The sequence below is a fragment of the Gallinula chloropus genome (genome assembly GCF_964237585.1).
Source record: "Gallinula chloropus genome assembly, chromosome: 2".
NCBI lineage: Eukaryota > Metazoa > Chordata > Aves > Gruiformes > Rallidae > Gallinula > Gallinula chloropus.
This window is the reverse complement of record NC_140086.1, coordinates 130,173,073-130,245,161: the sequence shown is the minus strand read 5'-3', so window position 1 is coordinate 130,245,161 and position 72,089 is coordinate 130,173,073. Positions and strand designations below refer to the sequence as shown.

Here is a 72,089-nt window from a genome sequence, read left to right as displayed (position 1 = left end):
GAGTCCTGCCATGTACGTCTGCAATAGTGTACTCCTCTTGTGGTTCAGTGGTAGAACTCCTGGGCTCAATTCCCCAGTGGGAAGTCACTACTTTGGTGGCATTGATTTATTGGATATTGTTACAAGGAGACTTTAACTTGTCCATTGACTTTGAATATTGTGATAAGGAACTGAGTAGTGAAAATTTATTTAGATTTGACAAACTGTGTGAGTGAATTGAGTTAACTCTGGTAGCTATTTTTCTAAATGGGTCCATCTTTTTTTTCAGGTTTTGTCTCATTTTCTGAGTAGCAATGATTTCACAGCAACTCCATTTGTCATTCACAGCCTCCAGTCATATAAGAGACAGCTCACCTACCTTGGAATATGCCAAGTATTGGTTCTTCTAGGTATCTCATTTTCTTGGATAAAAAAGAAATACAGGGACAGTCTCCAATATGGGCTGTGGGGGTGAAAATTGGTACATTACTACCCAAATTTCTGCTCACTTCTTCAGTCAGGGGGAGAGGGTGACCATGTTTTCTCTGCTAAATCATCTGACTGTAGTTTGAACTCCCACTTCACACACTCACAGAGCAGATCCACTGCTTTGTTCTCATTTGTTACAGGTTCTTTGTCTAGTTTTCTTTATGCACGGAATAAGGAAAATTCACATCTCATGAAGCATATTTTTGCGGGTAGAGAACCTGCCTACAACAGAGGCAATGTACAACTAATAAGAAATGAGCCATATGCTCCCTTAAATTACTAATCCTGCTTACTAACTAGAAAAGCAAAAATGGTGTTGAAAACTCTTTGCATGAAAGCCTCTTACCTTCTGCTATCTCATTTATTTACGAGTCGGAGCAAGGGTCTTTTCCCGTAATCATGACCCCATCATGAGCATCATTTCTCTGCAGGACCATGGAGAGTGCCTTCAACTGCCCCAGGGGAGGTCCTCTGCTCCCACTGCTTACTGGAATGTTAATTCAAGTCTTTTCAGAGTGGGAGGGTGAAAAAAGACAGGGATATGGGTATGGGTATCCACCCTGTTAAGCTGAAGACAAGATATATGTGCTGGTGTGCTGGTGATTTCTGGGTGAAATTCCCCTCAGGTAATGTTTTCTTTTTCTCAGGTCACACTTCACACTTTGTGCCTGGTGTTCTTTGCCTGCAATAGAGAAATAGTTTGCTTGAGGAGATTTTGAAAGGCTTTTATGGAGTTTTGAAGTCATGTGATGAAGTAGGACTTTAAAATCTTTTTGCAGCAGAGAAAGATCTTTGAGTCTTCCTTTCCTTCCATCAAGGACTGCATAGAGACACTTTACCTGCTATTTACTTTCACTTGTATTTTTTACATCCTTCACTCGTGGTCACACAACTTTCTTGTGGCAACAACAGCAACTGCACACACAGGCAGAACTTTGCAGAAAGGACAGAGGTTTGTTAGCAACCCTTGGTAGATCCCAGTGTGATACTTTTTGTTTTAAATATTAATGAATATAATTATCTCTGAAGTTGGACTCTGCAACCTATTTCATTTTGGGGGTTCTTTCCCCAAACAATTTTCCTGTCAGTGGCTTTCTAAGTACTTGCAAAGATCTCAATACTGGAATAACTCAATAGAGTCCCAAATACAGGACAGTCAGTATGTGTTAACTTACATGTTCCACAATTTACAATCCATTTTAAATTGAGAAGTATGATTCAGATCACTTTGCATCTCACAGCTTCATTGTGATGTTCAGCTGGGAGAGCTGAAGTGTCTCTTGCTTTTCAATGACTTACAAGAATAAACTATGCAGAGTTGAGAATGCACAATGGGATTCCTTTCAGTACTTAATCAGAAAACAAACCCACACTATGCCTTATCAGAGGTGTTATTCTTCACCAACACATAGCACTGGAATTGCTTTAGGCATTCCCATGAAAGCAGCTGTAGTTATAAAGAGAAACACAAGGTAAGGTGGAAATGTTCAAGAACTGATGTTTCCTCTTTAATTGACAGGTTTCATGAATACTTAGTTGGCTTTTTATTTCATACCTGCCAGACAGTTTATATTCCAGCAGATAAGATTCCTGAAGAAAAAAAAACCTCTCTGAGTAGAATATAACTGGTTTACTAATTAGGTGTCAAATGGCTGATTATTTACATATAAGGAAAATAGTAACTCTGAAAAAAATGCTGCTACAAAAAAGTGAGAAAAACGGCAAATCTGAATATAAAACCCCAGCATCTTGTATGTGGGTAACATACAGAAATGCAACGCTCTTGGAAACACACATATTACATATTTCAATCAGCACGTGGATGGAGGATGGACCAGACGATCTCTTTACATCTATTGCAGCATTGCTCTTCTGTGACTCTCTGTGTGAAAGAGCACACACATCCATGCATAAAACATTCTTGTCAACTAAGGCAAGGGCATGACAGGCATTTAGTTACAGGTTATTAGTGATTTTAAAGGGAAGGTACAAAACTGGACTGTGGAAAAGGGGTTTTTTATTTTTGTAGAGAAAAAAAAGAGAACACTTCATAGGACCAGAAAACAGCAGATTTGAAAAAGTTCCAAAAGAATACCTGAAATTCCAGATCCTTTTTTAAGGTGCTGAGCAAAAACCTCTTTGTAGCTGCTGGCATTAAAGAAATGCTATACAGCTTGAACAAATCCAATGCTTCTATTCAAGACTGTCTCAAAGGAATGAAACCAACTAAAAGATTAGATGGAATCTGAGTTTTAGATCAGAAATTCATTTGTAACAGGATTCCCTTTAATAGCAAATGCTATTTAATATTATTGATGTGGGCGTTACGGTACCCAAAAGCATGTCACCTCCTCGAAGAGCTCTATAATTCCTTTAGTAAGACGACTGTAAGGAAGTCCCCTTCCTCTTTGATAACTGACCCAGAGGGCATTTGCTGAGTTCAAAGAGAAGGCACAGATGTATTTTTTTTTCCCTTGTAAAGGCAATCTATGTAGAAGAGAGAGCACAAATAATCTCACTTTATTCCTTCATATAGACACTTGATTTAATATGTATATTCATGAATACTGTTTCCTTTTCTAAGCTGTTGACTCAGCTTTACTTAGGTGCATATTATCATATATAATTCTGAGCAAGTGATGGCATAACCTTGTATGTTATATTGGCTTATCTCAAAACACATTCTTTTTGTGTCCGCTGCCCCAGAAAACAAAGATAATTGTGTATTAAAAGCTGCAGATGTTGGTGCTGACTTGAAGGGGTGAACATAACTGTAGACATCAATATGACAATGCATTAAACTCAGTATAGGTATTCAGCTAACAGAAAAATATAGGACCAAGACCTTCAAAATGAACCCACAAATTTATTTTTTTTTAATTTGAATATCAATTACATCTGGGACATGTTCAGATTACCAGAAAAATACCTGTTCTGGAACAGGTGGAACATGACAGGAAAATATGCACCTCATTTGCTTAGTGGTATGGCAATATATTGTATGCGGTGAACAGGTGTATAATTCTGTTTATCTTTGTAGTTATACTGCTCTTGTGGCGCCTTCACTGCTCCTGGAACCAGTGGCTTCATAATAAGTAAAATATTTAATTTAATTTCTTTTTTTTAAATAAAAATTCTCCTGTTAATTTGTGTTGTTATTTACTCTGAAACATCTACAAAATCTATCTGACTCTTGACATACTAAGATCTATGTTTAGAATATAACCATTTTTCTTAATACCTGTAAGTTTTCTCTCTACGTACTTCTTTGTACTTCCATTTTTTTCTGAACACACAGTATTTACAAGTTGCCTGTGCTGCCTATAGTACCTTCCACTATTTTTATTTTTTTTATATTCTAGTATCAAAATTATATGTCTTAGGAAAACAGCACCTGTTGCCAAGGCACCGTACAGGCCAGGTTTACAGTTTTCAGCATACGCGTGTGTACAGATAAACTTGGGCAGGTACAGTTTATACCTGTAAGCCGCAGGAAGGACTTCCTGTTCTGAGCATCTGGTTATGCACCAATACTGTCTCTCCTGCCTGTGAAATACAGACAGAGCAACAGACTCTGGAGAATCCTCTCAATTGCTTAAAAATGCCACTTTCTCCTGGTATTGTAAGATGTGAAAAGTTTCATAGAAAAAAAAAATCTTTACCGTTGAACAAGGTATGACACAAACATCAAGGATAGTATTTGATAGAAAACTTCTAAAATTGTTTTGCTTGCTTCTGCATTTTACTGTCATTCTTCTCCAGCACTCTCCCTGTAAATATTTCTTTGCTCTGGAATTATGCAGTACAGTAATTTCTTCCTGCATGTTCTCTTACAGCAGGGTGCAATTGCTGTAATCCTCTTGCCACCGATTAAAAGTTCCTCAGTGGGGAACCTTGCTGGGAACTAAACCAGAAGAAGACATTTTGTCAATAGCCCATTAAATTTCCACATAGAGACCAGCTTGTTGACATGGCAACTTGAACTTCATCCTTCTGCTTTATGTACAGTTATTATCTGCCATCTTCTAGGCCAATGCTGGAGTTTCAACCTCTTATGGGAATAAAATACAAACCGCTGCCTCTGGTGGAACTAGTTTTGTTTTACCAAATGTCACACCATTCTCTACTAAGATCTTTATAGGTGACCAAAGACAATTGAAACATCATTTCTCCTTTTTATTCCCTCCATACATACGGAGCCCATTAGTCAGTTGTCTCACACCGTGATTTATGGTTGCCACATGTAGGCACTTTCACCCCAAGTTTTGAGTCCTATTCAAAAGGATTCCTAAGGTAGGTCAGAGAATAAGCACTAACTTTATCGATGTCTAAAGTTCTAAACTTTTGATGAAGTTCTTTCATCCTGAATAGTGTGGAGATTATGTCAGTTTGAAAATGTAGCCTAAAAGAAGGCTGTGTTTGACCCTTTCTTGATTCCTGGTATATGCTAATTCACCATTCTAATGCATTCTCATCCTCCTCACTTCTACTGTTGTGATTCCATGCCCGGACTCCTGTCTCGTGAACCTGTCCCCAAGTGATATTCCCAGACTGACCACAGGCTACCAATGTCCTTGTCCTCCTTTTACCTTCAGATCTACTTGCTCAATTTCCTTCCAGCCTGCATAGTCATTTGCTTCCTAGCTGTCCTTTGAGAAAGTCCTCCTCCCAAAGCAGCAACAAAAAACACCCCAGTGCTTTATAGATAAAATCTTCTCTGGTCAAGTCTCTCTGACCAACCAGTGGCCCAGTTGCATGCAAAAACCCATGACAGTTTGGCTCCTCTGGCATTAAGACAGCTAAGATGATCCTGGAACTCCCTTCTAGCCCTATTTTATTATGTTTCTATATTTAATAATTATCAGATACTGATGAAAAATATTTATTGGGTAACAGTTCTTTGTCATTAACATATGCTAACAGTTTTATGCATTCTTCTCCATTGCGGGACAATAGTTGCCACGAAGAGGCAGATACAGATCAGGAAAGTGAGATTACTGGTACCTCCCTCTAATTAATCAGGCAACTTGTGGTTTTCGTTTGTCAGTTTGCCAACAGCAATCAGAACTGATGCCTCTATTAAACTTTAGAAAACAAAACATCAGAAGACTTTCTCAGTATGGACCTATCTACAGTACAACCCATTTATTGTAAAATGACATTATCTATCTCAGTATCTAACTCAGTACAACCTACCTATTGTAACATAACTTTTTGTCTCAGAAAAGAAAAATGAAGCCAGACAACATGTTTTCAGCCAGCTCGCCCAGTTTCAAATGTAACAGTGTTTAAAACAGCAGATACAAACCAAAGAGAAAAAAAACAGGGTTTATAAAAATGCATCCAGGGGAAATTCAAATTAAGTTGATATGAGATTAAAAGAGATAAAAAGTAATTTATGTCCAATTCTGAGCCAATTTTTTAAGAGAACCATTTATAAAAAGTTTAATTAGGTTTTGGGATTTTGGTGAAGGCTGATTTCGGTTTTGCAAGGTGAATTTCTTTGGTAGTAAGGCCAGTCCAAAGGCTACAGGCTGCATACAGCCCAAATTCATCTTCTCCGTGGGATTTAACTTCATGGATTTGTAAATTAGCAAAGGTGCAGAATCCACTTTTTTCCCATGTCTGGTTTTTTCCTAAAAAATGTTTTCTCGCGCCTCTTGTACCTACCTTGTTCTCATTTCATTCCTTGACCCTTCCAGTTGAGTGAAGATACAAACAACCTTCCAAAGGCAGCCTGAAGTTCATTTAATTCGTCCCAATCAGTATCAATACCTGCCAAGAACTCAAGTTTCAGAGAAATATTGAGAGTCTAAGGGAGCCATTTGAGAAAACCTGAGGACTGTGCTATCTAGGATTATCGCAGTGGTCACTTCCATCAAAAATAATAAGCAAGACAGTAGAAGATGAGTCCTCCTTCACCCTTCCCTCTTTTGAAACAGCACCAAGGTGGAACAAATATATTGAAACCCAGGTGCTTCTAAATAACCATTTATCACAGCAACATTGCAACAAAAGAGAGAAGCATCTCTTTATGCTGTGAAGAAAGGCTGGGTGTGGCAAACTGACATCTTCCCTTGGATGCCAAAATACCATTCTCTAGCACTGCCCCTAGCCTCATATCTACTAATCGGTTGGTTGAGTCTGTTTCTGAAGGTTTGTTTTAGTGGAAAAAAGGAGTATATAGAACAAAAATCACCTGTTCTTTCAGCACTGAAAAAATGCACACAATAACATTTTTAGGTACCAATATAGGCTGTAATGTGGTTCCTAGTCTCTTAGGGGGGTTTAGGTGACAGAAATATGGACAACTGGTGTGAGAGACTTCCCCTTCTTGCTTCACACAAGGGCTTTCGCTAGCCAGTGTTTTCATGGGTCAGAAAAAAGGTAATAAACAATAGGTAAGGATGGAAAGTAATTAGATATGCTTTAAAGTAAAGATTTCATTTTCTGCAAATAGTTTAAAAAAGTCAAAATTTAGAGTGTGGGATTTCTTTTTAAAGGAAAATCCAAACTTGATCCTTCACTTAGAATTCCTCTATAACTAGGGCTTTATAGCAAGACTGACGACATTTGCCAAGATCTGCAGTACCTGTTAATCCATTTATTTTTTCTTAATACAATTCCGCAGAGCATTCATCATTTACGTATGCAGAATCTGAATGAAATTAATTATATTTAAAGATACAATATTTATACCTACAATTCAATAGCGGTACACAATTTCAGGTTATTAATCTTGTATTTCAGGTTCCCGTATTGAAATTTCTATGGGTCTCATTCCAGATTTATGCCAGAGATTAATTGCAAAAAGACTGCATAAGTAATTTTCATTTAGGTATTAATATATCTTGGTTCTTAACCTCATCGTAAATACTATATTCAACATATGTGACTCATGAAAGTACACAGCTAGTAAATTTCCCTGTGGCAAAGTTCATTAAAAATCTTACTGTATGCCTTTCATTTATAGGCATATTAATAAGACTTAGACTGTCAGATAATGCCTCTAGGACTACAGCCACTTTAGGAAGTAAGTCAATATTATTTCAGAAGACTGTATTTGCAGCTTTACTAAGTACTGAAACTTAGATGAACATTATGTTACAGCTCACCTTACATCTACTGAAATGGGGACAATTCTCAACTGAGTTGTCTCAACTGCCATTGGGGTTGTACTGGATTTGACGAGAACCGGTGGTGTTGGGATGATACTGAAGGGAACAAAACACCTCAATTCACTACAAGCTCGGTAACCTGGCTGGGATTTGGATCAGATCCCATGTACTGAAAGGCAGAAAATATGTATTACCTTTAGAAAAGCAGTTTCTAATCAAACAAGCAAGGAAAAATGCCCCGTTTTGTAGTAGCCTAGGTTGCTAAAAGGAGTCTGGTGTCCAGTTCCTGCTCTCTGCTTAAGCACCTCCTGAAATGGATCAGGATGAAACTAGTTCTGCAGCATTTCCTGGGGTACAGTAACCACCCTTTGGAGCTGTCAAATTAGTCCATACAAGTCTATAGCTGCATTTTGCCTAGTGCATGCAGAGATACCAAGTAAGAGTGCTGGAGACCAGACTACTACATGGTTAATGTAACTACGTATCACCTGTCTATCCATAGGTGGAGACATAGATCTTCCAGGGACCTGTATGATTTTCATGCTGCAACTTGGTTTTTGAAAAGCAGAGGTGAACACATGCTTTCAGTAAACCTCATCTTCTCCCCTGCTGCTTTGAATGACAGATCAGGTAAAATAGGCAGCGTGGAGCAACTCCCTGCTTCTTCAGGGAAGTCACCCCACAGGCTGCTAAGGAGAGTGCCAGTACTCAGACCTATCTACCACTGTCCTATCCACCTTGTAAATTTTCTGGCAAAAATGAAGTGAAGGATTTTTATCATATGCACTTATTATTTCCTTCGTTGTCTTTGCAAGGCGGTGTCACTTTTTTATGGCTTTCCCAGCCTTAATTCATTCTCCTACTCCTTTTCTGCTGCCCTGCACAGTCAGGGGTTCACAGGTCACCTTGACATCAGCTGACCATTTTTCAGCAAGACGGTATTTACAATGATACGGGGCAAGTGCTTTAATAGCATTAAATTAGGTGATTATAGTAAAGTTAAAGATGCACACTAAAGACCCAGAATAATTCATATGACTCAACTGAAGCTAATACATAAGGACTGTTAATCAGCAACATGACCTCTAAGACTGTGAGGGACAGTTGTTGGAATGATCTGTCATTATCTTCTCCTAGAACCTAAAGAAAGCCCGTTCCTTTATTTGTCTTCAGAGCTTGATAATGCCTGGTAGGTTGCAGAAAAAGAAAAGTGTTGTGAGATTCAACAAAGAAACCAATGGCTTTTATTTGCTTCCTACAACTACAACCTGGAGAGCAGAATTAAATATCTGTCTACTAACATCCTGGTATTACCAGTCCTTTTGAATGCACAGTTGAGATGCTTCATGATCTCATCATGCTAATTCTGATCCAGAACTTGTTAGTTTGCTTAATGCAGCTTCTGAAAAGGCCAATTACCAAAGTTTGAGAAAATGAATGGTTAAAAAGTATTCACGTCCTCAACATGGATATAGTATTTCAACCATAGAGAACCATAGAGAATATAAATGTGTTTAATGGACAATGGAGGGGCGGGGTTTGCCCAAGATGGGCATGGCCTATCCTTCTTGGTATTTGCACTGGAATGGTGATCTGCTGTGCCTGCCTTCAGTAGGTGGGATAACTGCTGGTAGGTATGTGTTAGAGCAAGTACAGCCTATTTCCAGAGTCAAGGGGAGTCCAGAAGCCCTAAGAGATGGTTATTGCTCATTCTCTTCTACTGAGTCACTGCTGCAGATGTGCTAGAAAATGATTTCTGGAGACTAAAATGTCATCTTTTTGCAGAATTGCCTTCCTTTCTCCCTAAATGTCCCTCTCCAGACTGACTCACTCTCCACAGTTAGTGTCTGTACACTGAAGATATTTTCACCCTTGCTTTAGGCTGGTCTCCATTTTTACAGATTTTTGCCAAGAACTATCTTTGCCAGAAGACACATGTATGTGGGATTCTGCCACAAAACCAACCTATTTAAAACCACTAGTACCAATAATAAACTCTAAAATTAAAACGGGGAGGAGGACTGAATCTAAAAATGTGGTCTATTTTAGGTAAGGGATCAATGTTTCTATTTTGAAGTAAATTATCTTCCAAATGTGATTCTGTTTGTCAGCAAAAGAGCATAATAGCCAATTGAGTAGATTAGTTTTCAGCAAAGAAAAGGATATGCATGACTTTTGGTCACTGCCTGTCCTAAATTTACAGTCACGTGTAGAAATCTTGATCCAGGCTACTAGAGGATTGTAACTCTTTGAAAAGGACATTAGAAATGTATAAAGTATCTCTCAGATTTGGTCTCAAACAACAAATAATGTTTATGCAGCAACTTTAAGACAAAAAAATAATTATTTTTCTTACAGAATTCCTAGAGAAATTAATCCAATTGCTACTAATTTTTTTAAGTATGTTTGAATAGCTTTTGGAAGTTCAGTCAATCAGTCAATCGCAGCTATGCAGCCAACCTCTTTGTGCATCAATCTTTTCACTTGTTAGTATGGATCTTATCCCAAATATCTATCACATAGTAAATACTAGCAGTAAAAGGCCCGAGTATCTAAATCTAATTTGCTTTATACACAATTGTGCTGTGTAAATATAGATATAGATCTGAGACTGATAGAAAACAGCACCTTTATATTTTTATTATCCAAATTTGCTGTCCTTGGATGAAAACATGATGACAACTGTTCTACCCTTCAAAAAGAAAAAAAACAATCTTTTTCTTAGCTGAAAAGAACAGAAAATGTATTTTGCATAGAGGGGTAAAAATAGCAAGAACTGAGATAAAACTTAAAGAAGTTCATGCAGAGGTAGCTGTGGTGTATTGTGCAAACTGAGTTGCTTAAAAAAATTATAATAATTTTAGAACAAAAGTCTTACAATGTTTATGCTGTTAATACACATGATAACTATGACAAAATGGCTTCTGCAGAGGCAACAAATATTTGCAGTAATATTATCCAGCATCTAATTTGGCTGGTCCTCTGTGGAGCCAGGAGTTGGACACTATGATCCTTATGGGTGCCTTCCAACTCAGTCTATTCTATGATTCTACCATCTTTGATACATGCTTCATCTGTTTGTGACATACAGTTTTTCACAGAATCACAAGGTTGGAAAAGACCTTTAAGATCATCAAGCCTGACCATTCCCATCCTATGCTAAACCATATCCCTAAGTACCTCATCAACCCTTTTTTTGAACACATCCAGGGATGGTGACTCAACCACCTCCCTGGGCAGCCTGTTCCAGGCCCTGACAACTCTTTCAGTAAAAAAAAATTTTTCTAATATCTAATCTGAACCTGTCCTGGCACAGCTTCATGCCATTTCCCCTTGTCCTATCTCCTGTTACCTGGCTGAAGAGACCATCAACCACCTCTCTCCAACCTCCCTTCAGGTAGTTGTAGGTGGTCATCACAACACATCCATGATAAAATGAAATATTTATGTGGACCAAATGATTCCTGTTTTACCTTCAGCTTATTAGCTCCTTTTCCAGCTGAGACAATGTTGTTGCAAAATTTGGTTGGAAAGGTATTATTTCCATCTGTGGTCAGATGTTGTCTGTGACCATGGAAATTCCAAAGAATTTCTGATATTTCTATGCTACCACTGCACATACTGAGCTGTGGCTAGGGAAAGGCTGGATAGACCATCTTGCTGAAGGAAAGCTGAAGAGCCCAATGGCAGAATGTGGTTAGAGTCCTCTGGTGAGTTTGCATCAGTGGGAGTTTCCCTGGGCCATGTCATCACAGCCCTTCTGTGCCTTGTTCTCTGCTGATCTCTTCCTCATCCTTCAGCTTCTGTCACCCCCATGTCTCCACTCATTACTCCAAATGACTATGATTTCTGCTGTTGCTTTGCATTTGGCCTGACTGGTACTGGTAGGTTACAAGAGGAAGCCACAAGAAAAGTGTACACTCCTATGGACTCTAAACAGATTTTTACTTATGTGACAAACCAGAGCCCATCACAATTCTGGGCTGTGATCAGAATTTGGGACTAATCTGAGCCTAGTCTAGAGCCTTAGTCTTTTCTTTGGATAGTATGTACTAGTCTGTACTGTACATTCTGGTCTGAGTGAAGCAGAGAAGCACTAACAAAATTACAACAGTAAGAATGACTACAAATTAAGTAAAAACTCTTCATATTTGCATGTAAATAGTGCAATCTGAATGCAGGGCAAGGAATTGGGGTTTGTGTTTTTTTAATGTGGCTAGGTCAATCTGTCTATTAAAAGCTGCTGGTATTACAGCCAACCAAGAAATAACCAGAAGTGTTTATGATATTCACTGGAAGCATCTGCATCACAAAATGAAAATATCCATAAAACATTTGTAAGTTGGCTTTGCTATCCACCGTTAGAAAAATCATCTTTTGTGGTGTTTGCAATCTGATATACTTGCACCTTATCTCTGCTTCATAATAATTGTTGTTCTTTTTTCCAACTCAGTAAGCTAACAAAAGAATCTGGGTTCTGAGCTCATCATTCCCTTTTCATTTGCTCTTCCTATCAACCTGGTACACAGAAAAATAACTCTTGTTAAATGCCAAGGTACTGGATCCTATCTTTTCAGTGCTGAAAAGAAAAGGCATTGGCTTTTTTAATTTAAAAAGTCACGCTTGCTACTCTTCCACTTCAAGCCTAATCACACATATTTAAGGTATCTGACAGCCACGAGTGACATTGCTTACAGTCTCTTGAAACTTGCACTTCTCAACAACTTTAACATCCTTTTAAATAACTGTTACTTGTTACTTTCCTTTTAAAAGCTGCCCATTTTTTTAACATAATTTCATTGGTTTCAATTTTTAAAATTATTTTAATAGTTGTCAATCTATAAACCCAGACCTTTCTTGCACATTTTCTGAAGGTGCAGAAGAGCTACCCAGAAGGGGCCAGCACCTGAGCAGGTCCCTGTTACACAGCCTGTTGTGCAAGATTGTCCCCAGCAGGCCCAACAGGCCTTGGATGATCAGCCACTCTAAACTAGCACTTTATTTATTTTCTATTTCCTTTTTCACTTAAAAAGGACTTAATATCCTCTAGTCCAACTGCCTGACCACTTCAGGGCTGACCAAAAGTTAAAGCAGGTTATTAAAGGCATCGTCCAAACACCTCCTAAAGACCAACAGGCTTGGGGCAACCGCCACTACTCTAGGAAGCGTTTGGCTCTGCTTTAACTTGTTTTCATGCCCACACTACCATATGCATGACCTTTATCACTGCCTGCAGTTACAGAGGCCTTCATCCTGAGCAGCCATGAGCGGCTAGTTTGGGAGAAGATGTAAGAGCTGCAGTTTCTAGCAGTCTTAGTGGAAGGAAAAAGCCACGTCAGTCTATGTAGAATAGAAGCTGGAGAAACTGAAAAATAGCTCTTCTTTGTTTTAATGTTACTTTACCAGCTGTGTAATTAAGTCAGTAATGCCCAGAGAGCAGACACAGCCTGGAAGGTGCTCACTATGCCTTCAATTGTACCCTCAGTAGGTAGTAAGACTGCTGGGAGATGACTTCCTTAGTTCTCAAAACCTTTAGGCTTCTGTGAAGAGCTGATGCTTAAAGATAGGTAGGTAGGTATGTAAGTAGGTAGGTAGGTAGGTAGGCAGGTAGGTAGGTAGGTAGGTAGGTAAATAGAAAGTAAATTTAAGAAAGAACACACTGCTTATTGTAAAAAGACTTCTTCACAGTATCTCCAGCTAAATCATTTCAGGACAAAGCTTACCAAACAACTTCTGTAACTTCTTATTGATTAGTTCTGTACTATATTAAATGTCATATCAACACAATACATACATCATCTAACCATGGTCAACATTACACCGGGAGTTACCCAGAGTACAATCCTACTAGCAGCTCCCCTACCTGTCTGTCTTCACCCTAACTGACAAAGGGCAAAAAGAGACCTTTATTTTTAAACTGAACCTATTCAGAGGGTGAAGTTACATTAACCAGGGTGGGCTGATGAAATCATTCCTTACCAATGATAAGGAAAACTACTCCTTGTCTTTCCCCTCCTCTGTGTTCCCCAGCACCTACCTGCTTCCACCACGCAGGTAGCACCACGGGACCTTTCTGTGGCCTGTTCAGCTCAGTAACCCAGCACACTCAGGAACCTCACAGGGAAAAAAAAAAAGAGGAGAAAAAAAAAGAGAAAAGGCACATCCTGGGGGAATAGTGAGTTCAGCTGGCTCAGGGAGGGGACTGGCAAGTATTAGAGCAAGAAGAGAAGGAGAAAGGACCATGTGGCCAACAGCCGTGCTTATAGAAGGGAGACTTGCAAGGAGGCCCTCTGAGCACAGGAGGAGCAAGACCTCCCCTCCTTGGAGGTCAGTAAGATGTCAGAAAAGCCCAGAGGCTTATGGAAACACATCCTGGAAAAATTCATCCTCTGTTTTTCCCAAATGTGTCAGTGTTTACTTGCACGGGTATTGCCAGGAATAATACTGATGAGAAGGAAGAAAGACAAAATACAGTGAAAACAGATTGTCTCTGTAAAGTCACTGGAATGGTATTAACCTGGACAAGGATAAGAACAGAAAAACCCCACTGCATATGTTCAGCACATGTTTTTCTTTTTTTTTTTTAAATATATTGCTGCTTTCTGACAACTTTCATGTTTTTAATAATTTTTGTTGTTTCAAGGCTACCTCTCTGTCTTAAATTCTGGCATTTAAAGCTAGTTTTCACTTATTAAATCAAATACTCTGAACATCTTGAAATGTGTAATTTAAAAATATGCTGATTTATTGAGCACAACTATCTTCTGTATAGTAAGACTTGTGTATGTTGTCTAGTTTGTACAACTTCAATAACCTTGATCCTTAGACAAAAGTAGTAACAAATAATTACGTTGTTTTGAAGATCCACAGGGCAACCCCCTATGCACCAGTCTGAAAGTGGCTTCCAACAGGACATAACCAGGACATTCTTCATCTCCTTCTACCTTGCTCTGCATGAAGCTGGGTCATGCAAAGCCTGGTGACTTCTGAGGGCCACCAGTGGACAGCACTTCCAAGCATCCCAAGAGAGGACCCTGAGGTCAACCTTAGGACCATTCTCAAGAGGCAATCTGGACGCATCCATGTATGTATCTGCACAGCACGTGAAGGCCTGGGGACAATCATGCACAGCTCCAAAGTCCGTTTTTGTTATCAGTGAAACAAAACTTCCAGAAGAAGGCATGTCAAGAAAAAGGATATTCTATCTACTATGGTTTTTGCATGTCACCTGTTAGAAATTCAAAGTCTTTGTTCCTTTAGGCTGGTCTCCTACAGCCAGCATAGGAAATTAGAAATCCCATCAAGAATTCCTTTTGTGCCAAGGAAAATTCCTTTGGAAAATATTTGTTTCACGCTTTATGCACTTGCATTTTAAATTTGCTTTCTTAGCCATAAAAAATGCATGCAACCCCCCTCTAAATATCATCACTAAATGAATTCAATATAAAATAAAGCTACAAAATTTAGATCCATGATTATACTAACAAATTATGTGAAACACTAAGACATATTTTAACATTAATATAGCAAAGCAAGCCCCTAACAGGAAGATAACCTCCTATCTTTTCACAGAGGTTAGACTTAATTTAAAGCTGACTTTTTTTTTTTTTTCAGGGGGTGGGGAGCTGTTTGTGTGTGTGTTGTTTTTTTCTAAAGCAATCATTCTAAAGCAGTGTTAAATTTATCTATGGAATCTCTCTTTTCTTTTTTTTTTTCTTTTTCAGAGGCATGCCTCCACTTTTCTGACCAAAGTCCCTCAGGGCTTCAGCATAACCCAGAATTCTTCATTTTAAGCCTAATTATGATGTCAAGAATATTATTTAAAAAAAAAAAAAGCAACAAAAAAAACCCAACAAAACAAAAAAAAATCTTCACAGCTTTCATTTTCCTTTGTCATAAAGGGCATCCTATGCACCAGCAGGTATTTTACATCCTTTCTGCCTTCTCATGACCTTTATCTACTATATCTAAAACTGCTTTTTTATGAAAATCTTTCTATATGCTCAATAAAGCACGCCAAACCCAGCTTTGAATTAATTCTTTGTTGCAATCTTAATGAGACAACAAAGTCCAGTAACAAGGTTCTCCTGGATTTAGCAGGTTTAAGTTCAGCACCTGTTTCACAAAGGCTTTTCTTACCACCTTAGGTAAGTGAGATAGTAGGATCCACACACTTAAATATCTCCTGCAGAATGCAAACTTTAACATCTTTGTGGTTGGACATCCCAGCTGTACTGGAGGTAATAAAACTCTCTGATTTTACCAGAGTGCTATGAGCATCAAAATGCCAAAAATTATAGGTGTCACACACATCCTGGAGTAAGCATTTAGGGATACAATCCCTGTTACAAGTCTTGTGGGATTCTGAGAGATTATGATGTGTAGAGTCTGCAGCAGTTGTTCAAAATGTATGTATGTCGGTACATATGTATTTTTACGAACAACATAAAGATCTTGATTAAATTCTGATGAAAAATGGTAATTATGAAAAAATGCTGCTATACAAAAATAAGCTATTGTATTCTTAATTAATAATTACAAGTAATAATTAAATTAAATTAAATATGAAAATTAAAACTACAGTCAGTGCATTTTTTGCTATTAAATTAATTATTAAATCCTAAAATAGCTTAAGATTTCCTCAGTGTTCCAATTAGGTTTTAACTGTGCATTACTCTATTATCAGTGGTGTATCTGCAGTGAATGAAGACATGAATAAATTACCTTCCCTTCTTTTGCCTGCATTAGCACTTGTAGCAAGACTGTTAACCACAGTTTATAGAACCTTAGTGATAGGTGTTTCCACTGCCTTTGCTTGCAAGGCAGACTGTGCAGCTTCAAGGGACGGTTTTTCACAAGTGTCATAAGCCGAATTAACACCCCACCATCCCGATGCACGCACTGCTCCCTGCCCTTCCTCTCTGCACCAGCGTTAACCGCTCACTCCTGCTGTTTATGGCATGGCAGCTCCAGAGCTAATGTGGTACTTCTGGGACCCAGCTTCAGTCACTAAAATAATGGAAATCAAACCTAGAAGTGAGTTTGATCAACTTCCAGCAAAGCCTGTCTACTGTCAGAGCCAGAACAAGGAAGGAAGGGGGATTGAGGGCACAGGAACACATGGTTGAGGAAGAATGGGAGCAAGGGGCTGGGCAGTAAGGCTTTATTGGCCACTTCACTCACTGATGACTCTTGTTTCCGGTTTATTCCTTCACTAGTTGAAAATATAGACTAAAAAGATCAGAAGAGAGGGTAGGTTTGTTCATGTAAAGTGATATTTTCAGTAGCTCTTTTCTCGAGTGTGTTCAGTATCTGGGGATGAGTCACATCCCAGATACACTGGGGTCTTCTGATCCACAAGAGGACCAGACACTTGGCTAACAGCAACCTCCACAGCTTCTCCCAAAACTGCAGGCACAACTAATGGCACAAATATTTTCTCCCCAGAAGCCAAATACCAGGATGTAGCAATGACGGTCCTTAACTTGTGTGTATGGCTGGGAGGTACCAGGCTGATCATAAGAACTGTTTTTTTTCTTGGAAACATGTAATCAAGCATCTGTAGCAATAATAATTTACAAAAGAAAAAAAAAAAAAGCTGTGAGACTTTACAACTATGGCTCTTACACAATATGAGATGTCCAGCTAAGGACCTTCTCCAAGTTACAGAAGATCCTGAGACTTTTAAAATCAGTGGAATATCAGTGCAATGATCACTCCGTTCAGCTTCTGGCATAAAAGAATTGGCTGGGAGCAAGGCCAAAGAGTGTACTGGGCCAGATATTCTCACACGCCATAGCAGCTCTCCAGGGAACATTACTGTGTTATGTTGGTTAAAGCAGCATTATCTTCTCCTTGTAAATCTCTGTATCAGCAGCATCATAGACAGAGGATCAACTTTCAGAATGTTTTGAGAAGTAACGGTAGTTGCTTCATCCCTATTACTTATTTGTTGGTTCATCCACCTAATACGTGAGATGCAAATCATATCCTTTAAAATCTCTATGAGCTCATCACGTGTCTTGCTGCTGCTGGTATACCACACATCATGCAGAGTAGTTGTGAGGCATCCCTCATTCTGGGCTTAATTCTTTATTATGTATAATTTAAGATGACTCTGACCTATGAGGCCTATAAAGGCGAGACTCGTTTCTCCTGTCTGTATTTCCTACATGAGTTTCCCCTCCTAGCACATCAGCCAACTTGTCTTTGTGTACAAGTTGAAGTGAAAAGCAGAGTGGATAAATGCGAACCTTAGTATTCTGCTAACTGCACAGGGAAGGAGGGGTTTCACTTCCCTTGCAGCTGATCTCCGCTGCAGCTGAAAGGTGCAATTCCAGCCTCTGCCTGGCCACATTTTCACACCTTCCTTTTGTGTTGGGGCACTGCTGCATCATCAGCACAGGCAGCTGAAACAGCTTGCTGAGCTAGCTGAAAAAATACCTTTTCTGTGACTTTTTATTTTTCTTCCCCCAGCTGGGTTAAGTGAGCTTCTCTGAGTCACTGCCTGGCCACGCAAGTGCAAGCACTTCCACATGGGAGTCAGTGGTGACACACACTGAGGTGAGCAGCAGAATCACTCTTTTTGGAAGAGCATCTTCTTAAATGGCCTAAAGATGGTTGTGAAACTGCACAGATGAATACCAATCTGGCGCAGGTAAGTGTGTGGATGTGAATCAGCTGATACAGCTAACTGATGAACCTAGATTACTTTAATTAAACTATACTTAATGTAGCGCTATGGTTGGTAATGACTAGTGCTGCAATGCCCAGTGAGATTGGTATAGATAGCCATGATTTGCTTTTCTGACTATGAGAGGAGTAGTGTCAAGAACAAGCAAAGTGACAGAAAGCATAAATCTTCGAATGATTTAGATCATAGAAGTATGAAAGGTTTGGGTTGGAACAGACATCAAAGATCATCTAGTTCCAACCCTCTGCCATGGGCAGGGACACTGTCCACTAGACCAGCCTTCCCAAAGCCCCATTCAACCTGGGGCTTCAACACTTCTAGGGAGGGGAGTGGGGCTTCCACAACCTCTCTGGGAAACCTGTGCCAGGGCCTCACCACCCTTACAGTAAAGAATTTCTTCTTATCTAATCTAAATCTACCCTCTTTGAGTTTAAATCCATTCCCTCTTGCCCTGTCACTCCACTCCCTGATCAACAGCCCCTCTCCAGCTTTCCTGTAGACCACCTTGGGTACAGGAAGGCAGCTATAAGGTGTCCCTCGAGCCTTCTCTTTTCCCGGCTGAACAAACCCCACTCTCTCAGACTGTCTTCACAGGAGAGGTGCTCGAGCCCCCTGATCAACCTCGTGGCCTCCCCTGAACTGTTACATGTTTTGGAAATGTTATATGAATGTTACATATGTGTTTCTGAAGTCTTTCTGTTACTAACTGTGAGATTATAAACTCTGGCTAAACAAGAATAGTTTTTAAATAAGAGTGTAAACTAAGGATTTCCAAATATGTCTTCTGATACAGGATCAAACTGGCATAAGCTCCCCTGTGCTGGTTTTCTGCTTCTAGAGATGCTTCCTGCATAGTGTTTGAGGCCTGCCACCTCAGCTCTACAGAGAGACTCTGCAGCAACTTGGCACAAAGCATGTGCTGCTCACATGACACAGAAGGGGTCAGGTTTGACTTTGGTTATCGCCGTTATTCCCCTTCTCACTCTCTGAAGCAGGAAAAATAGGTAGTTTCAGCGTAGGCACGGGGACCAGGGAATTCTTCCTGTGGTAAAATCTGTTGTCAAACTGAAACAACAGTTTATCCGCTCAGAGCCAGATTTTCCATCTGCACAACAGTGTGAGTAGAGCACAGTTGGTTTCTGCCCTTACCTCTCCCTGGTGCTTAAACAGACACACAGAGGAGGCTTACCGGCACCCAAAGAGCTTGGCTCTCCATGTGTGCTCCTTAGTCACCCCAGCTAGGCACCAGAGTCATGAGCTTCCCTTGTGAAGTTTGGGGGCATGCTTTACTCCAGCGAGAACACCTTCCATTTTTTCATATGTAAAATATACACAGTAAATCAGAGAGCTTATATCTCTTTCTTTTAATGATCTTTTAATTATTATTTTTCAAGTAGGTAGAGAAATTCTTTCCACATTATCTATCCAACCTTGAGGTTGGTCACCTGTCTGGCAAGTTAAATGTTTCATTGCAGAAAAAATATAGCAAAGCATGAAAGATATCTTTCACTATCTAGTAACTGAATTTTGCAGTGCTCATATATTTGTCATTGCAAATATGTATTTCAGCAGGAAACCACATGAGATGAATTGGATTTCCTGTTCAGCTTAGCGAGCAGCAGCAGGCTATTGAAGCATCCAGCTAGTTCAGAGCTGTTATCTACTGTTACAGGAGATAGAACTCTGACATTAAAACTCTCTAGTTCTTCATCTGAGAACTAAGGCGACCAGGCTATGTGATTCTGCCTACTTCTGTGAGCTGCCACTTGCAACTTGCAGCTAGCTACTGAGGCAGCAAAGTACAATAAATCCTCAGCCTGGGAAAGCTGACTTTGAAGTCAGGCAACTGTGCCTGTGCTTTAAAATAAAAATTTAAACATATAGCAATAAATTAAGGTGCTTTTCTAAGTCAGATGGAAAGCTGTTCATGGCCACATTCTTTTGTTGAGAAGAAAAGATTGAAGTCTCCTATTTCTTAGCAACAGCATCTTATAGCATCACAGAATTCTAAGGAGTATCCAAAAGCATTTTCCTTTTTTCTTTTGCATAATAACTAAAACTTGATGAAAATAGAAGACTTTTGTTGTGGTTTAGAATGCTTACGTGCCAACAATAAATGGGTGCTTTCCAGAGAGGTCTAAATTTCACTAACAAAAATCAGCTACATTTGAAAGGCTCCAAGTGGTGGGACTTTAAATTTTTTTTTAGTATCTGGAGTTGCATTTGTGGCAGAAGAGCTATTCTGTGCTTGGCTGTGTGATAAATCTCACTTCTGTGAGATACAACTGACCTGCACACTTATAGTAATGGTGAGAGAGACAGTGGCAAGAAGGGGAACCCAAATAATACCCTTCCAGGCTACCCTCAGGCCCATCATAGGTACCATCAGCCCACTAAAGGCCCACTAGCCCAGAGGAGCCCAGGGACACAGAGTGACAAGCAGGAACCTGAACCAAGGACCACTGAGGCACGAACACCTTTTTCAGCCTCTCCCCAAGGCTGTCCCAGCAAAGCCTCAGCCCCAGCATTGTGGTGAAAAACCCATCACAATGGGGCACTGTGAGTGAGCAGCTCTCTCGATCACCTTGTAGACCAAAGTGGGTTTCCTGCCCAAGGATGCAGGAGAAAAACAGTTATGGATCATACAGGACTTACTGAAGTATGTTTAGGGGAATAACCAAAGGTGGGGAAAGGGAGAGGCTTTGGTAATTTGGAAAGGAACAAGAGTGGGAAAATAAAGGCATAAGGGAATAAAAAGGACAAGACGTGTGTAAAAGGTGTGTATTTCAGTATTTCTGTATCTCACTACTTGTATCCTAACACTTGCCTGTTGACCTGTTGCCAGTCAACTTTCAAGTAAGCAATCTGGTAACCAGCACTTAATGACAACGTAGTTTTGGTAAAGAAAATAAGTACTTAACTGGCTTTTTATAATAACCTTTGGCAATATTTAGAAGTCTGTTAAAGTTAAAAAGAATACTAATAAACTGGTCATACAATTTTTCTTCTGATAAGTTATTCTACTTTATTCTTTTCTGTCCTGTAAATTTTGTCCTTTACAGTGTTTAACTCATTTAAGTCTTTTTACACTAAAAGTCAAATATTCATTTTAAGCACAGAGTAGTCATTTCTATGTTCACTTGTTATCTAAATATTTACCTCAGCATTTTTCTGTGGAGTGGTTCCAGAATTAAAACATTCACAACACCTCATTGCCATCTCTGTCCAAGAAATCAAGGAAGATGGGTGAGTCTGAGTACAGGATAATACAATATTATCTTCACGAAGAAAGGAGGAATCAGCAGTCAACATAATTTCAATATCAAGAAAAATAACAAATAATCAAACAGCCAAATTAAAAGCCTCAGGAGGGTCAGTGAAAAAAAGCAGCCAGTAATGATCTGTTGCAAACTAAATTTCTTAAACTGCTGTATTGTCCCTCTTTAACAGAGTATCTGGTCCACAGTGAAAGAGGCAGTAGAAGTGATGTGTATTGACTTAAGGGAGTCTTTGGGCACCGTCTAACATGACATTCTCACAGACAGTGTACAGAAGTATTTTGTTCTGGGCTAAATTGCTACACAGCAGGTGCACAACTGCTTGCAGAAATACCCCAAGTAGTATCAATATTGTGTTTTCAAAGAAAAAGGATATATAATAGAGAATTCTGCTGGGGACTAGCCAAGATCTGATGCAATGCAGCATTTTCATGCATGACTTGGATGATGGAACAGAGCGCACACTTACAGAATTCGCAGATGATACCAAAGTAGAAGGGTGTTCAAGGAAGCTGAAGGATTACAATCCAAAATGACTTTGATAAATGGGAGAAGTGGCCTGTAATCAATAAGATGAAACTCAATAAACACAAGTACCAAGTACCATATTGAGGCAAGAAAAAACCAGATGCATAAATGCAAAATGGACAATAGTAACAGCGCTGTACAGAGAGACCTGGGTGTTGCAGTAAACCACATATTGAATATGAGTCAACAATGTGACAGGGATACAAAAATAGAAAAATTCATCCTGGGACACCTTAATAGATGTGTCATATGCAAGACAGGGTTAGAAACAGTTTTTCTTAACACACCTCTCAGAAGTCTTAGTTTGGGTAGTTTAATAGGATTGTACAAAAAGATGTTAAAAAGAAGGAGATTTAAAAGATGGAAAATAATTGACAAAGGGAAAGGATATATTTAGTCTAAAAAGTAAGGTTGATGGCAAGTGTGGGGGATGATGTGATAACAGCCTTCCAATATGCTGAAGCAGGGATCCCATTGATCTTCATGACACCAAGGACAGAATAAAACCTAAGTGGTTTTAATTGCAGCAGGAAAGGTTTAGGCTAAGATAGGAAAAACTTCTAACTCTAAGGATAGTTATGGACAGAAATAGGTCACCTAAAGATGTGGTATAATCTCCACCATTCAGGTTTCTAAGAGCAGGTTAGGAAAATACTCATCTGAGATCCTCTGTCCCTTGGAGCAAGCAGCAAACAGTATGAGCTCCTGCAGGTTTTGTTGGGTTGTTTTGGTGGCTGGTTTGTTTGGGTTTTTTTGATTCTAGCTACTGTTGCTATAGTATCAAAGAAACAGAAGTTTTTAACTTAAATTAGCTTTTTGTTTGTTTGTTTTAATACTGAATATTTTTATTCCAGGTTCTGACAGTGAACTGCCTTTCTCATCTCCAAAATGAAATTCATGGCCTGGTGGCCTGCTCCCTGTAAGTAGTAACATCTGCGGAGGGGTTAGACCTGCTGCTTTGATCCATTCTCTCAAGACAGCCTAATGTGCCTCTTGGTGCCTGTGGGTCTTTGATTCCAAATATTTATCTTCTTTCAGATTTATTTCTGGCCACTTGAATTTTATGTTTCTGCACAGGGCCCCTCTGATATACACATCGAATTCAGCTGCCCATGTTCATGATGCTTCCCCCGGCATCACTGGGACTGCTAATTCTTGGAAAACATATTTATTGCCAGAATAAATTATCTGATGCAACACATTTGTTCTTTTTACCATTGTACTGTGGTGTATTTAAATAGCTGCCAAGTTAATTTTAAGGATTTTATTTTCTTAAAAACTTTGCCTTTGATTTCATTGTTTTATGCCTTCAGACACTCTTTCTGCCATTAAGATCACTATACTAATCTTCACTATCTTGCAGCTACTGTGACTGAGGGAGTCATCTGTAATTACTTCTTAAATCAGATCTTGTTTGTAACTTACTACTAAATCTCTTGTGCACCAGCAAAGCTACCTACTTCTTAAAGCAGTCATTTGTGGTAACAAGAATTTGCTACCCTTAGCTATATCCTTCAGTGGCATTTGTGCCACTAATCCCAGGGGCTCAAAATGATCTATTACTACTACTTTACATCCATTTGTAGCCTTCTTCGTGCAATTCTTTTACATGGGTCATTTTACCATAAAATGCACCAGGCCTTGGATATAGATAAAAATAGAGTCTACGGCTCATGTTCTCAGTTCGCTCACCTCAGAAACTTCATTAAGTTAAAACTGTACCGTATTGAAGAGTCAAGATTAGAAAATACATTTGAGACTTTGGAGTGTCCTTGTTTCACCAGGGTTTTTTTCTGTTAGAGTTCAGAGGTAAAAATTCTACCTCACATTCTCCCATACACCTGCTGTACTTGTAGACTTGAATTTCCAGGTTTATTAATTGATCTTCTCAAACATGAACGACCTGGACACAGGACTAGAGGGTGTCTTTAGTAAATTTGTAAATGATATCAAATTGGGAGGAGCTGTTGACTCCATTGAGGGTGGAGAGGCCTTACAAAGAGACTTGGACAGATTGGAGAGCTGGGCAGTCACCAACAGCATGAAGTTTAACAAGGGCAAGTGCCAGATTATGCACCTGGTAAACGGTAACACTGGCTGCACATACAGACTGGGGGATCAGACTCTGGAGGCCAGCCATGTTGAGAGGGATTTGGGGGTCTTGGTCAAGAGCAAGTTAAACATGAGCCAGCAGTGTGCCCAGGCAGCCAGGAGGGCCAACTATGTGCTGGGGTGTATCAAGCATTGCCAGCCAGTCCAGGGACGGGACTGTCCCTCCCTACACTGCAGTAAGTGCAGCCTCACCTCAAGTACTGTGTGCAGTTTTGGGCACCACAGTACAAGAGGGACATGAAAATGTTGGAGAGTGACCAGAGAAGGGCAATGAGGACGGTGAAGAGCCTGGAGGGGAATTCTTACAAGGAGAGGCTGAATTCCCTTGGTTTATTCAGCCTGGAGAAAAGGAGACCTCATCGTGGTCTACGGCTTCCTGACGAGGAAGAGGCAGGCACAGACCTCCTCTCTTTGGCGACTAGTGATAGAACCCAAGTGAATGGTATAGAGCTGCAACAGGGGAGGTTTAGGTTGGATATTAGGAAAAGGTTCTTTACTGAGAGGGTGGTCGGGCACTGGAACAGGCTCCCCAGGGAAGGGGTCACATCACCAAGCTTGACTGAATTCAAGAAGTGTCTGGGCAATGCACTCAGTCCCATGCTCTGACTTGGCTGGCCCTGTGTGGAGCCAGGAATTGGACTTAATGATCCTCACGGGTCCTTCCAACTCAGGAGATTCTATGATTATATGATTGCTACTGACAGGTCTCTCATGCAGCTTTTATTGTTTTTACATTTATTGATACCAGATTTGTGCAGAACTGTGTCACTGGAAGCATCTACAATTCTGGATCATGAGTTCATGCTTATGTCTATTATAGGCATGCTAACTAGTATCCTTGACTGTACTGCATCTTACTTTCCCATCCTCTTGTAAATTGTAAGCTGCCAGCCCTGTTTCACTGCAGGGAATAGGGGAGAAGGAAGTATGCAATGACTTACAAAACCCCACCTCATATAAAATACCCTGGACCTGTCACCACACCCACCATCACAGCCTCTCATTTCTGCAAGACGAACTGAGCAAGCAGCACGTATCTGGGCACAGCAGCAGAGCTTTCAGTGGCAGCACAGATGCTTGCAGACTTCCTGAGCCAGAAGCGTCGTTTCCTGCACATAATGGGCCACATAAAACGAGACTGCAAAGTTGGAGTTACATCAGGCATGACTTTCTGTGGAGTCAGATACTGTCACTGATGACAGAGACACAATCCCTTTGAGCTCTGTGAGCAGAGTTCTGCAAACGCAGGCGGGGTGGCTCAGCAGTGAAATGAGATTTCTAGAACGAGGAGTACAATATTAACAGTAGATTTGTGATAAGTTCAGCCCTTATTTGGTGAGGTAATGACTAGTGTAAGCGTGTTGTTGAGCAAGCAGAGGAGGGTAAGTAGTCATGCAGAGACTCAAAGCATACTTCCACTCTATCAGTGCTCTGGCAGCATGTTAGGACTGGTAAATCAAGAGCAAACAAGGTTATTTAAGAAATTAAAGCAACCATTTTGGTAAGAAGTGGTAGCAAACTTTTCTTGGGTATTTTCTCTGCTACATCAGGGCCACTCAAGAGGAAAAAGTACTCTCCACATATTCAGGTCTCCATGCTCTAGATCAAAAGGAAGGAGTAATTGAAGGAGTAAGGTAACCATGGAAGACAAAGCCACTGTTGGGCAATTTAGCAAAGTGCATGATGTCTGTGTGTCCCATGGCTCTCTCATAGCTTTGCAGGCAGGAACAGGCTATGATTCCCCAAGTTCTCAGCACAGTGAGATCAACAGACTGACCCATCAAGACCTAGTAGTAACTGTGCCTGCATGACATACAAGCTCATTAGCTCACCCATCAGCAATCTCTGCTGAGACCTTTTAAATTACTGCTTAAGTTGCTGTCAAATGGTATCTGGATGTGTAGTGGTCCACATCAAAATAAAAATAATGATCTTCTGTTAGACTTGATTCTAACCACTGCCTTCCCACATTTTTTTATTATTATTTTTACATTTAATTATATCTAGCTCCTAATTGTGACAACATGCATCCTAAGGTTTTTCCTTCCCTACTTAATTTAGCACTGATGATGGTAGGTTATGTTACATACTTGGCAATGGAGGCTCTGGCTTGGGAGAAAGGAAAAGGCAAGATGTCTGCAGAGACTTAGATCTGTTAGAAGTCAGAGACAAGAGAAGAGAAGCCAAAGACAATAATGACAAGTAGAGTCAAGTAGATCCTTGAGTTCAAATAGACTTTGGGCAAGACTTTTAGTTTTCAAACTCGCAATAGGTCAGGCATAGAAAAGTGTACAGAAGACAATGATCACTCCCCTAAGATATGCACATCATTTTCATGCTGGATGATATGATTTTGGGTGATGAAAACAGACATCTTTGACTAAGCTGGGGAAGCCCATCAATAAATGTCCTGAAACTGATGTGCCTACTGTGTCTTTGGACATGCTGAAGTCCTGGATCAGAGCTGTGACAAGAAGACTTTGATGTCTTGACTAATGTCAGGTGGATTCCGCTAGGCTGAAAACTCACGTTTTCAATGTCTGATGCAATGTCATGAGTGGTTAGGGTTGGTACAGTAAAGGGGACCATGTCTCAACTCACCTTACTGCATAAATTCTGTTTGAAATAAACAAATGCTTGATTCAGTGTCTGAGACATACCTGTTTTCTCATAATTAACATCACATAGTTATGACGTGAGAAAATCCTAGGAGAACACCAGGTGAGTGAGAGGCAGGTGCAATGGGCATAGATGCAGTAGAAGGGAGACGGGGCTTTGTGTTTCAGGCCTGGACAAGTTAGGATCATGGCAGGCAGAACCAGAAGGTCACTTTACCATTGGGTCTTCCTGGAGGCAGAATTCCTAACCCATTCCTGTGCTGTTTGAGGCCTCTCAGGCTAATGTATTTGCGAAGAAATGACATTACAGAACTCATTCCTTAAGTTCCCATGGCGTTTTTGATAGATGTTTTCCATAGAATCCAAGCAGGTCAAATACCTCTGACTTGGTCCACTGTCCACGTGGGATCATGTGGAACAATGCCTAGGGAGCATGCTTGCCAAGCACACGATTTCCACTGTGGCTCTGGTCCAGGTGCTGTCTGATCAGTAACGCTCTGTCGTCACCAAATTCTTCGAAGCTGCTGTTGTTGGAGCCAAGACAGTTTACAACAAAACACGAGATTCCAGCAAGGACCCAAATAAAAGGAAGTAAAATACACACACAAATCTCCACATACACAAGGAAAGTGATTCCTTGGAAACATTTGGGTACCATGGCAAAGCAACACCAAGAGCAGAAGGGGAGTATGAAAGAGTGCCTTTGGGCTGGCAAAGAAGGTCCGTTCAGAAATCCGGGTATCTGATACCTGACCTTGCACAATCCTGCTGGACAAAACTTTCTTCCTTCACTTAATGATTTATGTATATATTCCCATTCCCATCCCCACCTCCAGTCAAACAGTGGTCTCATACTAGTTCAGCCCCTTGTTTCTAAGGGCTGCAGCATTTCTAACCTAACGCCAGCCACCCTACAACTGGATTTAACAGTTTTGTGACTTCACTGTCTCATTACTGTCTCTGCTGTTTACAGCTGCTGGCCTCTCCCTGTCCAAACGCAACCCGGGTAAGTGCTGGCAGATAGTAGAGAGGGTAACCAATGAAACTGGAGCACGCAGCCAGCTGTCTCTCCCTCCCCCTTCACGCCCCCCCTTTTTTTTTCTTTTTTTCTTTGTAAAGATATTTAGGTGTTGCTGTGTTCAGCGTTACGAGCCTCACTGTGCTCTGTAGAGCAATGCCTAAGTACGTTCCAAAATCTCAGTCAGTGCGTTAGGTTTGAAATCAGTGAACACTAAGGATAGCTTAGAGAGCAACCCAGAAGTGACATAACAGAAGATACAATTTGGGAGTTTAAAAAAAAAGCAAAACACAGGTGGGGAATTTGGGTGAAAAAGTAATTTTGAGGTGTAAAAAAGGATGGGTATTAGAACCAGGATAAAAAGTAGCCAAAAATAACAGGAAAAGCCAGATCAACGGAAGTAATTTCACAGGGGAAAAAGTTGGCACTAAGGAATATAACCAAAAGATTAGAAAGCTAGAAACAAAATTTAGAAGACTGAAAAACAAGAGACGTAAAACTGCACATATGGATACAGAGAAAGGATAAACAAAATACTAAAAGCAAGGAGCTAAACTATTAATAAACAAAATATATATATATGCTATGAGAGATGTGAAGCAGTGGAGTCTCAGCACTGAGCAGATTTTCTTAGTTTGGGCTGTTGTGCAAACCAGCCACCCTCATGTGATACTATGCCTGAGCTGCATCTTGCCAGGAACCTTGCATTTCAGTGGGCCCCCGCTCACCCACATGCTCCCATGCTGTGTTCTCTTTCTGGGTGTCACTTTTGAAGTTCTGAGCCTGAAAGAAAGTGATGATGAAAACTTCTTCCATGATTTTTCCCTATTTTTGACATTTTTCTTTCATCCATTCCAATAGCAGCTGGGAATCTTGTGACAACACATACACATCCTCAGACTTAATCCTACTTCTGTGCAACTCAACAGGTGACCATAGAACCATAAATCACAACATACTTTGTGTTACAAGGGACCTCAAAGATTATCTAGTTCCAAACCCCTGCCATAGGCAGGGACACCCTCCACTAGATCAGGTTGCCCAAAGCCTTATCCAACCTGGCTGCTTCTGCTTACCTCTGTGAGAGCAACCAGTCACAGGATGCAGAGGGTAGGTACTTCTCCATGTGGGAACAATGCTGAAAGAGGCAGGCTCAAAAAGCTGGCAGAAAGAATTTGAACAAGAATGACATTTGGAATTTGGGAAAGAGTAGGTGGTATAGGAGTAACTGTGGATGGTAAAAATACATAAAAATCATGATGCCCCTACTGAAACCACCTACATCACCACCATCTTTTATCTGTCACTTTAATCACTCCCTGGGTTGAGACAGAGCTTTTACTCTTTGCACCTTAGAGATAAATTTTCAAAAGCACTATACCTACAGATGCAGATGGGAATCCAGGGGAAGCTTAAAAGCTTCCATGGGACTTAAAACACCAATAGTCACACAACCTCTCACTCAAGTGTTTTGTGCCCTGAGCGCACAGGCCCCCACCAGCTGCCACAGGGCTGCAGCTCCATATGGACCATCAGCAGGTCCCATTCCCACCCCAACCCTGCTGGGATGTGGGGGATTTGTCCCTGCCCATGAAGGCACTGCCATGTTGGGCTGGGGTCTCCTCAGCCACTCGCTTCCCCCTGGGCAGCCCTACCCTTCCCACTGTCCAGCACTGCCTAGAAGAAAGTACTGAGATTGGGCTAAGCTGGTAACAGTGATCTTTCAGCAGTTGCTTATCCAATTGCAATTTATTCAGCATTTGTAAGGTCATTTTCTGACACATCTACTTGTGTCCTGTGCGTTCTGTGTACAGTGCCTGCACCATGTTTATATCTGATTATTGCTTACGATAGACAACCCTAGTATTTCTACATTTCATTGATTCCAGAGGGTGTGCTGGAAGCCCAGAATGGAGGTTGAGGATCATCATCCCTTTGAAGGATGACTCACAGATTTACAGAATTGTAGGGGTTGGAAGGGACCTCCAGAGACCATCATGTCCAATCCTCCCCTGCCAAAGCAGGTTCTCTAGGACTTATCACACAGGCAGACATCCAGACAGGTCTTGAATGGAGACTCCACAAACCCACTGGGCAGCCTGTTCCAGTCCTCTGTCAGTCCCACTGTGAAGAAGTTCTTCTGTATATCGGTGTGGAACCTCCTACGCTCAGACCACTGAACAATGAAACAACTGAACAGCAGGTATAGAAATTCTTTGGCACTTCTGTCAGCGATATGCAGTTAGCAGATGCTCCGTGTGACTTTGCAAAGAATCTGGGCTCGTAGTATGTAAAATTTGACCTGACAGATTAGCGCACGTGTGCCACTACCATCAAATTAATCCCGAATTCAAACAGGAGTAGCAGGCTTTGCCCTGCTGCCAGTTTTTGCACATCCACCATTTCTCGCAGCAGAGTCACTGCACACCAACCAGGGAGAGCTGTCAGCACCACCTTCCCCGCTCACACACACACACACACAGCGGGGCCTGCTCCCACGGGGACTGGAACCGGAGCAAATCAACAGCACAACCATAATGGATCTGTTTTTAATGCAACGATCGCCAGCCTGGCCCACCACTGGCTGCTGGGGGCTCTGGGAACCTCTATCCAGGCTACGTGCTGAGCTGAGCTGAGCTGACCCGACCCGACCCGGCTCCCCGCCCTCTGCCTCTGCCCCCCCCCGCCCCCGCCCCCGCCCCCGCCCCCGCCCCCGCCCCGGCCTGCACAGCCGCAACACCCCGCACCCGCAGCTGACGGCGCCAAGCGGCACCTGCCCGGGGAAAAAAAGCCCCCTCCCCCCCCCCCGCCCCCATCAACGCCCAGCAGCCTCTCTGCGCATGCACCACCCCAAGCCCGCGCAGCTGCTCCCGCCCGGAACTACATATCCCGACGTGCCGCACGCGCTTGCCGCTGCGGCGGAGCCAATGGGGAAGGCGGAGGTCAGTTCCGGCCCCCTCGACTCCGGCTGCGAGAAATGTCCCCAGCAGGTGTGGAAGGAGACGCTGCGCCGCCCTTCCCCCGCATCCCTCTGAGCCGGCCGCGCGGGCGGAGCGCCGGCGAGGAAGGCGGTTACAAAGGAGTAACGGAGGGAGGCGGGAGGGAACAGGCCCCGGCTTCAATATGGAAACCACGGGGGGGGGGGGTCTCTCCTCTTCCTCCTTCCCTACCCGAGCGGGCCGGGGAAGAAGCGGGAGAGGCGGGGGACCGCCAGCTGGGTACGGCGCGGAGGGAGGAGGCCGCGCCTCAGGGGAAGCCGCGGCTCAGCTTCCCGCGCGCTGTCAGTTACGAGCGCACAAGGCGGGCAAGTGCCACCGGGTTGGCCAGCGCCTCGCGCGGCCCCGCCCTCCCCTCGCTGGATTCGCTGGCGGCCGGCGCGCGCGCGCTGTCAATCAGCGCCCGGGCCGCGGCGGGCGGCCCGAGGGCCACGGCTGGATCGGGCCCCGCCCCCGGGCCCCGCCTTTCGGCTGTCAAGAGCGGCACGAGCGCGGGAGCCGGAGCCGTCCGCCCGCGCCGAGGGCGGCCGCCGCCTCCGCCCCGAAGCGCGCGCGCCCCGGCAGCCACGCCCCCTCTCGCCCGGCGCGCGCGGCCAGAAGACGAGGAGGAGGAGGAGGAGGAAGACGAAGGCCCTTCGCTTGCCCCGCTGCCTGCCGGGGCCGGGCTCACGGGGCGCCGCGTCCCGCCCCCGACCCGCCTCCGGCGTGGGGAGCTGAACTGGGGCGGAGAGGGGCGGCCGAGAGGCTGGCGGCTGGGCTCGGTTTCCTGCTCAGTGGGCGTCAGTTGGGCCCCGGCGGGCCCCGCCCCCGCTCGCCCGCCCTCTTTCTCGCCGCCCGGCCGGCCCGCAGCTGTCACTCAAGGCGGAGGGCTGAGGCTGGCGGCGGCGGCGGGCGGAGAGAGAGGCAGCTACGCCACAGCCCAGCGGCGGCCATTCGTGGAAAAATAGGCCGTCCCGCTCCTCCCAGCTCCGGCTCCGACCGGCCTTCTCCCCGCTACCCCCACCCCACCCTCCGCCTCCTCCTCCTCCTTCTCCTCCCCCCTAGAGCGGCGCCTCAGCGGGGCATTAATGCGGGATGAGCGGTATGTAACCCCCTCCCTCTCTCCCTCCTGTGCACACCCCTCCCTCCCTCCGCTCCTCCCTCCACCCTTCATCCCCCCTCTATCCCGCCCTCCCGGGTTCCCCCTTTTCTTTCCCTGCTGCTCCCCCTTCTTACCCCGCTCTTCTCTTGCTGCCCATCCACCCATCCGTGCTGCTTCCTCTTATGCCCCCTTTCTTTTCTTCCTCCCCTGCCTGCCCCTCCGACTTGCCTCCTCCGTACCTCCCTCCTCCATTCCCCCTTTCTTCGCTAACCCTCCCTCCTGTGCACATCCCTCCCTCCTTCATTCCTCTTTTCCTCCCTCTTTCCCTCCCATGCACAACCCTCCTCCTGCCCCCTAAAGCATCGACGGCCACTCAGTGGCCGTCGATGCTTTAGGGGGCAGGAGGAGGAGGAGGGCTGTGGGTGGTTTTTTTCCTGCTGTCTCTGGGAGAGGAAACCAAACCTCCCCTTTCTGGGTGTTAACTCTCCAGCCCCCATGGGTTGGGTTTCAAACCACGTTTCTTAGGACTCGTTCTTTTGTAATAATGATTTGCACTGTTGTTTTTATGAAGAGGTAAAGGCGACAAGCTGGGAACCAAAAAGGATATGCGTGTAGGTTTTGTTATTGTATAAATGAAGGTGAATAATTAACCTGTTACACTTGATATTTTTTGCAGATCAAAAGAAGGAAGAAACTATGCCCACAGAGGGAGAGAAATCTCCCGAGGCAGAGAATAACAACAATAATAATAAAAAAGGGAAAACTGGAGGCGCACAGGTAAAGAACACACAGATGAATAGGGAAGTGCCCGAACTATTAGCATTTAAAATGAAATGTTAGGTTAACAGCATATCCTGCTCAGGGCATCTTTCTTTGGATTGGGTGAAATGTAGTTGGTTGGGTGCAGTATTTTACTGCCTGGACATGTTTTTGGTTTGTTTGGGTTTTTTTTTTTTCATTGCATTTTGCAGTGATCGGTGGCTTTCTGTGTAGCAGTAGTAGTACTCTAAATTTTTCTTTAGTTTGGGGGGGGGGAAGATTAAGGATGCAATTGAGGTCCTGTCTCACGTACTTATTGATAATTTGGGATTTTATGTTTAAATACGATTTACAGAAATACGTACTTCCTTATTCAGAGCTGTATCACTGGTCTCTATGCAGAAGCACTCTAATTTTTTTCTGCTTCCTGTGTAAACCTTAATGCTTACTTCTGATGGTTCATACTTGTGCTCTTCTGAATCTGTTCTCTTTTCTCTCTTTATGGATAGGATTCTCAGCCTTCACCTCTCGCTTTGCTAGCAGCCACTTGCAGCAAAATAGGAACTCCTGGTGAGAATCAAGGAACTGGACAGCAGCAGATTATTATAGATCCCAATCAAGGTTTGGTACAGCTTCAGAATCAGCCACAGCAGTTGGAATTGGTAACAACTCAGCTTGCTGGAAATGCTTGGCAGCTTGTTGCTGCTGCTCCTTCTGCTTCAAAGGAAAACAATGTTGCTCAACAAGGATCTTCTGTTGCCTCGAGTGCAGCAAGTCCCTCCAGCAGTAACAATGGAAGCACATCTCCTTCAAAAACCAAATCTGGCAATTCTTCAGCAACAACCCCTGGACAATTCCAAGTCATTCAAGTACAGAATCCAAGTGGTAGTGTCCAATACCAAGTGATTCCACAGGTTCAGACAACAGAAGGTCAACAACTTCAAATCAATCCATCTAATACTACTGGTCTACAAGACATACAGGGTCAAATTCAGCTTATTCCTGCAGGGAATAATCAAGCTATCCTCACAACTGCAAACAGGACAGCTTCGGGGAATGTTATTGCTCAAAACCTAGCAAATCAGACAGTTCCGGTCCAAATTAGGCCTGGCGTTTCCATACCACTGCAGCTGCAAACTATTCCTGGTACTCAGGCGCAAGTTGTAACAACATTACCTATAAACATCGGTGGGGTAACCCTAGCATTACCTGTGATAAACAACGTGGCAGCTGGAGGAGGCTCTGGCCAAGTTGGCCAGTCTACTGAGAGTGGAGTTTCCAACGGAAATCAGCTAGCATCTACACCTGTCACTTCTGCCTCTGGTAGTACAATGCCAGAGTCTCCTTCTTCATCTTCCACCTCCACAACCACTGCCTCAACATCTCTAACTAGCACTGAGACGCTAGTAAGCTCTGCAGAAACAGGCCAGTATGCAAGCACAGCAGCCAGCGGTTCAGAGCAGGCGACTGAAGAACCTCAAACGACTGCTACAGACTCTGAAGCCCAGAGCTCCAGTCAGCTGCAGTCCAATGGACTACAGAACGTCCAGGATCAGTCAGGTTCCCTTCAGCAGGTCCAAATCGTAGGTCAGCCTATTTTGCAGCAGATACAGATCCAGCAGCCTCAGCAGCAAATTATTCAGGCCATTCCTCCTCAGTCCTTTCAGCTCCAGTCAGGGCAGACTATACAGACCATCCAGCAGCAGCCTTTGCAGAATGTCCAGCTGCAAGCAGTGAGTCCAACTCAGGTGCTCATCAGGGCTCCAACTTTAACACCATCAGGGCAGATCAGCTGGCAAACTGTACAGGTCCAGAATCTGCAAAGCCTTTCAAACCTTCAAGTTCAAAATGCTGGGTTACCCCAACAACTAACCATTACCCCTGTGTCTTCAAGCGGTGGCACAACCATTGCCCAGATTGCACCAGTGGCTGTTGCTGGTACCCCCATCACTCTGAATGCTGCCCAGCTTGCTTCAGTACCTAATCTTCAGACAGTAAGTGTTGCCAACCTGGGTGCTGCAGGTGTTCAAGTTCAAGGAGTTCCTGTTACCATTACCAGTGTTGCGGGTGAGTAGTCTGACAAAGTTTCCAGTCTTTTGGTGGGGTTTGGGGGATTTTTGATGTTTTTCTTTTCTCTCACTATTACCAGACAGTTTAAAATTAATACTTTTTTATTTTTTCAGGATTTTCTGTAATAAATGTTAAAGCCTTAGCTGTGAGGGGATACCTTATACTTACTAATAAAATTCAGATTTTGAAGTGGTTGACTCCTCACTTAAACACTGAGCTAATACTATCAGTTTCATCAATTGAAACAGAACTGTTTGTATATGATCTTGTTCTCCATCATATTAAAGACCTGTAGGTTTCAGGAGGAACATGACACTTGATTATTGTTGGGGCTTTGATATATTTTAAAAAAAACCCCAAAACCCATCAACTACAAAAAGCTTTTTCCAGACCAGGCAGCATTCCTACTCTTTGCATGGGGAATGTACTGTGAGAAAAGTGATGGTATGTGAACTGGAGTATCTTGTGTCATGGCATGCATTTGTATAAAACTCTTTGTTGTAGCCTAGACTACTAGCTCCTGAAGTTGTTCCCTTAAAACTTTGAGTTCTGCAAAGAGTTGGAGTGGAACAAAGTATGCTTGCACACAGGATAGCTCTTGTTACTTGTCTTTTTGAAAGAATAAAAACAACTGGTAACTGTACCTCAGTACTTGCTGATGAACTTTTGATATGTTTTATGAAATGCCTGTTTGGTTATGCTAGTCTCATAGTTGGGAAAGGAACTATTAAAAGGCTTTAGGCTGGATAGTAGAGCTTAGTTCTACAGTAAATTACGTGCAAGGTGTCTGTGGTGTCCCACAAGGGCAACTCTACATGTAAAACTTGTAATCTTTTGTCAAGTTGCCAATAAAACTTCATCTATGGGTTCTCTCTGCCAGTTTGATAACTGCTTACATGAACTTGGTTTTATTTCACACAATAGAAAACTTTTATTTGTAGTAGTTAAAATAAACTATTTTCTTAACAGCGACCTTTTGAATTTATTTTCTTTATCTTCTTAACAGTGACTTTAATGAAACTGTAAGAAAAAACCCCAACCTTTTAGTATGTCCAGTCTTCCTAAACAAATGTTGGTGTCATACTGATTCTTGATTGGGTTGACTTTTTTTAAAATTTCTTTTAATAATCATATGGCAACATGAGAAATGTTTAACTGAACAAAGGATTGTTTTTTTAATTGAGACATTTCTGACAAAGACTGAACATAGATTGATAGTAAGAATTTTGCCACTGGGAGAATTTCATCTGCTATGGTACCATTTGGCACAGGATGGCCTGTTGAAATACTGTGAGCAGGCTGGATGCACTGAACATGCCTTACTGAAGGAGTGTTACAGAAATGTTAAACTGGGTAATAAGAATTAAAACCTGGACCTTGTGTCTAGCTGTAGTGGTTCAAAAAGAACTTTCATTGAGCTGGAGCTGACCAGCTGCTACAGTATGTTGCAGTATGGTTTGCCTTGGAAAAATTTTCCCTTGATGGGAAGGTGCTGCTTGACTACTGTTGTGAGACAGAAGCTCCTACTTTGGTAGGGGACACTTTATATGAAGCTTGCTTTGGGAACAACCTAGATTTGAGGGCATAAGAATGAACCTTTCTGCATGCATTTTTTTCTTGCTTACTGGTGGTGTACAACTGTATAGCACACACTAATAAGTATTAGAACAAGAGATCCCAAATGAATGTCATCTTGCTCAGTTACCTTGACATGCACCTCTGCTGGCATGTGATGCCTTTTAGAAAATAAAGGGATTGAGATTTGGAACTGAGGGTGGAAGAGGGGGGATGAGTCACAAATATGGACCTGGAGAAGTCAAGCCTTAGTCATACAGGACTTGTATATTAACTAAATATAAGTTTGGTGACCATTGAATTCCCCTTCACTGTATTGTCTACTGTTCTATGGTTTTGTGGGTTTTTTTTTTCCAAAGTAGGCCTTATGGCTGCTTCTGTAGCACTTGTAATTTTATGCCAGCATCTATGAGTCCTCTGACCTTCTCTCCGTTCCTTTGTATATAAGGTACTAGTTCTTTTTCCCAAGGCTTGAGGTTATGGAGAAAGAATAAAATTTGAGAATGCGAGAGATTACTTATCATTTCTTCCTCTTATGTATTTCTGCTTCTCTCCTGTGAAACCTGATTTTGCAGTCTGGGAATGGGAGATGTGGAAGCATGGGAAGGGAAGTGAAAAGTGTTATGTGCAGTCCTTAATGCTATATTAAATATTAAAGGAAAGAATGGATATGAAATATGAAATTACAAATATGCTAAAATCTAAACTTTGTTTACCTCTTACAAGAAATAAGTAATCTTGATCAGGGCTATCAACTTCCTCAGATTTGCTGGGGTTTTTTAAATGTTTTTTGCTATTGTTGTTACAGGAAACCTTTAAAAAAATAAACAAAGGGCTCAGTTACCTCAACATTTGCAGACTGGTATTTCCATTCTTTTTCTGCAGTACCTGAGCTTGTTGGCATGAATTCCTCTGTACAGTAATTGAACTCTTCAGAAGAGGATCATTTGCTACAAGCGAGTACTAGAAGTAAATGTTAGAAATGAGCTGTATGGAGGATGTCCATAATGTGCCAGGGAAAAGACTGACTGAAGGGATTCATCCTATGCATTGTTTCCTGTGCTCTTACTTTAAGAAAAGTTATTCTGTACTTCAGGCAAACCCAACTGATTAAGCCAGCTAAGATTCTGAGGGGGGGGGGGTGTGTGGAAATCACAATGAGAATTTTTGTGACATAACTGCTCTTTGTTTGTGTTGTTTCATGAATATTGTTTTTTCTAGTTATTTCTACAGTAGGGTAATTTAGGTACCTTTTTCTTTGTGGGTTTTTTTTAGTAGTAAATAGAATAATGAAGCAATAGAACTCTAAATGCAAGCATGAAAAATTTAAAGCTTCAAATTATTATGGGAATATTAAGCTATAGGGTTTTGGTTTTGTTTTGGTGTCTTTTGTCAAATGGTTTCTATGCTGTAGAAGAGACAGATTTTACCTTGGGAAGAAAAATGTTAAACTTTCCAATTAAATATTTTCTTTTGGTCTGCTTTTTATAATCTTTGTTATTTAAAGTCTCTGGTCTCAAGGTTGTACAGGCTCTACTGTAAACCAGGCAAGATAAATAAGTGTTTGGGGTTTTTTCAGCTAAAAATTCCAGCATTGCTTTTGGTAAGAATCCCACTTTGTATGTTATGTGTGGTCAAAAAACAGGGCAAAGGAGAAAAGTTCTTGCATCTCTTTATTCTCTGACCTTAGATAAAAATCATTCAGATATCAATGATATAGAGGAAAACTACTTTCTTTTCTGTGGGAATGACGAAGCATTGACACAGGCTGTCCAGGGAGGTTATGGTCTCTCCATCTTTGGACACAGTAAAAAGCCATCTGGATGTGGTTCTGCTGTAGGCGGCCCTGGTTGAACAGAGGTTTGGACCAGATGACCTTAAGAGGTACCCTCCAGTCTACACCACTCTGTGATTGTGTAAAAATGTTACTGAGATAATGTACAAAGTGTCAGTCAAAGGAGTAATTAAATGTACAGTAGAAAGCAGGATGAGAAGATAGGAACCAAGCATCTGAGCCTTAAAAACAGATTTTAGACAAATATTTAAGAGCTAATCAAACAGACTACATAAAAGCAACCACGTTTACTTGAACATGCAGGGATCTACAAATACCTGCCTTGCTGTAAGTTCACTACCTTTCATGGGTTTTAGGCAAGCCAGTTCTGCATAAAGTAAACTGCCTTTCCTCCTTGCTGCGTGAGCTGTTGTATGCACGACTCCCTGTGGAACGGGGTAGTCGTTAATGTTAATAGGCGGTGACTTCCTGAATTTAGCCCCTGTGAGCTTGAGGACCAGCAGGTACTGCATAGTTCCCTTGCCTTTTTCTAAGGCTTCTGCTGCGATAGCTGTAGAGTTCAGAGAATTTCTCTCCCCCTTCTTAAAATAAGGTATCCTTTACCTTTTAAAAAGCTTATTTTCAGGCCTTATTTCTTTGGATGTGTCAATCGACAGCATAAGTGACTGTGGAAGGAATTTGTTTTAGTGCTAGATGGCTCTAAGAAAAACATGTAGCTCATAAAACCATTTCCTTTTGATGGGCTGTTTCTTTGTCCCTCAACACATTGGGCTTGGAGGCGTATTTTTTAATATGTTTTAATGTTTTAGGGAAAACATTAAATGTGAGCATTTCTGGATGCTAAAAAATACAGGGTGAGATAGAACAGACCAGTTGAACTGTAATGAAATGCTGAGTATTAATGGCTTTGCTGTCAAAGTTTTGTGTTCTGCCTGTAAGATTTCTTTCACTGGACCCTTCAAAAGAGGTCACTAGCTTTTCCTGAGCTTGTTCATTGTTTTTGCTGACAGCAGGGAACCTAGTAGTGATAGTGGAGATGATGTCTTTTCAGAATAATTCCCTGGGTTTTATGCAACAAAACACCACCAAAACCACAAACAACAAACCAAAACAAAAACCCAAAAGCAATAGATCAGATCTGTATCTAACTTAATTTTGGGTCCTGGAATCATTTTGTTACATGAAGATGGTGTTTGTCCCATACGAAAGTGTAGAAAACACTTTGGTTTTAAAATTGGGAAAAATACTCCTTACTTTTTATGTATACTCAGTCTAAGCTTTGTTAGTTACTTTAGGTAAAAATCACCATATTCCATCACCTTGCAACTAAAGTTCAAGCTGTTTTGTGCAAGATAAGTGGTGACATGGCCTGAATTATGGGGAATTTGGAGTTCATCCACCAAAATAACCTGGAGGGTTGACTTCTGTTCAGTGGAGCAGTCTGTTGCCTGGCAATACTAGAAATGGAGAACTCTGTTTTGCAGGGCTGTGCCGTGATCTTTTGACACTTGGTATTGGATTCAATTCTCATTAATAACTGTATTTTTATTTGGCCACTTGAAAAACTTTCCCTTCTGTTTCATACTCAGTCGTAATGTGAGTTACTAGGGCACGTTTGTCTCTGACCAGCTACTTCCATTGCACTACTATTCATAACAGTGTGGTTTGTCAGTACCTCTAGGTTTGCTCCTGCTTACTTGTGTCTTTTCTCATTTGTCTTCATCCATCTTCAGTCTGTCTTCAAGGTTTTCACAGAATCGTAGAATATATCTCTTTATTAACTCTTCTTGTGTGACAGTTACACAAGATGTACTGTTTTAAGACTGAAGACATCGCTTGGATAGTGTTATCGCAGTTGCTTAAACTTTGGAAGGGGAGTTTGAAACATTCTACTAAATGCTTAAACAGGAATAAAATGATACGTAAGATTAAATGCATGCAATTTAGGAGCAGTGACTGGAAAAAGGGAAACATTGCACCCAAAGGGTAAAAATGAGGCCCCTGGGAAGTATCAACCAGTCAGCCTCATCTTTGCCTAGTAAGATCATTGAACAGGTCTTCCTGGGGAGCTATGTCAAGGCATATGGGTGACAGAGACATAGTTAGATACAGCTAATGTTGCTTCACAAAGCGCAAACTGTGCCTGACTAGTCTGGTGGCCCTCTGCCATCGTGTGACTGGTGTAGGTAAGGGAAGAGCAGCTGACACCATCTACCATGATTTATGTGAGGACTTTGACACGGTCCCATGCAGTAGCCTTGGAAAGAGACAGGGTTTATGGTTATTTGATGGATAAGGAGTTGACTGGATGGCCACATTCAAAGATTTGCTGTCAATGGCTCAATCTCCAAGTGGACAGTGGAGATTGAGACCTCTCAGGGGTCTGGGTTGGAACCAGTACTGGTCACCATTTTTATTAATGACGTGGTGGATTGAGCTCACCTTCAGCACGTTTACAGATGGCACCAGTCTGAGTGGTGCAGCTGGTAGGCTTAAAGGAAGGGATGCCATCCAATGGACCTTGACAAGCTTGGGAGTTGGGCCAGTGTGAACCTCATGAAGTTCTACAAGGCCAAATGCAAGGTCCTGCACCTGTGTCAGGACAATTCCTGGTGGCAACACAGACTGGGTGATGCTTAAATTGAGAGCAGCCCTCAGTAGAAAGACTTGGTGATATTGGTAGATGGAAAATTGGATGTGAGCTGACAGTGTGTGCTTGCAGCCCAGAAAGCCAATTGTATCCTAGGCTACATAAAAAGAAGCAAGACCAACAGATTGAGGGATGTGATTTTGCTTCACTGCTCTTGAGACCCCCATCTGTAGTAGTACTGTGTTCAGTTCTGGGGTAGAAGACTGGCATGGACCTGTAGGTGTTCAAAAAGAAACATGTAGGTGTGGCAATCCAGGACATGGTTTAGTTGATGTGGTGGTATTGGACAGATGGTTGGGCTTGATGATCTTAGTGATCTTTTCCAACCTCAAAAAAGTCTATGATTCTGTGACCTGTTAGAGTGGGTCCAGAGCAAGGCCATGAAAATCATCAGAGGGATGAACTTGTGCCTTGTGAAGAAAGGCTGAGAGAGTTGGGCTTCTTTGGACTGGTGAAGAGAAGTCTCTGAGGAGACCTTGTTGCAACCTTTCAATACACAAAAGGAGCTTACATGAAATGCAGAGGCTTTTTACCAAGGTGTGCCTGTAGTTACAGCACAAGGGGCAGTGGTTTTTAATCTAAACCTACAGCTTTTCAGTTTAACACAAGGAAGGAATTCTTTACTGGGGGGGTGGTGAGATGCTAGAACAGGTTGCCCAGAGAAGCTGTGGCTGCCCCCTCACTGTTAGTGTTCAGGGCCAGGTTGAATGGGGCTTTGGGTAACCTGGGCTGCTGGAGGGTGTCCCTGCCCATGGGTTTGGGACAGGTCCCTTCTGACCCAACCATTCTATGAACACAAGGGTGTTTCTGATCTTACCTGCTGACTTGCAGGTGGTGCAGACAGGAATAATCTGCTTAGATACTCTTCCCACCATTTAGTGATCTGTAGCTCAGGTCTTCTCAAGTCAGAAGTGGGATGATTATTACTTTTATTTAATACTCCTTGATGGATTTATTTTCTTCTGTGAATTTGTCTTTATTGAGTCTGTATAGTTATTGCAGGATTATATCAAACATACAAAGGCTTTTCTTAATTGTTGTGTAAGGCTTTTTTTATAATACAGGACTTTTGAGAACATTCAATAAAAACTGAATGATCTGGTTCACCTTTATAGCACTTAGGGTCTTCTGTTAACTTTATCACATAGGCTAGTTACTGAGGGATGGGAAGATGCATAGCTGCAAGTTCTAGATCACACTGACGTTGAATGACAGAAAATGCATTTTCATGACAGGTAACCTGTGGGTCTGCTTGTTTGTGTTAATTTAATAGTGAGTTTGTGTAGAAGCAGAGGTTGGTGAATTGTGTAGCTAAAGCAAGGAGGGATGTCTGTAGGTGGTAGAAAGGTGAAAAGGGTTTTAAAAGGCCACGATATAAACAAGCAAACCAGTAAATAGAAATACTGAGGGTGGAAGTTAAAGGAGCTGAAGGATGGTGGATACATGTTTATTTTTTTTTCCTGATAACATCCTGGGAAACACTGGATGTTCATTGGCAAGCGAGCTGCAGCAAACACCTTGAAAGAAACAAGCTGCAAGCTACGGAATCTACTGTAAAAAGGTAACTACAAATAACTGAGCTATTTTCCATAAAACCAGAAAAAAATGCAGGAGTTTTACTTTTTTATTATTTATTTATTTCATAGTCTGTTACTTGGCATTCTGAGGGTGTAGTTGGAAGGAGTATAGGAATTTTTCCAGGGTCATGGAAGGTCACTTAGGATTGTTCTCAGGTTGCCTTGAACTGAGAATTGTTGCAGAACCACAGTGTTTTAAATATTGTGGCACTGGCATTCTTTTTAAATGCTTCAGAGTAATGATAGGAGAATCATTATGTCTTCTAATGACAATATCAGTTTGGTTGTGGGTTTCTCCTAAACTGAAATTCAAAATAGTGGCAGAAGCCGTTTAACAACAAACAGTGCTGGTGGGGGAAAAAAAAATGTTTGTCTTGGTGGTAGTAGCTTAAAAATAAAATACACTGTTCCTTAACATAATGCATGACCTACCTGTTCAGCTAAAATGCCTGTGGAGAACAACCTGGTAGAAAAATGTCCTGGTAAAACAAGCCTTTTCTCCCTGACCTATGAGTAACAAGCCATGACTTCATCACTTCTGGATGAAGTGGGAAAGGGAAGCATTTTGAGTATTGGCTTTGCTTATAATTGAGGTGAAACAGGTTTCTGATGAACTGTTTCTATGTTACTAACTTCAATAATTAAATGTAAGTTTTTAAATCTTCAAAGAAGAACGTTAGCAAAGCTGTATTTCTGTTAGAAATGTGGTCTTACGAAATGGTTTCAATACAGGTGTAGTCTCTGACAGTATCCAGCTTTGCCATCCCCTCTCTCATTCATGGCTGTCAGAAATAAGAGCACATAAAGCAGGAAATTAAATGTCAAGCAAACTGAGTGATACGGTACATCTTCATCAGACTGTTCATGTTTATTTATTTAAGGATGTTTTGATCCACAGTAAGCCACCTTGTTCTTTTATTGCCACCTGGGGCTGGGAGGAGCAGAAAGAGGCATATTCAAAACCTGATTTCAGTAGCTTCTTTAGTGTGACTTTTAAACTATGGCATACTTAGCTTTGTGGGATTTTGACACTGGCAGATAAGATGAATCAATTATTGCTGGTTTAATGTATTAAAATGTTTAATGGTAACTAAACAGCTGTAGTATCCTGAAAAATATGTAGTGTTTTAGCACGTGCTGAGGTAAGTTTGGGGTATAAATACACAGTTATATGGATTTCTGTATGTATCCATTCGGGAGAATGAAGTTTCCAGTGATGTTTAAAAGGACTGATAGTGAATAGCAGTCATACACCTTGATCAGGTGGTCACTGGTAAGCTGTGTTATACTGACATGCATACTTAATAAATGGGCAGACTTAGTACAATTTGTCTTGTAAAGAGAAAATGATCAGTTACTGACCTCCTACCAAAGAACACATGGGATACATGTTAGATACAAGTCTGACTTTCCTTAATTACAGTGGTTACAAGTGATGATGTGACCGGTTTTCCCTTGCACAAAATACTGATGTTTAAGAAATACAGGATTTGATTGTCTTGTTGTCAGTTACTTCCTGATGACCAAAGAAACATCAAGCTCTTAAATTTGTTCTGAACCGAAAAGGAAGTTTAAGCTTATGGTTTTATAGGGATAACAATGTTACAGAAGATGGCAGAATTTCTAAGGGTTTGGATCTTAGAGATTCACATTGGCCTTCTTTTGTGGTTCTGTAATACAATATGTAGCTTTGTTGGTCCTTGCCTGGTGAAGGATGTAACAAAGCTACATTTTTAATAAATAAATTCTCCTCTGTATTGGTTAGTTTATCTACACATAGGCTGTTATAAAACTAAGGCTTGTGTCTCATGTTTAGCCTTACTGTAAAGGGTCTTTTAAAATGTTTTATGAATATTACATTTCCTGATAACTTGTAATCACCTTGCCAGTGTTTGTGAGTAAATTATAACTGCTATACAATTAACCTAGTTTTAAAGTCAGCTATCTTCCTTTCTGTTGAAAGGATTTTCTATATATGTACCTGCTAACTAATCCCTTCTGTGCATAGAGGTATATTTATTTTTAGCTTGATCAATATGAAGATAACACTTCATATGGCCAAAATGTTTATTTCAAGGGCACTTGTGAACCTTCTAGTCAAGGGTGAAATATGTAAGCTAGCTAAACTGTAGTCAAAATCCCCACAAAATCCAACCAAAAAACCCCTACCCCTAAAAAACCCAAAGAAAGTACTGGAAACTTAGCTTGCTGCTTTTCTTGTCAGACTCCTCCTGTCCTTTCGAGATTAGGCTATTACTCTTTGCATGGTAATATACAGAAATTAAACAGAGATGGTAAAAAACCACACTTCCTGATAACAGTATTTTAGTTTCCACAGGGCAGATGTAAGAGAGGCTTTTTCATGTGTGTTAGTTTGTCAGGTATTGACCTCCTGCAGTCAGACTGTAGAGATCAACAGTCAACAAGCTTCTTTATAGTCCTATCCTTATTTCAGAGTTAAGGGTAAGAGGTGGGAAAAACAATGCCAAAGCAGGGCCGTGTTCTGTTGTGGCTATAAGCTGTAGAATAACCTGAGAGTTGGGCCAGAGTTGTGGGATGGAGGGAGATGTTCCATAAAAGTAAACTTAAAAACCTTAGATCTTCTGCTAATTTCCATGCAGGGCACCTGACATTGTGGAACTTGGGTTTTCAGTTATGTGGTGAGGGTTTTGGGTTTGTTTTTTTAAGGGTGTCTTAACTTGCTATACTACTGCTAAGCCATTTCTCTGATTTCAAATCCTTCTTTAAAATACCTTATAAATTGACAGTATCTTTTTGCATTTGAAGCCACAGCATCCACAAAAATCAGAAGCGTTGCCTTGCTTTGATTGAAACCTCTGCTTGGTTGCCCAGGACTAGATCTTGTGAAACTGTAGCTCTGTAGTTGATTTTTATGTTGTTTCTATAGAGGTCTTTCTGTGTTGTGTTTGTGGTAGCTCTTTCCTGTTCTTAATAAAGTAATGAAAACTGGCTTTCAGTTTAATGAAAGATGCTACTATCTGGGAAAACAACTTTTCTGTCTCAAAGTATTGACATGACTTAAGGTTGTCCTAAAGCACTTAGGTAAAACCTTATGATTTTGAACTCTTTAAAGTATCTTCATGAAACTTATTGTGTATTTGTCCTTATGTTGCCAATAAGATTCTTGCATAAAAGGCAAAATACTTCAGATTTTTTTAAGGTGTTTATAACCTTCAAACTTACTTTTTACTGACTTAAATCTCATGCTTTTAAGTGTTACTTTTCACAAAAGTTAAGCTTAATTATGTTGCTGTTCACTAATTTTTGAAAACACCGAGTCATTTGGTAAGATTTGTAAGGACTTTCTATCCTCTCCTTCAAAAACTTACTCTCTCAGTCAGCAACAGGGAAAAGATGGAAAGGTAGACATTTGCTGCAATGCCTGCCCTGTTGTACCCGTTTCCACCCCCCTCCCCCAACCCAAGGAAAGGAGAGGTATCTGGTTGATGCTGCAGTTTGCACTGGAAACCTCCTGCTTGTAGTAGCATCTGGACACAGTGCTGTGATAACCCAAATTTCTTGTAGTTGGATGGATCCAGTTCCTGTGTGTTGTCGTAGAAAAAGAATGTTAAGATATGTCTGCAGGCTGACTGTACTTGGTGTATGCAGGGAAAGGGGAGATGAGAAACCTCTTTTCCCCAGTTGCTTTGCATCAGTAACTTGTTGAATGGGTGAGCTGCTGCATCAGCTCTGATATCTGTTGAGCTTTGGAACTCTGCAGGCTCTTGTTAACTTTACTTGGCTGTCCTGCAGTTATGTACATTGAATTATGAAAGTCAATTGCAATTCTCTTTCATTTTTAGAACGTGCATTCAAACAATTGTTTAATTTTTTTTTTCAACATTAGCCTCTCTGGCTCTAGGTACATTTTGCAAAACATTGTTCAGATTTTGCAGTAAGGTGGGTGCTACGGGGGTAACTCTCACTAATGGTGTCATCTTTTTGACTGCTGAATGCTGATTGCGCAAGTGCAACAGGAAATCTATACAAATTGCTCTGGGGAACTAAGTACTAGAAACTAGAAGTGTCCTTTTCTTAATCTAAATTCCTTTTCCTTCCAAGATCCGTTTTTGTGAAGTTTGACTCCTGTGGTTTCTGTGGACCATTAGTTAAGTCGTTCCCTTTCTGCTCTTGTCTGTCCTGGTTTTTGACTAGGATAGAGTTAATTTTCACAAGAAGTTGGGAGAGGACACAGCCAGGGCATCTGACTGAATTAGCCAAAGAGATATCCCATACTGCATGTTACCATGCTCAGTATAGAAGGCTGGCTGGCCAGAGAGGAGGAGTGCTGGGCATCAGGTCAGCAGTGAGTAAATTGCATTGTGATTCACCCACTTTGTATATTCTTTGCTTAGCATTATTGTTGTTGTTTTCATCTGCCTTTGCTGTCCCAGTAAATTGTCCTTATCCTAACCCATGAGTTTCATCTTTTTCTTCTGATTCTCCTCCCCATCCCACTGCAGGGGAGAAGGGGGAGTGAGCAGTCACGTGGTGCTGAGCTGCCACCTGGGGCTAAACCACAACAGTCTTTTTTTGGTGCCCAGTGTGGGACCCAAAGGATCGAGGTAATGACAGATCGAACCAGAGCATGCTAAAACGGATTTGTGGGATGCATGTATTATATGAAACAGTCACTGATCACAATTATGTTCTGTTTGTTCACATGGCTGTGTGTATTCCCTGTGGCACTGTTTATCACCTCTGGGAGAGGGGTCTGGATTCTCATTGCTGTACTCTGTAATATCAACTTATGATAACATCAATGATCATGAGGTTAAGCTGGTATTTGTATGTGGCCTTGCGTGTACCTTGGATGATATCTCTTGAAATTGATTAATAATGGTACCCAGTCTATGGGGAAGACAGGGGCTATTTCCTCACTCTTTTCACCTCCCATTTTTCCTCAAAAGCTGTTGTTAGTAGCCTAAAGAATTTTGAATACTCTTGGGATGTTCAAAGCATCATGTACTCATTGCTGTGTCTCCTGAATGTGTTTCAGGTCTCAGGGTTAGAAAAAAATTGTTTTAAGAGTAGCACCCAGAGTTCTGTCTTGAGGCTGGCTAGTCATAGATGGCACAGCATGTGGGAGAACATGGACAGGTATTTAGAGAACTTCTCACCTCCAGTAGTCTGGAACTTTACCCCTGAACAATTACAGGATGTTGATAGAGTGGTGGAATATTTGAAAGGAATATACTGTGGCTATTCCAAAGCCAGTATCCCCCAAACACTGCTTGATAATATGCAGCATCCTCAGGTGAAAGAGTCGGGGGAAAAAGCCAGCAGGCCCTGTGGCTGCTCAAGCCCTGGCACAGGCGCTATGGCTGCTCCAACGCTGGTGACAGGCATTGTGCCTATTGAAACCCTGGTGACAGACAGTGCTGCTGAACCAAAAAAACCAAGATGATGGTATCAGTCACTCATATACAGAAGAAATACACAGAACAATCAGTTTGCTTTGTAATGGATGATGGTAAACCAGGACTGGAACAGAAGGAAGAGGCGGAACCAGAGGTAATCCTGAAGCCCTGTCCCTGAGTGAGTTCTGAGATATGCTAAAGGATTTCATCTGCCACCCAGCCTCTAGAGGTGACCTCTGTCAGGTGTGAGGGAAGGGTATCCTTTTAGTGAAGAGGTGGTATGTCATCAAGACAGGTGGATCACCATGGAGAGAATATGTCCTATTCCCCACATGTATGGAGCAGTATCTCAGTAAGCATTTTTCTGCTCAAGAAAGAGGATATAGAGGGTAGACACCATGAGGCACACTATGGTTTTACCTGTCATCACAGAGAGGACATGAGGAGGTGGGACAGAAGACCTGCCTCAACCCTAGAGGCATGAGTGCTTTCTTAAGCATTGTGGCTTTTTTGGAGAATGCATGTTCCAAATTACAGGAAAGCCCTCTCTATCTGGTGACCTGGAAGAAGAACAATTTCAAATGGGGCCCTGAGCAGAAACAAGCTTTTGAACAAATTGAACAGGAAATAGCTCATGCAGAAGCCCTTGGGACAGTCTGGGCAGGGCCAGATATAAAAATGTTCTCTGCACGACAGCTGGGGAGAATGGTTCTACCCAGAGTCTCTTGCAGAAAGTGCCAGGGGAGACCCTAAGTGGACCCCTAGGGTTTTGGATCTAAGGCCTGCTGTACTCCAATGAAAAAAGAGATATTGGCAGCATATGAAGGGGCTCTAGTTGCTTTGGAGGTGTTTGATGCTGAAAGCACAGCTCCTCTTGGCACCCTGAGTGCTGGTGCTGGGCTGGATGCTCAACCGGAGGGTCCCATCTACACATCATGTACCTGATGCTACAAGGAGTAAATGAGTCACAGGGATCACACAGGTGGCTTGAATAGGAAACCCCAGTCACACAGGAATTCTGGAAGTGACCATGGCCTGACCAGAAGGCAAAGACTTTGGAATATCACTGAGGAGGAGGTGACGTGCAGAAGAGGCCCCACCATATAATGAACTGCAAGAAAAAGAGAAACAATATGTCCTGTTCACTGATTGGCTCTGTCACATTAGGGGAAAGTATCAGAGATGAAAGACTGCTGTATGGAGTCCTATATGAGTTGCAGGAGATGCTGAAGATGAGTTGAGCGTTTGCCAAGCTGAAAGCCATCCAGCTGGCTTTAGACATTTCTGAAAGAGAAACATGGCCAGCTCTCTGCCTCTACACTGACTCATGGATGGTGGCAAATGCCCTGTGGGGGTGCTTACAGCAGTGGAAGCAGCACAGAGGGTTATGCCACTGGGGCAAGATACTGCTAACCAGCTAGTGAAGCTGGTTGTAAAAGAGTATCATGTAGATGCCCATGTATCCAAGAGTCAGGCCACTGAGGAACATCAAAATAAACAGTGGTTGGATCAAGCTGCTGAGACTGAAGTGGCTTAGGTGGATCTTGACTGGCAACATAAAGGTAAAGTATTTATAGCTCAGTGGGCCCTTGACACCTGAGACCATCAAGGAAGAGGTGCAACTGTCTATGGCTTGTGATTGTGGGGTGGACTTAACCATGGATGCTATCTCACATGTCATCTGTGAATGTGAAACGTTGCAATCAAGCAAGCCAAGTAGTTAAAACCTCTTTAGTATTGAGGACGATGGCTGAAATACAGAAATGGGGAGGCCTGGCAGATTGATTACATCACACTCCCACAAACCTGCCAAGGCAAGCACGAGTCCTTACAGTGGTGGAAGCAACCACTGGATGGCTGGAAACATATCCTGTGTTCCATGCTACTGCCCAGAATGTGATCCTGGGCCTTGAAAAGCAAGTCCTATGGCAATGTGACACCCCAGAAAAAACTGAGTCAGAAAGTGGGACTCGCTTCCAGAACACTTTCATAAACACAGGGGCCAAAGAGCATGACATTGAGCAGGTGTATCACATCCCCTGTCATGCACCAGCCTTGGGGAAAATAGTCCTCAGCAGCCTACTGTAACATTCCATGTTGAGAGCAATGGGTGATAGGACCCTCAAGCATTAGCAAAGGCCATGTGATTAGTCAACACTAGGGCCCCTGCCAATCAAGCTGGCCCTGCCCAGTCAAACCTTCCACATGCTGTAGAAAGGGATAAAGTCACTGGAGTGCACATGAAGAATATGCTAGAGATGACAGTCTCAGTTACTCCTGCTTCACGCAGAGGCAAACCCATCCATTGGATTGCTTTTGCTCAGGAACCATGGGGCGCTCAGTGGATGATGCAGAAGGATGGGGAAGTCCAATGTTCACCTCAGGGTAGTTATAGTTTGGTTGTGAATAGCCAATAAATTTAATTGTAAAGGACTGTCTTGGTTTATCCCCATCTGGCAGCTGTGCACCACATGGCCACTTGCTCCCTCTCCCCCACATGTAATGGAATTGGGGCCAAAAAGTGGGTTGAGATGACAGTTTACTAGGAGCATAAAGGAAAATAACAACATTAACAAAAGGATATACAAAGTGGGTGATACACAGTGCAGTTTGTTTACTGGCAATCTGATGCCCAGCCCATTCACAAGCAGCAGCCCTTCTATACTGGCTGTGATGTCATATGGTATGGAATACCCCTTTGGCTAGTTTGGGTCCGGTATCCTATCTGTGTCCCCTCAAAGCTTCTTACAAAAATTAACTCAATCCTAGACAAAAACAAGGACGTTGCCTCAAAGAGTAGTTTTTCATGCTTGCTACTTAAGGTGAACAAGAATGACGACGCAAGTACAAGATGTAGTAAAAGGAAACTTGTTTTGACCTAATGATGGATGCCCAAGCCTAATCATGGTCTTCAGTGGTCAATCACTGCATTAGCTCTCTTTAACGATCCAGGTGGTGTTATGGAAGTTGCTATTTTGCAAATTAACTTTGAAGCTTGAAATTGATTGATATATATATGTGTGTATATATATTATTTGGCTTCATAGTAATTACTTAATACTGTTGAGTTTTCTTACATGAATGTGTTAGACTCATGTATGGGAAAGGATATGTGAGTTTTAAGTGGTAAGATGCAGTTTTACAGCAAAATTGGAAAGCTATGTGATGCTGAAGGACAAAGGATGTGCAATCCTGTATTTTGATAATCCCGTATCCCGTGGCAATAAGTAATGCATTTAATTAACCCCTTAAATGGGAATGGTTAGTGACTAAGTTCATACAGGTTTTTCTATTTGAGAAGCATAAAAAAATCTGTAATATTCTTAATTACATTTAGTCATAACTATGTGTGCACTGCAGTGAGTGAGAGTCTCGTTGCACTTGATTTGCAAAATAAATATTGTATCAGGTTGCCCTGTTGTTTGTGTATTGTCCTCTGGTCAGTTAACTGGCTATTATCAAAAAAAAAAGCAGTGGACTTAGACCTGAGAGATAATTAAATGCAATGAAGTAGTTGGTAACAGTGTTATTTTGTGCACTAGCACTTTATTGTAACTTAGCATTGTAACCTGACAGTGTATACAATAAAGTTCAGTCACAGGATTAGTGATGATTTTGTTAATCTTGAATATTTCCCAATTTCAGGAAATCACTGTTAAAGAAATCATGGGGACCTGAGAAAAACTTTTAATCTTCTAGAAGTAGGTATAAACGTGCAGTGACTGCTTTGACAACTCACACGAAGTGACAGATGAAGTGTGACTTTGTTCTCACATGTAATGATTTGGTTAAACCTCTTTCTGAAATCTGTGTTGAAACATGAGAGCCCTTGTTACTGAAAGGTTTGATTATGAATGGTGAAGTATAGTAATATCAGATTTTGTGGTTTGGAGTACATCAGGAAGAAGTAATATCAGGTGATCTCATGGTTGTAGCAGAATTTTTGGAAGGCTTTGAATGATATTTTAATGCTCCAAGGAAAAAGTCATACAGCTTATTTTTAATAGGTCTTTTTTCTCAATCTAGAGCGTGTCAGGAGATCATTCTGTTCCTATATGGAAAAAATTCTCAGCCACCTGCTTTTAGAGTAAAATAATGGGAATTCCTTTATCTTCCCTTAATAAGTATAAATGTTACAGCCTTTAGTGATCCATAGCAGATTCGAGTATATAGTTTTAAAAAATCAAAATCCCATACAATTCAAGACTGTAGCCGGCTCACTTGAGTTTAGACCAATTTTTTTTTCAGTTGTTTTGTGAAAATCATCTGATTTATCTTAAAGAGAAAAGATTTTTCAACTGGTCTAAAATATATTTATTTTACTCTCAAAGGATAAGAATAAAAAAATTATATTTAACAACTTTAAAATGAGAACAGATGCATTGCCTTCTATTCTGTGTGCTGGTAGTGTGCTAGCTTGTTGGGATGCTCTTTCAGAAATTTAAAACAAAAATTAAGTCTAGTCACTATGTTATTAACTTCCCAGTGTTTTCTGATAACTTTGTAAATCTCTGGCAAAGAACATTTACCAGATACCTGTGCTTTCTTCAGTTACTTTTTGCCTTAAAGAGGAGAGGTTTTCTTATTGAATGTAGTGGCCTGATAAGGCTATTTCTATGATATGTTGAAGGTTTCAAAACCTTTTGTTCTGAATTTAGTAAGTGGAATCAAAGGGAAGGGAGTTTAAAATAAATGAGAAATTAATTTAAAAAAGAAAATCAGTATTCACATTAGAAAACATAGTAACTTTGTTAATGGCATCTAAAGAGCAGTCATTTAATTACTGTTTAACTGAAACCATATGGATAATGTGATTGTCTGCCTGAGTAACCTTCCTTTTGGCCTTTTCACTTTTGTACTTTTGCCACCTTTACTGTTCTTGTGAAAAATTTATATTTAGATGTATCATCATATTATGTTTCATAAATACATTAAGGTTGTAGCTCTGTAGTACTGAAGTATGTGTGGTCCTTCTATGGAGGAGGGAAAGTTTGAAGCAGATAAAGTATGGGTCTGCAATGGTACTTGCTATTCTGAAGAAGTATCAGAAGACTCTTGTGTAGTTGATTGTCTTATGACTTAGAGACTGAAAGTTGGTTTGTATAGAATCAGCACAATAATTAGATTTTTGGAAGTGCTGGACAGTCTTCTCCATAAATGTGGATTGGTCAGATCCAGCAAGAGTTATGTGGTGGACGTAATCACTGTAGTCATGGTGTAAAAAAGGAGTCATCCTTATCAGGATTCTTATCAATTCACATCTTACTTGGAAAGCCTTAGTCTGGCAGCCTAGGGGGAGGTTGGATCAAAGCTTTTAATATCAGTTCAGGAAAGTAAGAGAAAGGGAAAATTAAGCTAAAATTATGCTCTTCGGCTGTGTTCTGACCATGGACTGGTTAGGTCCCAGGACCTTTTGTTCAAGTAGGACTTTGGGACATGGATGTAGTCATCCCTCTGGCAGACTGTAATGACAAAAGATAATTGTTGCCAGTGTTCTTGAAAATATGACTAATAGTGAAAAAGGCATAAAAAGCTACACTAGGTGTGGCTGTAATGTGTTACAACTTTAACTTTTGCAGTGACTGTTTGTAGACTCATCATTTGTAGTGCTGCTTTATAAATTAAAGGAGTTTGCATCTTGGATATGCTTAACAGAGTGGTTTGTGCTCTGCAAAAGACTACAAGCTGAGCGAGTTCTTCCTGCTAATTTATTTACCTTTGGCTACCCAAAAGCTGCAGCTGGTTTTCAACGCAAGCAATCACGTGATCATGTTAAAATGAGCATTAGATACAAGGAAAACGATCAGCCTTCTTTTTTTTACTCTGTTTTTTCATAGCACTCAGTCAGCACTTCAGCAGCTTTACAGCCTGATGAGGAATTGCCACTGGACCAGCACTTTCTTTGGAAGCTCTCGTGTCCTTTTCTGCCACTGTTATGCTCTAGTACTAGATATTACTAGTCACATTTATACCACAATGTTCTCTTTACCTTATCATATTCTTCCTCAAGGATTCTCATTAGTGCTTTTCTTTCCCATTAGAATATGTGAAGTAGATTTACTTCTAGTATGTTGCTATTCTGAAGAGACAGCCTTTGTTCTGTCTTAGACATATGGAGACTTAGCATTCAAGATGAAGCCTGTAATTATTTTTCTGTGGCTCATACCTGCTGCAAAGACCAGACTTTGTTGAGGGGTTGTTTGGTTTTACTATCTATCTGTCCATCATCAAGCGGGATTCAAATATTATCTCTTCTGGGCTTGTCCTTGTTCTTCTCAGAGAACCAAAAGTACTCAGCATCTGTCAATATTTGTGGCCTGCTTAAGAAAACAAGGAATTCACGTTTATTCATATCTAGGCAGATCAGGTACAAGTTTCAGACAGAAACCAAGAGAAAGAACTTGGGGAAAATTTGGTTAGTGCCTTTGGTGGAAATAACTTGGTACAGATCTAGGCACAAGACATTTATTCTATTTCCTTTAGCCAACAGTGGTATGTTAGAGGACAGTCAAGTCACTTTGGGAAGTTCGCTGTATATCATATTCTTTAGTCCTAACCTATCTGCTTGTATGTGGTGGAGTTAGATGGTGTGGATAGGTTTCATCTGTGGCTGTTATGATGATATACAAGATAGCCTGTCCAAGCATGTGTTGCTCCTCAGCAGTCATGTGAATGAAGTAGTCGTTATCCTGTGCTACACTGTATATGAACTCATTCAGTAGATGGGTTGTTTAGACTTCAGAGAGAGTGGTGGTTTCAGTCTTATCTCCATTGTTGGTGTTTACTGTGGATGCTTGAGAAGTTAAGTTGGGGTACTCATTTGAATATCTCATGTTACCTCTAAGGGATTTGTAAGTTTTGTCAATTAATGCTTCAACACTGAGGACTTTCAAGTCTTTAAATGTTATAGTCTATACTAAGGAATTTTGGTTGGTCATTACACTTTCTTAATAAGTAGGTAGTATTTCCTTTTATTTCTCATTTGTACAAAGGCACTGGGGTTTTTTTTGTTTTTTTAAGTGGCAGCATCCGATGATATTTTGTCCCATTCCTGTTGCTGTCAGGCCTGGCATTCGGTGTTGTCAGATTGTGACTGGAAGTCATATCCCTGTGTCAGATTTAGTTAGTCACATTACTTTCTTAGACCGTATAGTACTTTTTTTTCTTTTTTTTTTTTTAAACAAGGATAATACTACCCTCCTGCTCAAGAAACTCTGCTTCTTACCTGTATTAGAATAGGCTTTATTTTGCTTTAATAAAAAGACAGTAATCCTGATTTACTTTAATCAGGAAAGCTTATGAGATCAATAAGTTTTTTAAGATTAATTTTTAATTCAAGTCAATCTTAGAATTCTGTTTGATTTAGTCAAGCTGCTTTTCCAGTTGTCTTGAAAACATACTGAAATAAAAAATAAATAAATAAATCACAGTATCTCTTGAGTTGGAAAGGACCCATAGAGATCACGGAGTCCAACTCAGGACTACCTAAAACTGAACTGTATGACTGAGTGTTGTCCAGACACTCCTTGAACTCTGACAGGCTTCGTGCTGTGAGCACTCCTCTGGGAGGCCTGTTCCAGTGACCAACTGCCTGCTCAGTGACAAACTTTCTCCTAATGTCCACCTTGAACTTCCCTTGACTGAACTTCATGCTGTTTCCTTGTGTCCTGTCACTGGTCACCAGAAAGAGATCAGCACTTCCCTCTCTGCTGCCCCCCTTGACAAAGTTGTAGACTGTCATGAGATCACCCCTCAGCCTGCTCTTCTCCAAGCTGAACAAACCAAGTGACCTCAGTTGCTTACCACATCTCTGGCCCTCAAGGCCCTTCACCATCTTGATCATTCTCCTCTAGACACACTCTAACAGTTTGATGTCCCTCTTACAGTGAGGCACCCGACACTGCCCATAGTACGGGAGGTGGGGCTGCAGCAGTTCAGTGCAGGGTGGGACAATCAACTCCCTCAGCCAGCTACACTGTGCTGGATGCACTCCAGGGCATGATCAGCCCTTTTGGTGCCGGGTCACTCTGCTGACTCATATTCAACTTTCCATCAACCCAAACCCACAGATCTCTTTCTTCAGCACTAGTCCCCAGCCTCTTGGCCCCTAGTTTGTATGTATATGCAGGAGTACCCCATCCCAGGTGGAGAATCCTGGAAAAAAAGAAAGTCCCAACCAAACAAAGCTATGGTATGCTGGCTTGTTCAAGTCTAGTTCTACAACATTTCTGTTTCTTTGTGAAAGTTCTTTTGTTGGCTCCATATTCATTCAGAACAGCTTGTGGGAGAGGTGACAACTGGTATGTGCCATAAAGCAATTTTTAATATTAGTTAATTCTAGTTTTCTGTCTGTACATATATTTTTCGAAGGTTGTGAGACATTAATTGGCAATAGATGTAACTATTTCTGTGTGAGATTGTTTAATGTTTTCTTGTCAAAACTTTTGAGAAAAAGAAAACAGTTGTTAAACCTAGTTCACCTTTCTTAGTATCAGTCAGTAATTTGCAGTCTTGTACTTTTCTAGTAACAAATTACATTACACAGGACTATCTGAGCTCACAGGTAAGTACTTTAGTAGTGATGTCAGGTGCCCACCAAAGCCACTATCACTCCTCAGCTAGACAAGGGAGAAAAAAAACAACAAACATCTCATGGGTCAGGGAGAGATCATTCACCAATTACTGTCACAGGCAAAACAGGTGATTTTGGGAAAATTAATTTATTACCAATCAAATCAGAGTAGGATCATGAGAAATAAAACCAAACCTTAAAATTACTTCCCCCCCCCCCCATCCCTCCCTTCTTCTCAGGCTTAACTTCACTTCTGACTCTTGCCTTCTTCCCCTGAGTGGTGCAGGAGGATAGGGAACCGAGGATGTAATCTGTTGGTAACATTTTGTTTCAGCTGCCTCTTCTTCCTCACATGCTTTCCCTGCTTTAGCATGGGGTCCCTCCCTTCAGAGGCAGTTGTCTTCAAAAACTGTTCCAGTGTGGGTCCCTCATGGGGTCACAAGTCTTGCCAGCAAATCTGTTCCGGTGTGGGCTCCTCTCTCCATGGGGCCACAGGTCCTGCCAGGAGCTTGCTCCAGTGTGGGCTTCCCATGGGGTCACAGCTTCCTTCCAGTGCCTCCATCTGCTCCAGCATGGGGCCTTCCACAGGCTGCAGGTGAATATCCGCTCCACCATAATCCTTCATGGATTGGAGGGGCACAGCCTGCCTTACCATGGTCTTTACCATGGGCTGCAGGGCAATCTCTGCTCCAGCGCTACCACCATCGTCTATGGATTTGGCCTTGGCCACCAGCAATGGGTCTGTCTTGGAACACTCTGGCATTGGCTCTGTCAGACACGGAAGAAACTTGTAGCAGCTTCTCACAGAAGCTATCCCTGTAGCACACCCACTGCCAAAACCTTGCCATGCAGACACAATGCATAGTGCTTCAGGAAAACGACTGGTTTGAATACTTGCTTTGTGGGTTCCCTTAAACTTAGTTGGATTTTTTTTTTCCATAGAATGTATAAAGTTTGTTCACTCATTGAAATGACTGAGAAAAGGTACAAACATTTTCTTATTTTTCAGGTCAACAGCAAGGACAGGATGGAGTTAAAGTACAGCAAGCCACAATAGCTCCTGTTACTGTAGCAGTAGGTGGCATTGCTAATGCAGCAATTGGTGCTGTTAGTCCCGATCAGATAACACAAGTGCAGCTTCAACAAGCTCAACAAGCTTCTGACCAGGAGGTGCAACCTGGCAAGAGATTGAGAAGAGTTGCCTGTTCGTGTCCTAATTGCAGAGAGGGAGAAGGAAGGTAAATGTCATTTTTGTCGTTACTTAGGCATCTTATCACAGCTTGCCTCATTTGGGCATGAGATTTTCTTATATAAATTGCCTACATTTTTAATGTTTTGTATTAGAAGGTGTGTGTAGTTATTTTTAGACCGGGGATTATAATTGTCTCTAACATGAAATATTTTTCCTAATAGCTAATAATATTTTAGAATATAATTACTTAGCTGTTTAAATTTTATCTGTTTAGAGGCAGCAATGAGCCAGGAAAAAAGAAACAACATATCTGCCATATTGAGGGATGTGGAAAAGTTTATGGCAAGACATCTCATCTCCGAGCACATCTGCGCTGGCATACCGGTGAAAGACCATTTATATGCAACTGGATTTTTTGTGGCAAGCGATTTACAAGGAGTGATGAGTTACAAAGACATAGAAGAACCCACACAGGTTGGTCAGCACTCTCTGGATGTGTAGTATGGCAGGTATAAATCATCGTGGCCATGGCTAAGCAGTGGTATCAAAGTTCTCGCTTGTTAGGGGGTCTGAAAACTACATTGAAATGTAAACAAAGTAACTTTAAAATTTAAAGAGGAAGTGATAGACTTCAGTTTTCATCAATTCAAGCTAACAACGAAATCAAGTAAGATGAGAAATCTGTTCAAACTGTTCTTCTCTACCTATGCTAGAGAAAGGTGACCGTACATAGCTGATGGACATTAGGATTGTCTGTGTACCAGGGTCATCGTTTCCTCACTTGGACTAGTTTAATCCTTAAGAAATTTATTAACCTAGTCCTTACATCAGATTTGGTCATCTTGGGAAGTGTCTTGAAGTTTCAGGTGAGAACTGATGAAACAAGTTAATGATTCAGACTGGAAAGGTGGACCTTTTAGAAACTGAAAATGTTACCCAGCCATCACATTTCTAGTCTCAAGAAGGTGTGTTCCCCCATCCTCACCCACTTGCCCCCCTCTCCCACCCAATGGCATCAGAAGACAGCACTTGAAGTCTAAGTGCTAGTTACATTTGAACTGTGAAAGGACTTTTTAGTATGTTGAATTTATCTCTTTTGATGTAGGTTTCATACATACCCATGGAGCTCTGGGATTCCTATTTCCACTTTCCCTTCTCATCACTGTAATGCAAATAACAAAAGTATTCTTTAAAAAATGCTATTAAGCCGTTCTTTCCGGGCTTTTACCTCTCCTACTTTGTCTGCTTTATGGAAGTTTACGGAAACTCTGGTGACCTGAAATCCAAACTTCTCACCAGATAATCACAGCATAGCAAACATTCCTTGAGAAAAGTTTAGTAGTGAAGAGTAGTAGATTCCCAGCAGCTGAACAGAACACACCTGGAAATCAGACAAGGAGAAGAAAACATTGTATCCTTTTAAAGACACTGCCAATGTTGAATAGAAAAGGGTTGGATTCAAATGATCAAGCAGTGTTCAATGCTCCCTTTCAGTAACATTTTGGTTTTGTTTCTCTTTTTAAAAGGTGAAAAGAGATTTGAGTGCCCAGAGTGCTCTAAAAGGTTTATGCGAAGTGACCATCTCTCCAAACATGTCAAAACTCATCAGAACAAGAAAGGTGGTGGAACAGCCCTTGCTATCGTTACCTCAGGAGAACTGGACTCTTCAGTTACTGAGGTTCTTGGTTCTCCAAGAATTGTCACTGTTGCTGCCATTTCTCAAGATTCAAACCCAGCAACCCCTAACGTTTCAACAAACATGGAAGAATTCTGAAAGGATCATTTACATGGACGCCTAGTGCTGCACCTGTCCTTTCAGGATGTGGAAGTGGGCTGGTAAAGTGGATTACAGAGCAGGAAATCATGTTTTCAGTCATGGCTTGTATAAGTGTTCCAGGTTGGAGGGTCAGTATGGGAAGTGTACACCAGTGCAACAAGACAAAGATTTCAAAAATACAAACAGCGCAAATTGATGTACTGGAGAAACAGATGGGGGAATATTATTTCCATACTGTACTTTTTTAGTTATATGTCTGTATATCATGTAATGATTTTAAATGAACTCCCCCTCCCCTCCATTTTAGCATTGTATATTAATGTGTTTATAAAAATCAGATAATACCAATGTAAAACAGGGTGGACCGTGACTAGGATTAATATAATTTGATGAAGGTACTTTTGTTTTTAAAATAAATTTGTAATATTTTCATGAGAACATCCTTTTCCCATAAGACACAGCAAAACCGAAACCAGATTGAATGATCCTGGAAATATTTTAGGTTTTTGCTCAGTCCATAGAACATGTCAGTTGATTTTGGCCGTCTTTTCTCAAGTTTTGGAATTGTTCTAGTAGCAGCTGGATGAGCATGCTGCAAAAGTGGTTCTGAGGAGGACCTCAGATTAATTTTCACCACTACATTGTAGTAGTGTGTATAAATGACAATCAGTGAGCTCTAATTCCTCTCTTTGTTTGGAGAGCTAAGGTTATGTAGAATTAGTGTATACGGTAGGAAAGATAAAACTATAGAAAGATATTAATGTAAGATTTTACAAAAGTAATGGTATCATTATGTAGGATGAAACATGAATATGGCAACTTTTGTGTCAATTTTTGGTATTTCGTTTCATTATATTTTAGAACATCTATGGTCCACTTCTAACTTGTAGGTAACATGAATCACCAAATCTCAATCTTAAGTATATACATGTTTTAATTTTGTTAGAATTCATGGAAATTAATCAAGCAGTTGAGTGTTGTAGCTCATTTTCCGGTATCTTCTCTCTGTAAATACTAGTTATATTGTGGTTAATGTGCTGAGTTCTTTATGCTTTGACTTAATAGCCAAAGAAAAGAATTAATTATCACATTTTAACCAAAAAAAAAAAAAGTATTGAAAGTAAACATTTTCTCTCTTTTCCCCTAAATATTACTGTCTTTATTTTTCTCTTCAAGGATAATCTGTGGGCTGGTAATAAATACCTGTTACCTATCAAGTCTTACATTGAGCCTCCAACAAGAAAATAAACTGGGGCATAGAAGAATATAGTTATCTTTTTACTATATGACTTCTGATTTCAAAGGTTTAGTTACATTTTCACATATGCCAGTTTAATAGGAATATAGAGGAAAGGGAAAACAGCAGCAACGGCAAAAACAAACTGCATCTTGTGTGTGAAAACTCCAGTGTGTACAAGGAGGAAAGATGGCCAAATATTTCATACTCAGGATTTTTAATTACTTCCCATAGGCATAACTGTAACCTTTTACACATACAGTCATTTGGTAATAACTGTCATGACCAGTTTTTAAAAAAATTTATACACCAAAATATTTTTGATGTAACTAGAGGAGGTGCAGTGCATGAAGGATAAGTTGGGAGGTTTTGGGGATTTTTTTTCCCTGTAAATTACAAAAGGAAGACCATGTTAAATAACTCTTGGTTTGAGAGGCATGATAGATATCTTGTGCATTCCCTCACAAAACATATACTTCTCATCTGAATACTTTATCAATCTTGTGGTGTTTTCTGTATTTTTGAAGCAAGAGAAACACCAATCATTGTTTACACTGTGTACACTTTAGGCCAGCCCTTTGTAGCAAAATACTAAGCTGAAAGTAATTTATACTTTCAGTTTACATAAAAAGCTTTGAGATTAAGGAAAAACAATTTTACACTGTGGTTATAAATTTCAAGTTTCTTAAAGCTTTTGTAGACTTGTAAGAGAGTCTTTAAATTTTAGTTGGGTTTTGTACATTATTTTGTATATTTTATTTAAAGTACTCTGATGTATCTGGATTTAAAACATCAGAATCAATTAGATGCGACATTTAATACAGATGAACATTAGGTAGTATTAACTGTTAATTTTATTATATAGGAAATGAAATGTCAAATATATATTTTATCATTAAGCTTCACAATCAGTGCTATAAATTTCTTTATGCAAAGATGAACTTTCCTAACGTTAATACCATGTTTCCTAGAAGTTAACAATTTTTGTAAACTGAAGTTATGAGCATTCTGCACAACCATTTCATATATAATTTTTTCATGCATACTTATGTATGCAGATAGGAAAGCGAAGTAATTTTTAATCTGCAATGAATCCCTATTATAGATGTATCAAAATCTAAATCTGGTTGGCTTCATAGCATCTCAAGTACATTAAACTTGTGTTAGCAGGTGCGCATTTTACCACTGGAATTAGAAACATTTTGACAGTCTGTTCTGCATACCATTCTGAATCCACTTTTCTGTCTTAAAAGGATCGTAAATTTCAATGTCCTTTATTTGACTCAGTGGGATATAGCTGTTGTAAGTAATAGGGCACAGATGTGCAGTAGTATCTTGTTTAATGGCATTTCACTGTTCATTCCCTTTGCCACCGTTAAAAATTTTGCTTTATTGTAATTATCAGTGCAAAGTGTATTTACCATGGTAGAACTCCAGTGTTAGAATAGTTTTTTTCTTACAATATACTTTCTTTGGTTAGGTTCGTGTATGTGTTGCCGATTACATTAGAGATTGGTGTAAAGTCATTATTTATCACATTCTTTCACGAGAGCAGTAATAAAAGTGTGTAATCTAGGAGAAAAAGTTAATTTGTCAAAGTTAGGTAAGCATGATGTTTAGGTCCTATTTTTCAATTTTATAACTGTTTTATTGCAACAATATTTGTATTTAAGTCTTCATTTTAATGCCTTGTGGTGTTTTTTTATGCATGTCACTGAATTGTCATCCCGCAAGAATTGATGTGCAGCATAGGGTATTAAATCTACATAATGATTTTGAAACAGAAAAATAGTTGATGGTAAAAATGTAAATGTTTTGCAAAAAATTCCTTATAAAAAAAAGTTTTGTAGTAATATTTCACTTGTAAATTTTTCTAAAAAAAAAATGGAAAAGGAAAAAAATGAGAGAGTAACATTTCCCCACATCTAGAATTTAGAAATTAATTCTGCCAGCAACGCCTGTTAGGCATTAATTTGACACTTTTACAATGCTGATTTGTATAATTTTTTCGTGGGTTTGGAACTAAAATCATGTACAAGTTGTTGCCTGCAATAACATTTTGCAAGTAACCTATTAAAATTCCCTTGAGTTTAAAAGGTTTCTTCATTTAATTACTTACAATATAAAGCAGCAATAAATTATGTTGGAGCGATAATCTGTTCATCAAGAAGAACACTAGAAAGCAAATGCTTCTCAATGGGGAAAGGTTGGCAGCAGTTTCTGGATTTGTGTAATTAAGACCTGTACTTGCTGGTCAGCGTTTCCCAACTGGCAGACTCCCAGCAGGGAATTAAACCAGCAGATTCTAGCTCAGCGTGAATTCCATGGGGTTTGTGCAGCTATTGGGAGTGGAAGTTAACGGTTATTCCTGAACATACCAAAGGAAAAGAAAAATAAAGGAAAAAAACCTTTTCTAAGGTAAGGAGAATGAACACATACACCCCCACAAAAATTATTTAAAAAAAAAATCCATTGGAAAGATAAAAAATAATAGAAGTGTCATGATTGTACTGCAGACAGGGAATAAATAGAACAAATAAATGGAAACCCAAAAGCACCGACTTCAACTCATAGAAAATATACTGAGTTTTTCTGAGTGAAAAGTGAATGGACTCCTGCATTGTGTTATTGTAAAATAACTTTGTGAGTATACTAATTATAATGGTATACTAGTGTTTTGTAATACTAAAAGAATTTATTTGGTAAGCCTTGCAGTACTTTTGCAGTGAACAAGTGGTAGTATATCACAAAGAAAGAAATAAATGTCAAGACCACTTGCTTCTTCCATCTTCCAAAAGAATGAAAAAAAAAAGTGGCTAAAAATCTGACCTAATACCTATTACCTTTATTTTATGTTTCATGAAATACCTATTTAAGTCTCATTAACCTCTACTGGAGTGCAATGATTTCTAATTTCAGGCAAACTTATTAACTAAAGTCAAACTAAGTCATAATTTTGAGTAACTGATCAATTAACATGTCTTTATTGCTTAACTCCAGTATTGTGGCACTGGCATTTCTGTTGTGAGTGGCCACTAGATTTTCCACTTAGCTAACGCTGTGGTACTGTATCAGAAAACAGAATTTAACATAAAGACATGAAGGATGAATACACATGTTCCATTTTATCTTTTTGGTCCTTGAAACGGGCTCATGTTACTGTGCAAGACAGTTTAATGCAATATTGTGTCATTTCTTCTACAACTTTAGATTCAGTACCATTGCTATTTAATTACCTTCTATATTTATTCTGTTAGCTTGATGTCATGCCCAGCTAGGTAGCAAATACTAGGGTGGTGTCTTCTGTATATAAAAATTCATATTTAAGTCCTATCAGCCTTTCTGTTGTCAGCTCCACTTCTTTATGCTTTCCATATCCCTTCTCCCTAAAGCTACTTGCATCGTTTCCTGATACCCTGAGACTTGGAAATACTGCAGGGACCAATACCACTATCCTTTCGTAGGGAGAGGACAGCAAGAGACCTTTCCTAGCAGAACCACTTCACTCCAAAAATGTCTAGCAGCGACTGCCAGCAGGTTGATGTGTGATGTGAATGTGGCTAAAAGTGCTTTTTTCTCCTCAGCTAGATGTTAAACCACCCTGAGTGTGGGACTTGGCTCAGTGTGCCCGTTCTTTTAACACAAGTGATGCAGCGTTTGCAGAAACACTGAAAGTTCCCTCAGTTTGCCATGGAATCACTTGGGATAAAAGATTTACAGCTTGCAAAGGATGTGGGAATTGTTGTCTTCAAATTATTCCTCTAGCATCACTGAGGTATTTGTCTGGTTTTATTTTAATTTTTTTGTTGGTTTGGGGTTTTTTTAGCAAGGATCAAAAATTTCCTACCTTCTAAATTGACAGATCAAGGAACATTGGCATTTCTGTGGCTTACATGAGGAGCAGCGCCCAATGTACAATTCAGAATATGTAGATTCCAAGCTTTGCCTATCATTTATACTTTTATGTACAGAAAATGCCTAGCCTTGGACCATCTAATAATTTCTCATAATGATGTTTTTTTAAAAACGGCTTTAAAAGAACAAACCCAGAAAAATTATGTCAACCTTTAGAGTTTCCCCTAGGAAGAAACGCTTTCTGTTACAGAATGAAGTGTGTTGGAAACCACAAATACTCAGAGGTTTCTTTATCAGCAATACTTTTTACAGAATTTCTAGAATTTTTCCCTTTCTCTCTTGGGTCTGTCCCCTACATTGTATCCCAGCCTAGGTTTCTATTAAGGCCACTCTTACTACATGCTCAGATGCTGTAGCTTTTTATTTTAATAATCTCTTGCTTCTTGCTAAAACTACTACAGAAACACATAGACTGGACAAAAGAGGTACTCTGTCTCAAATATTTGTATTAGAAAACCCTTTTGAAAAGTACTGGAGTTGAATGAGGTCTCTGTTCCATCCCCACATATTATGGAAGCATAGTCCAGAGTAGAGTTTAAATTGGAGTATAAATTTGCAGGGCAAGGGTCTGGTTTTTTATTTTTTAATAAAAATTTTTTATGCTGCAAGTCTGAAATTCTGTTCAGTGTTAATTTTTAATCTGTTTTAAGTTTAATGCATAGCTTTGTGTCACTTGTATACATTTTAAAGGGAAGTCTTGGGACAAATTCCAGGCAGAACCCAATCTCAACCTTGGCTGTCCTTTTAGTGTCGACACATTTATCAAAGATTTTTCTAACAACTGAAAACAAGCATTAAAAAAGCATCCTCTCTGTAGACCTACGTATGTTTAGACTTTTAAAAAATAAACAAATAAATAGAATTTATGAAGTTTTGATTTATTTTCATAGCTCAATTCACTAACTGGAACTATTGCTGATAGGTAAGGCGTGTGTGTGCTAAGTGAGGCACTCAAATCATCTCTCGGGAGCTACTTTAGAGATTTTTCAGCATATAGAAGTATATAGTTTAGAAGCAGTGTGTGGAAGAAGTATGTATTTAAAAAAAATAAAAGGTAGCTGGTAACAGGACATTTTTGTCCCCTGAAGTCTATTTTTTTTCTTATTGACAGCTTGTCATTAAAGCTTACTGCTGCTTTCAGTTATTTCTAAATGGTGTTTAATATAAGCTGGCAAAGTGAAAAGTCATCAAAATAATGGAAGGAGACAAGAATTACTTGAGAGCGGGATGAGAGGGATGATAAAGTATCTAATTAGCAGGAAAATGGCAATATAAGAGAGTACCTTACGTAACAGGAGACAAAAGCAGAGACAAACCTGAATGAGATCTAAAGTGGTAACAGAGGAGTAGGAAAAGTAGTAGTTCCCATTTTGAGCTAGAAAGAGATAGAGAATAGGTTTGTCCCTCTGCAAATACACCATTATTTGTGCTTTTGTCTTTTGAAAGAAGAGTGGTCCTGCCACAGTGCAGGCAGCTTCGTTCTATCTTGATGAGGGACAGAAGCCTCTTGGTAGACTCAGTGCTAAAAGGTCTTTAAAAGTGGAAATCCTTGATAGCATTTTTTCCTTAAATGCTGGATTTACAGGCACAGAGCAAGATGTTAAAAGTAGAGTCCCCTGGGAGCTGTGCATGGACACAGTAAATGTCAGGAATCCTGAATCTGTTGCCATCTGTTTACGTTAAGACAGGCAATCAATTTTTACACGCTGTCATAAAACAGAGAGATTTTTCTACTTACATAGAAAAAAATTCAATTTCCCTCAGTGCTTCCCCTGCCCTGTTTTATAGCAGCATGAAACTACACAGGAATCAAGTCAGTAACCTTGATGGAATAAAAATACTCTGGTTTAAATGGTACGAGCTCAAACCATGAAACAGCGACACACTGAAATTCCCACCCTTAAAAATGGGTAGAACTGGTTTCACTGTCCTCCAACATCGACTTACTGAAAAAGTTCAAATGATGTAATTCAGATGTAATGTGGTCAATATGGCTTTCATGTTAAGCACAATCCACAGTTCTACATAAACATTTACACATCTCAGTTCCGTGGAACCAAATTTTTGAAACCTCTCCTGAAACCAGTATTGAAACCTTTGGGTAGCCTGCTTTTTGCACTTTATGCTTTCAAAATTAGTTCGCCTTTGTGGATCACCTAGAAACGACTCCAATAGGCATTAATTATTGCTAGACAGTCAGCAATAATGAGTGACTACACCTTTGCTCTTCCTTTAGTTGTGACTGTTCAATACCCTCTATCTTCTCTTTGGATTAGCAGCGTGGCCTGTTACCACAGCGTTACAATGAAGTTCCTCAGTCTTTTAGGAAGGCTGGTCTGCATTAGATTGTTACCTAATTAATTTGCGGTAGCTGACAGGTCACCCAGTAGCAAGATGTGAAGAACAGAGAGCTGGAGAGCAATGGAGTGTGTGAAGAGCCAATATCTGGAGAGGCATTACCCAGAAAAATGCCAAATTTCATCCTGTCTCTCTGATCCCTTCCATGCTTCCCAGTTCTGCACGTGGCCTGCAGGAAAAGAAAATAATAATCATCATTATCCTTGATCTTGAGGAGATGTCAAGCACATGCACAGGAACATGTGCTTAAGCAAAAACAGCGGGTTGAGACAAGAATTTATTGCCACCAGGCCCTGCCAGATGAGCAGCAGTGACGTACTGAGGAAAGTCCAAAGTGAAATTTACTGGGGAAGGCGATAACAGATTTCAAAGGGGTCACAGGAGCAGAGAAGGGGTTTGAGGGAATATTCTTTTTGTCAAACAGAAGAAATGAAAATTCATGCATCACAATAATCTGTATGAATTGCTTTGTTTAAATGACTTCACTGAACATCCCATGTGATCTCTCAGATGAACTAGCTAGCCAAACTTTTCCACAAAGGTCCTAGGAACACGAGTGTATAGTAAGGGTCAGAAAATGACTTTTTGAAGCTGTCAACCCTTTTTATTTCAGAGAACAAAAAGCTTTTGTTCAAGTGCTTCACTGAGATCTTAGGGATTGGTGTCTGTTTCATGTACATCTAGTCAACTCTCACCTAATGTCCCTCAAGATTTAAGAGTATGATTTCAAATTACTGTGAAATTTGTCTGTTAATTATCTGTTAATTGTCCTTTTAACTGGCCAACTGAGAGAATCAAATATCCGCCCCACATGCCTAGTTGAATGTGTCTATTCATTGCGCTACAGCTGCAACAGCTAACCACACAACTGCAGTTGAAGCTTTCAAGAAAACTCTTGCTGAATTGCACTGCTAGAAGACCTTCTGCTTTTATGAATATCTGAGATGATAAAAATAAACAAAAATATTATCAGCAAAGAAAAAGGCAAATAAAACTTGAGGACAATTTCTGTCAGTCACCAAGGTTACAGGAGGAGTCAGTAAGATACTTAGGTTCAGTCTTTAGGATTGTTGTCCCTCACTTACTGCTAGTATTATTTTATTTTCCTTCAAGAATCCTGCACTTAGTCCTCCCCCAAGGACATGGGGAAATTACTTGCCTTTGGTTGGTAGATAGATAGATAGATAAGATAGATAGATAGATAGATAGATAGATAGATAGATAGATAGATAGATAGACAGACAGATAGATAAAAGCTCTTCACCAATGCCCATTTATGTTTGTAGAATGTTCTTGGATGTGACCCAAGAGGCAGGTTTGTTTGCCTGCAGGGGGAGTCTTCAAAAGACCCTGCACTTATTTCAGGACAGCTATTTTCACTGCCTCTCCGTGATCCCAGAAAAGAGAAGTAGATCAAGACATAGTGAGGACCTATACTGCACAGATTGATGGCTCCAATGAGCAAGAGGAGGTGAAAGAAAAGAGTTCTTTCGCTGTTTCACTGAGAGAGGTGGAAAGTGATCTAGAAGTTTGTTACGGGCTAAATGTCGACCAAAGGAAGCAAAGGGATGGCACCAGACTCCAAGGCCTTGCAACTGTGCTGAACTCCAGCTGGCCCCTGCAGAGAGGGAAGTAATCCCCTTTCCTAAGAATGCAAGGACAAAGGTGCTCACACAAAAAGAAACTAGGAGAAGAAATGTAATGTCCCTCTTGCTGCAGAAGAATGAGAGAAAAAATTGTCATGGTAAGAGCACTACGTTTCTTGCACAAAGTGAGAAGGCAAGCCAGCTGCAAAGATCTGGCATGCAACAGACCACTGTTGCTAGGCATTACCTCAGTCATAGAATCATAGAATGGTCTGGGTTGGAAGGGACCCCAAGAATCATAGAGCTCCAACCCCCCTGCCACAGGCAGGGCCACCAGCCTCCAGGCCTGGATCTACACAAGGCTGTCCAGGGACTCATCCAACTTGGCCTTGAATACCTCCAGGGATGGTGCATCTACCACCTCTCTGGACAGCCTGTTCCAGCACCTCACCACTCTAAAAAACTTAGCTCCCTAACATCTAATCTAAACCTTCCCTCCTTCAGCTTCAATCCATTCCCCCTTGTCATGTCATTATCTACACTTTTAAAAAGTTGATTCCCCTCCTGTTTGTATGCTCCCTTCAGGTACTGTAAGGCTGCAATGAGTTACCCCCGCAGCCTTCTCTTCTCTAGGCTGAACAAGCCCAGCTCTCCCAGCCTCTCAGTATTTGGGCTCAACTTTCCAGTGGGCTTTCCATGCGGCAGACCAAGGCTCTGCACAGCCAGAGCTTTGCCCACCAGCAGGTACTGCTTTCTGGGGTGTGTTGGTAGTAGAGCTCAGCTCATCATCAACATTTTGGTTTTCCTAGATGCAATCTGTTGGTTTGTTGGCTTTTTTTTTTTTTTTCCAAAACCTCCATGACCACAGAGGTCTTCTGGATGCCCGTGGTGGGAGCATGTGTGTGTTTTATAAGGTTGTTGTTGCATTAGTCACGTGAGGGAAACCAACTTTTCCTGCAATGAGCAGCCACCTAAAGAGATGCTCTGTGGCTGACCAGCAAGTTGCCCGGCCACTGTTAAGGGACAAAAGAATGAGCAGCCTGTAAATGCCAAAGCAACAAAATCTCAGAGAAAAGCCTGTCACACACCAAATAAAATGTCTTTGACATGATGGATGTTCTTCTCAGATGGTTTTGCCTTTCTCTGGGTTGGAAACATACATCCTGCAAATGCCTGTATTTTGTTTGTGCATACCCAGGCACAAGTAGTCCACTCTAGCAGCAGCTGTGAAGTTGGGAAGGCAAACACTGGCGACCTGCTGCTTCTTCCTCCTGCAAAGAGCAAACCAAGGAGCAGTTTTAAATCGCAATAGGAAATACCACGCAGCGAGTGTAACTTCAGAGAGCAGCTGTCCTTACACAGCTGCACAAGAGAAGGCAGTTACTCTTCGCACGACCCGAAGTTTAACCAAGACCTGCCCACATAAAGTCCCAACAGTTCCGGTGCTTCCACCCGAGCCCCCATTCCGGTGCGTCCCGGCACCCGTGGGAGCGGGGCCGGTAGGATCCATCCCCGGTGGCGCTGAGCCCCGGGTGGGAGCCAGGTATTTGTGGGCCGTTTCATTTTTCATGGCATCCATCTGACGGGCTGTCCTGGCATCCCCGGGGCACGCCGGGGAGCGCGTGCGGGCAGACAGCAAACGGTTAATTTATGGCAGCCTTTGCGAGGGGGGATGCTCAGATGGGGGGTCCGCGTTTCATACGTTCCGGCCGGCGGCGGGCGACGGCAAGGACCCGGTGCTGCAAGCCGTGACGAATTCCTTCAAATCCGGCCGCGCCGCCTGTGCCTGCCTTCCTCCCCCGCCCCCGCCGCCGGGGCTCCGCCGCCCGTCCCCAGGGCTGCCGCAGGCGGCGGGCGGGCTGGGCCGCCCCCGCTCAGCGCCGGAGGGAACAGCGCGGCTCCCCCGAGCTCTGCGCCCGCCCTCGGCAGCTCAGGAGGCAGCGAGCAGGCCGGCGGGCGGGGACAGGGCCGGGGTGTGCGGTAAGTGGGGTGTGCGCCGGGTGAGGGAATAAATCGCCGCGGCGGAGGAAGCGGAGAAGCGGCCGGTGCTCTCACCGCAGCTCGGCGAGGAGGTGCCGGGCACGGCAGGTGAGTGGGGCCTTGGCGGACCTCCCCTTCCCACCCCCCGGTCTCGGCGAACCTCCCGCCCCGTCGCGGGGGGCAGAGCCCGGGCAGAGCTGGCAGCCGCCGCAGGTGCCTGCTCGCGGCCCACGGGGCATCGCGGCTGGCTTGTCCCGGGGATTTCAGAAGGTTTGGATGTAAATAGCGGGAGAGGGCAGCGGGTTTGGGTTTCCTTCTTTCGGTCCTGAGGGTTGCGTTACCTTTAAAGCCTGAAGGGTGCGAGGGCCAGCAGCGGGACGGTGAGAATGTCGGCTCTCGGTGAGACTTCGCTTCAGCCCGAAACAGCAAAAAGTTGTTGTTCTCTCTTTGGGTTTTTTTTTTGGGGGGGTGGGGTGGGTGAGATTGGGGATGGACAAACCCTCTGTCTGATTCCAAATGCTTGGTTTGGCCACCAGGCTCAAAAATAAGCTGTTAGTGTACCTCTGCACTGCTGCAAGGCTGGGCGTGTGGCTCTTCTCAGAGAAGCTGAAGAACAGCTTAACTTTCTCATACAAGCCCAGGGGTAGAACTGCTGATGCTTCACAGTGGCAGCCTTCCTCCCATCCTCTCCTGCCACCTTCTCCCATGAATGTGTGTGGGTTTGAAAATCGCCTGTGCCGTTTGCAGAGGTCTTCGACTTCTCCTCCACTCCACGGGATCCGTGATGAGAACTAGAAACCTGAGAACTGTGTAGAGCTTGATCCGGGTCAAAATGTTTTGTGGCAAATGAGATGTTTTCATGAGCATAGTGACTGACTGGAAAGTCTGTGAAAACTTCACCTGTGCATAGCATAGCTCCCCCTTCTCCCCTCTCCTTCTCCCTGTGAAGTTATACTTGTGCTGTGGTCAGGACTCTGGCAGTTTATTACTCCCAGCTGCTGATCCATGCCAGAAGCATGCTGATCTTCTTTGGGGGGACTGTTCCTCTGCTGAGGGGCTGCCTCAGTCCCTCTTAGCCCTCTGATAGCATTCAGTGGGCTACAACCTAACCATAAGTGTCACTTACTGATCTGTGTGAACTGGTCCTTTCTCAATGTGGTACCAGGCTGCACCCATTTCAGCTTGTACTTCCTTATGGCTTTTTAATTTTTTCAGGTAGGTTAAAAGTATTTTACTTCAATGAAAACTTAGATTCTGCGTTTCTGAGCAAGCAGTGAAATTCTCAGTAGCTTGCACAGCTGCCAAGTCATGAAATACAGAGCCTGGGCAAATAAGATTTAGAAGTTAGTTTATTTTTGGACATGAGTACATAATTTATGGTGCGATTATACTGTCAGAAATAGTCTTTTTGTTCCCACTAACTTAAGGAGGAGTTTGTGTACAGAGTCAAACAGATTTAGATCTGTGTCATTCTCATCTCACATCCTACAGTGCAGCCTCACTGGTATCTGGAAGCGTCACCCTAATTCTGTATCTGTTAGCTACAGAGCAGGCTTTGCTTGCTTCCAGGGGTAAGATAAGAGTATAGGGTTTTTTGACAGAGCAGAGGGAATACACATGTCTAAATTCAATTACGTATATTGAAATGTGGTACTGATGAAAGGTGGTGTGGAGTATCCAGAAGTTATTTTCAAAAGATGATTTGCATGGTCATATTTCCAAACCCAGAGACTTGGAAAAGGTCGATGCACATCC

The 72,089-nt window shown here is 41.4% G+C and overlaps 1 protein-coding gene across 1 annotated transcript; it reads left to right on the top strand.

Moving 5' to 3' along the window:
* Positions 1–31,817: 31,817 nt before the first annotated feature.
* On the top strand, positions 31,818–59,255 carry SP4 (Sp4 transcription factor; the record flags this gene model as incomplete). The annotated part of the gene is made up of 6 exons (XM_084260080.1): positions 31,818–31,910; positions 32,587–32,687; positions 33,179–34,736; positions 57,299–57,527; positions 57,756–57,955; positions 59,008–59,255. The coding sequence occupies exons 1-6, from the start codon at positions 31,904–31,906 to the stop codon at positions 59,253–59,255; spliced, it is 2,343 nt and encodes a 780-aa protein (XP_084116206.1). The 5' UTR covers positions 31,818–31,903.
* Between the last annotated feature and the right edge of the window lie 12,834 nt (positions 59,256–72,089).